Below are 72,089 nucleotides of genomic sequence, written 5' to 3'. Positions count from 1 at the left end.
CTGTAGCCATGAAGTGCTTTGAAAGGCTGGTCATGGCTCGAATCAACACCATTATCCCAGAAACCCTAGACCCACTCCAATCCCTCTGCAACTGGATCCTGGATTTCCAGACAGGCCGCCCCCAGGTTTTAAGGGTAGGTAACAACACATCCGCCACGCTGATCCTCAACACGAGGGACCCTCAGGGGTGCGTGCTCATTCCCCTCCTGTACTCCCTGTTCACTCATGACTGCATGGCCAGGTACGACTCTAACACCATCATTAAGTTTGCAGATGACACAACAGTGGTATCACCGACAATGACGAGACAGCCTATAGGGAGGAGGTCAGAGACCTGACCATGTGGTGCAAGAACAAATCAAATCAAATTTATTTATATAGCCCTTCGTACATCAGCTGATATCTCAAAGTGCTGTACAGAAACCCAGCCAAAACGCCCAAAAAGCAAGCAATGCAGGTGTAGAAGCACGGTGGTTAGGAAAAACTCCCTAGAAAGGCCAAAACCTAGGACGAAACCTAGAGAGGAACCAGGCTATGTGGGGTGGCCAGTCCTCTTCTGGCTGTGCCGGGTGGAGATTATAACAGAACATGGCCAAGATGTTCAAATGTTCATAAATGACCAGCATGGTCGAATAATAATAATGCAGAACAGTTGAAACTGGAGCAGCAGCACTGCCAGGTGGACTGGGGACAGCAAGGAGTCATCATGTCAGGTAGTCCTGGGGCATGGTCCTAGGGCTCAGGTCCTCCGAGAGAGAGAAAGAAAGAGAATTAGAGAGAGCATATGTGGGGTGGCCAGTCCTCTTCCGGCTGTGCCGGGTGGAGATTATAACAGAACATGGCCACGATGTTCAAATGTTCATAAATGACCAGCATGGTCCAATAATAATAAGGCAGAACAGTTGAAACTGGAGCAGCAGCACGGCCAGGTGGACTGGGGACAGCAAGGAGTCATCATGTCAGGTAGTCCTGGGGCATGGTCCTAGGGCTCAGGTCCTCCGAGAGAGAGAAAGAGAGAGAGAAGGAGAGAATTAGAGAAAGCACACTTAGATTCACACAGGACACCGAATTGGACAGGAGAAGTACTCCAGATATAACAAACTGACCCCAGCCCCCCGACACATAAACTACTGCAGCATAAATACTGGAGGCTGAGACAGGAGGGGTCAGGAGACACTGTGGCCCCATCCGAGGACACCCCCGGACAGGGCCAAACAGGAAGGATATAACCCCACCCACTTTGCCAAAGCACAGCCCCCACACCACTAGAGGGATATCTCCCTCAACAACCTCTCCCTCAACGTGATCAAGACAAAGGATATGATTGTGGACTACAGGAAAAGGAGGATCGAGCATGCCCCTATTCTCATCGACGGGGCTGTAGTGGATCAAGTTGAGAGCTTCAAGTTCCTTGGCATCCACATCACCAACAAACTAACATGGTCCACGCACACCAAGACAGTCATGGAGAGGGCACGACAAAACCTATTCCCCCCCCAGGAGACTGAAAAGATTTGGCATGGGTCGTCAGATCCTCAAAAGGTTCTACAACTGCACCATCAAGAGCATCCTGATGGGTTGCATCATTGCCTTGTATGACAACTGCTCGGCTTCCGACCGCAAGGCACTACAGAGTGTAGTGCGTACGACCCAGTACATCACCGAAGCTAAGCTTCCTGCCATCCAGGACCTCTATATCAGGCGGTGTCAGAGGAAAGCCCTAAAAATTGTCCAAGACTCCAGCCACCCGAGTCATAGACTGTTCTCTCTGCTACCACACGGCAAGCAGTACCGGAGCGCCAAGTCTAGGTCCAAGAGACTTCTAAACAGCTTCTACCCCCAATCCATAAGACTCCTGAACATCTCATCAAATGGCTACCTAGACTATTTGCATTGCCCCCCCCCCTCACCACGCTGCTGCTACTCTCTGTTATTATCTATGCGTAGTCACTTTAATAACCCTACCTGCATGAACATATTACCTCAATTACCTCGACTAACCGGTGCCCCCGCACATTGACTCTGCACCGGTACCCCCTGTATTTGGCCTTGCTATTGTTATTTTACTGCTGCTCTTGAATTATTTGTTCCTTTTATTTGTTACTTTTTTTTAGGTAATTTCTTAAAACTGCATTGTTGGTTAAGGGCTTGTAAGTAAGCATTTCACTGTAAGGTCTACACCTGTGTGTTCGGCGCATGTGACTAATAAGATTTGATTTGATTTTCAGAGTCCACAAGACACCATACTCTGTGGCCTTTTGCAAAACAGTAAATGCCTTTTAAAAATGTAGGTGCCTTCTCAAAACATTAATTAATAAAAACTATATTATACCGTCAAAATACAGTCATCTCTTGAGTCTAAGCAGACAACACTCCTTCCATGGCCTCCAACTGCTCTTAAATGCTAGTAAAACGAAATGCATGCTCTTCAACCGACCGCTGCCCACACCCACCCGCCCGACGAGCATCATTACTCTGGATGGTTCTGACTTAGAATATGTGGACAACTATAAATACCTAGGTTTCTGGCTAGACTGTAAACTCTCCTTCCAGACTCACATTACGGTAAGCATCTCCAACCCAAAGTTAAATCTAGAATCGGCTTCCTATTTCGCAACAAAGCCTCCTTCACTCATGCTGCCAAACATACCCTCGTAAAACTGACTATCCTACTGATCCTTGACTTCAGCGATGTCATTTACAAAATAGCCTCCAACACTCTACTCAGCAAATTGGATGCAGTCTATCACAGTGCCATCCGTTTTGTCACCAAAGCCCCATATACTACCCACCACTGCGACCTGTATGCTTTCGTTGGCTGGTCCTCGCTACATATTTGTCGCCAAAGTCACTGGCTCCAGGTCATCTATAAGTCTTTGCTAGGTAAAGCTCCGCCTTATCTCAGCTCACTGGTCACCATAGCAACGCCCACCTGTAGCACGCGCTCCAGCAGGTATATTTCACTGGTCATCCCCAAAGCCAACACTTAGGATAGGATAAAGTAATCCTTCTCACCCCCCCTCCTTAAATGATTTAGATGCACTATTGTAAAGTGGCTGTTCCACTGGATGTCATAAGGTGAATTCACCAATTTGTAAGTCGCTCTGGATAAGAACGTCTGCCAAATGACTTAAATGTAATGTAAATGTTATTTGGCCGCCTTTCCTTCCAGTTCTCTGCTGCCAATGAATGGAATGACTGCAAAAATCACTGAAGTTGGAGACATATCTCCCTCACTAACTTTAAGCGTCAGCTGTCAGAGCAGCTTACCGATGCTGCAGCTGTACACAGCCCATCTGTAAATAGCCCATCCAACCAACTACCTTCCTCATCCCCATATTTGTTTTTGTTCTTCTGCTCTTTTGCACACCAGTTTTTCTACTTGCACATTCATCTTCTGCAAATCTATCACTCCAGTGTAAATTGTTAAATTGTAATTACTTCGTCACTATTGGCCTATTTATTGCCTTACCTCCTTACCTCATTTACACACACTGTATACAGATCTTTTCTATTGTGTTATTGACTGTACGTTTGTTTATCCAATGTGTAACTCTGTGTTGTTGTTTTTGTCACACTGCTTTGCTTTATCTTGGCCAGGTCGCAGTTGTAAATGAGAACTTGTTCTCAACTCGCCTACCTGGTTAAATAAAGGTGAAATAAAAAAAATAAAAAACAGAAAGATAGTCCCAGTAGATCATGTTCTCTATAATGAAAGGTCACAATGTTTGAGATAATTTACTGTTTGGAGTAACCAAAAAGTTACTTAAAAGTAACCAAACATTATTCGCTGCATCTCTTTTTAGATTTAGTCTAGTGATTTTGACTAAAATATAATTAGGTCTTAATCACATTTTTGTCATTTGAATAATGATTTTTGAATAATGATTTTAGTAAAGTAAATGCCCTTTCATTTTAGTCCCATTTGAATCCCATCTGTCACGTCCTTACCATAGAGAGCCCTTATTTTCTATGGTAGAGTAGGTCATGGCATGACTGGGGGGTTTTCTAGTTATTATTTTCTATGCGGAGTTCTAGTTTAGTTTTTCTATGCTGGTGTTTTGTATGATTCCCAATTAGAGGCAGCTGGCTATCGTTGTCTCTAATTGGGGATCATATTTAAGTAGCATTTTTTTTCCACCTGTGTTTTGTGGGATATTGTTTTGAGTTAGTGTATGTATGTTACACCTCTTAGTTACGGTTCGTTGTTTGTTTCGTTCTTTCCTTGTTGTTTTGTGCGTTTCTAATAAATAATATGTGGAAACTATATCACGCTGCAGCTTGGTCCGATAATTATTCCAGAGAACGTGACATCACATTTGTATTGCCTCATTAACCTATAGTAAATATAAATCACTGACTTCCAAACATACATAGCTTTGTCCTACCAACACTTTTCTGCATAACACACTATTCTCTTCCCAACAGCAGAAATATGACAAACATATAGAATAATTATCTGACCATGGAAGTTCCTAAATCAGAATAAATAGATATTGGTAATTAAATACAAACAAGACACACACAAGCACAGAGAGAGAGAGAGAGAGAGAGAGAGCATAGCACAATCACCAGATGGTGCTACAAAGTGTTAGAAAAGTAGTAGAGGTTCCATTTCCGTCACTCGGTAGTGTCATTGCCATTGTTATCAAAGTTCCACAGATGCTGCAGAACAGGGGCTAATGACTTTGAATGGGAGCTAATGACTGTTTCGCCCAGTGATGTAGTCGTGTCACTAAACCTCCAGTCCGAATCGAGTCCCATGTCCCCTGGCTCAAGTCCGAGTCAAGTCACGAGTCCCCATGGCTGAAGTCCGAGTCCCAGTGCTCAAGTCCTGGTCCAAGTCTGAGTCAATGGGTCCACATTAACTCAAAATAAAGTTCTTCACTTAGTCAGATATAGTGTAGTTGCAAGAGGAATTTAATCAATAAATTGTTTGCTATCCCTTTTCCATTCTTTCTGTGCCACCAAATGTTTGCATATAGGCTACTGGTAATGTTACAAAGGCCACATTCAATTGCAAAACGTTCTCAAACGTTGCTGATAGAAATTCCAGTGAATAGATCCAACGTTATTCCTTATTCAACATGTCAGAGAGGCATGTTGGTTCTACCTTGCATATTTCTATCTGAACGTTCCAAAACGTTGCATCCTGCTGAATGCACCCCAGGTTGTTAGCCATAGAAAGAAAGAAATGTCACGCTGGTGTTGTGGGTCACATCATTTGAACTAAGGGTTAGAATCAAGCCATTTTTCTGACAAAAAAGGCAGGGAGACTTGACTACAACCTGGCTATGAAATGCATTGGGAAAAGTGGGAGGGAGACTACACATTCAAAGACAGCCTACCTTTTATACTCAAGGGAGAGAGAAACAGAGCTTGACTGTTGTTTTACTATTACACTCAATGCTGCTGTTGTTTTCATTTCGTCAAGCAGCTGTTGTTTCTTATCCAGGCAATGGGTAGTTCACTACTGTAGAAGGCTGGTGGTGACTGGTTAGCTACAGGTACTCAAGAGAGTTGCCTGCGAGAAGGCTAGCCAACTATATGGTCGGTGGTGACTGGTTAGCTACAGGGAAGAAAGAGAGTCCCCTGTGCAATGTGTATAATCAAGGCGGAGTTGGAGCGAAGCCTTCCACCCCGCAGCTCACCAGCTAATGCAGGCTGTATGTGGCGAGTCCTTCCCACTGCTGAATACAACTGCGCTGTGCATTTGTACTGCTCAGATGAATCGTGCTTGTCGCTGAAAAGCTCTCAATCTCTCCACTCTCCAAAAACTCTTGTCCAGTCCAGTTAGTAGTCAGATTTTAGTCACAAACTAGGTTTCCATCCAATTGGCAACAGAGTTCCATGTGAATATTCTACATTCCGAATATAGAAAATCTTCACATTTTCCCACCAGTGGTGTTTTTCCACCCAACAGACTTGTTGCTGATAAAAATACATGTGTGATAACATAGTACACACAACGTGTTTAAAAAAATGTAATGTACTGATCTTGGCACATGCGCACTGGCCAAGAGCCAACAGAACAAATTACAGCATCTGTCGGCATTTATACAATTGTACCGAAACTACCTGTTTCCATCACAGCTGTCATATATATATATATATATATATATATATATATATATATATAGGGTATGACTTTACTCATAAAACGTGTGGATGGAAACGTGGTTAGTGAGATAATTTTGTATCTTCGCGTTTTAGTCAACTATAACGTTGAGTTAGTTTTTTTCTGGGTCTATTATTTAGTCAGTTATAGTCTCCTCAATTGCCACTGAAAATAGGTGTTTGACGAATATTTGAGTGACTATTTTTGTTGGTGAAATGAACACTGCATCTCTGCATTTCTACAAAATTGTGAAAAAGCATAACAATTAGACAGTCCCTATTGCCTAGATCGTTCCATATATTGCACATAGTATGACACTAGTGGAGGCTGCTCAGAGGAGGACCATTCTAAATGTATTCACATCATCAAATAATTGATTAAAACACACAGTTTTGCAAAGGTCTACAGTAGCCTCAACAGCTCTCTGTAGGGTAGCACCATGGTATAGCCTGAGAACAGATACTTCCCATCCTCCTCTGGGTACATTGATTTCAATACAACACCTAGAAGGCTCATGGTTCTCTCCACCTTCCACAAACTTCCACAGTAATTATGATAACTTCCAGAGGACGTCCTCCAACCTATCAAAGCTCTTGCAGCATGAAGTGACATATTGTTCACCTAATCAAAGGATTAGAGAATTAATCTAGTACTGAAAGCATGAGCTACGGCTATCTAGCAGTGCATAACATGCAGTGAGTAGTTGACTCTAAGAGAAAAATATTTATTTAAAATATTTAAAAAGGAAGGTGAAGTGGGAAGGAAGGTGAAGTGGGAGAGAGAGAGAGAAAGAGAGAGATATATTTCATTGTATTTTTACTTCCACTTTCACTTTCACATACTTAGCTAGCGAATGCAGCTAGCTAGTTTAGCCTACTCAAACACCTGGGTAAAACAAAAAGGGATGCTATGTTATATAGCTGGTTATGGTTATCCAACACTTCAAAGTCAAGGTAAGCTTTTGGTTTTATTAATTTATTGCCACCGGGGCCCGCCAGTATAACTGCTAAACTGCCTATTGACTGTGGTACATGATTGGTTCTAGTAGCTATGTTGACTAAGACGTTAGCTAATATGGTGACAACGATGTAGGCTGTCTGTAGCGGTTAGCGGTTATGATATGAAGGTTTGGCATGGAATGTTTTTTTTTGCCTGGTCACAGAATGCTGATGCACTGTGCACTGAAGTCCAAAAGTGAATGGAAAAGGTGAGAGGAGGAGACCGCATAGATGCGAGAATGAATTATACAATGGCCAAAAGGATCATGCTGTTTGTATGTGGTTGCTATGAAAGGGAACTGTGTTTGCATGTGATCAGGGGTGTATTCCTTCCGCCGATACTGTTGAAAAATATTTCTTAAAATGGAAGAAAACGGAACGAAACGGGGATAAACATACAATACATGACCAAAAGTATGTGGACATCTGCTTGTCAAACATCTCATTCCAAAATTGTGGACATTAATATGGAGTCGGTCTCCCGTTTGCTGCTATAACAGCCTCCGCTCTTCGGGGAAAGCTTTTCACTATATGTTGGAACATTGCTGCGGGGACTTGCTTCCATTCAGCCACAAAAGCATTAGTGAGGTCAGCACTGTTGTTGGGCGATTAGGAGTTCGATGGGGTGGAAGTCAAGTTGGTGGTTGAAGATATCCCTCTAGTGGTGTGGGGGCTGTGCTTTGGCAAAGTGGGTGGAGTTATATCCTTCCTGTTTGGCCCTGTTCGGGGGTGTCCTCGGATGGGGCCACAGTGTCTCCTGACCCCTCCTGTCTCAGCCTCCAGTATTTATGCTGCAGTAGTTTATGTGTCGGGGGCTAGCATCAGTTTGTTATATCTGGAGTACTTCTCCTGTCCTATTCGGTGTCCTGTGTGAATTTAAGTGTGCTCTCTCTAATTATCTCTTTCTCTCTTTCTTTCTCTCTCTCGGAGGACCTGAGCCCTAGGACCATGCCTCAGGACTACCTGACATGATGACTCCTTGCTGTCCCCAGTCCACCTGGCCGTGCTGCTGCTCCAGTTTCAACTGTTCTGCCTTATTATTATTTGACCATGCTGGTAATTTATGAACATTTGAACATCTTGGCCATGTTCTGTTATAATCTCCACCCGGCACAGCCAGAAGAGGACTGGCCACCCCACATAGCCTGGTTCCTCTCTAGGTTTCGTCCTAGGTTTTGGCCTTTCTAGGGAGTTTTTCCTAGCCACCATGCTTCTACACCTGCATTGCTTGCTGTTTGTGGTTGTAGGCTGGGTTTCTGTACAGCACTTTGAGATATCAGCTGATGTACGAAGGGCTATATAAATAAATTTGATTTGATTTGTATGAACCTCGCTTTGTGCACAGGGGCATTGTCATCCTGAAACAGGAATGGGCCTTCCCCAAAATGTTGCAACAAAGTTGGAAGGACAGAATTGTCTAGAATGTCATTGCATAGAATTCTTTCCGGTTCCGGTTGGAGCGAGCGGCCGCATCTACACTTCGGTCCGCAGGTAGTATAACTTTTTATAACTTTTCATTACATTTCGTTATAGTACAACGGTTTGATTTGTCTAATCTTAGCAATTTCTTCTTAGCCAGCTACATAGCCGTCTTTGTATCAACGACAATTGCATAATTATCGTATTTCGTCGTCCTAACGTATCTGCCCAGCAGCTAGCTAAGCAGCTAGCTAAGCAGCTAAGCAGCTAGCTAACATCCACTGTCCACTAGCACTGTAGAAACTATTACACTCAACTGAACGACTCGATTAGCGTAGTGTCAGCTAGCTACATAGTTGTCTTCGTATCCAAGATAATTGTGCAGTTTAGAGTGTGTAGACTTAGAGTGATTATCTTAATTTACCGAGGTTAGCTAGCCAGCTATTTGTCGTCCTTAACGTAGGAAATGCTGCTAGCTAGCTAGCCAACAGCTAGCCAACCTCTACCGAATTGAACTCCAACTACCCGGTCAACATTCGCGTCGTTCCACAGGTAGTATCACATTTTCATTTCACTTCATTACAGTACAACGGTTTGATTTGTTTGATCGTAGCTAGCCAGCTACATAGCCGTCTTTGTTTCTAAGACAATTGTGTAGTCTAGAGCGATTTTCTAGGTTAGCTGGCCAGCTATTGTCGTTCTTCTAACGTAGCTAGCCAGCTAGCCCCGAATAGCAGCACTGTTGTAACTATTACAGTACAACGGTTTGTTTTGTTTGATCGTAGCTAGCTAGCTACATAGCCGTCTTTGTATCTAAGACAATTGTGTAGCCTAGAGCGATTTTCTAGGTTAGCCAGCCAGCTATTGTCGTTCTTTTAAGTAACGGAACGCAATCAACCTTGCTAGCTAGCCAGCTAGCCCCCGAATAGCAGCACTGTAGAAACTATTACACTCGACGGAACGACTTGATTAGTGTAGTGTCAACATCGCAGCCACTACCAGCTAGCCTACTCCAGCAGTACTGTTTCATTTCAATCATTTTAGTCAATAAGATCTTGCTACGTAAGCTTAACTTTCTGAACATTCGAGACGTGTAGTCCACTTGTCATTCCAATCTCCTTTGCATTAGCGTAGCCTCTTCTGTACCCTGTTAACTATGTGTCTATCTATCCCTGTTCTCTCCTCTCTGCACAGACCATACAAACGCTCCACACCGCGTGGCCGCGGCCACCCTAATCTGGTGGTCCCAGCGCGCACGACCCACGTGGAGTTCCTGGTCTCCGGTAGCCTCTGGAACTGCCGATCTGCGGCCAACAAGGCAGAGTTCATCTCAGCCTATGCCTCCCTCCAGTCCCTCGACTTCCTGGCACTGACGGAAACATGGATCACCACAGATAACACTGCTACTCCTACTGCTCTCTCTTCGTCCGCCCACGTGTTCTCGCACACCCCGAGAGCTTCTGGTCAGCGGGGTGGTGGCACCGGGATCCTCATCTCTCCCAAGTGGTCATTCTCTCTCTCTCCCCTTACCCATCTATCTATCGCCTCCTTTGAATTCCATGCTGTCACAGTTACCAGCCCTTTCAAGCTTAACATTCTTATCATTTATCGCCCTCCAGGTTCCCTCGGAGAGTTCATCAATGAGCTTGATGCCTTGATAAGCTCCTTTCCTGAGGACGGCTCACCTCTCACAGTCCTGGGCGACTTTAACCTCCCCACGTCTACCTTTGACTCATTCCTCTCTGCCTCCTTCTTTCCACTCCTCTCCTCTTTTGACCTCACCCTCTCACCTTCCCCCCTACTCACAAGGCAGGCAATACGCTCGACCTCATCTTTACTAGATGCTGTTCTTCCACTAACCTCACTGCAACTCCCCTCCAAGTCTCCGACCACTACCTTGTATCCTTTTCCCTCTCGCTCTCATCCAACACTTCCCACACTGCCCCTACTCGGATGGTATCGCGCCGTCCCAACCTTCGCTCTCTCTCCCCCGCTACTCTTTCCTCTTCCATCCTTTCATCTCTTCCCTCTGCTCATACCTTCTCCAACCTTTCTCCTGACTCTGCCTCCTCAACCCTCCTCTCTTCCCTTTCTGCATCCTTTGACTCTCTATGTCCCCTATCCTCCAGGCCGGCTCGGTCCTCCCCTCCCGCTCCGTGGCTCGATGACTCATTGCGAGCTCACAGAACAGAGCTCCGGGCAGCCGAGCGGAAATGGAGGAAAACTCGCCTCCCTGCGGACCTGGCATCCTTTCACTCCCTCCTCTCTACATTTTCCTCCTCTGTCTCTGCTGCTAAAGCCACTTTCTACCACTCTAAATTCCAAGCATCTGCCTCTAACCCTAGGAAGCTCTTTGCCACCTTCTCCTCCCTTCTGAATCCTCCTCCCCCTCCCCCCCCTCCCCTCTCTGCAGATGACTTCGTCAACCATTTTGAAAAGAAGGTCGACGACATCCGATCCTCGTTTGCTAAGTCAAACGACACCGCTGGTTCTGCTCACACTGCCCTACCCTGTGCTCTGACCTCTTTCTCCCCTCTCTCTCCAGATGAAATCTCGCTTCTTGTGACGGCCGGCCGCCCAACAACCTGCCCGCTCGACCCTATCCCCTCCTCTCTCCTCCAGACCATTTCCGGGGACCTTCTCCCTTACCTCACCTCGCTCATCAACTCATCCCTGACCGCTGGCTACGTCCCTTCCGTCTTCAAGAGAGCGAGAGTTGCACCCCTTCTGAAGAAACCTCCACTCGATCCCTCCGATGTCAACAACTACAGACCAGTATCCCTTCTTTCTTTTCTCTCCAAAACTCTTGAACGTGCCGTCCTTGGCCAGCTCTCCCTCTATCTCTCTCAGAATGACCTTCTTGATCCAAATCAGTCAGGTTTCAAGACTAGTCATTCAACTGAGACTGCTCTTCTCTGCATCACGGAGGCGCTCCGCACTGCTAAAGCTAACTCTCTCTCCTCTGCTCTCATCCTTCTAGACCTATCGGCTGCCTTCGATACTGTGAACCATCAGATCCTCCTCTCCACCCTCTCCGAGTTGGGCATCTCCGGCGCGGCCCACGCTTGGATTGCGTCCTACCTGACAGGTCGCTCCTACCAGGTGGCGTGGCGAGAATCTGTCTCCTCACCACGCGCTCTCACCACTGGTGTCCCCCAGGGCTCTGTTCTAGGCCCTCTCCTATTCTCGCTATACACCAAGTCACTTGGCTCTGTCATAACCTCACATGGTCTCTCCTATCATTGCTATGCAGACGACACACAATTAATCTTCTCCTTTCCCCCTTCTGATGACCAGGTGGCGAATCGCATCTCTGCATGTCTGGCAGACATATCAGTGTGGATGACGGATCACCACCTCAAGCTGAACCTCGGCAAGACGGAGCTGCTCTTCCTCCCGGGGAAGGACTGCCCGTTCCATGACCTCGCCATCACGGTTGACAACTCCATTGTGTCCTCCTCCCAGAGCGCTAAGAACCTTGGCGTGATCCTGGACAACACCCTGTCGTTCTCAACCAACATCATGGCGGTGGCCCGTTCCTGTAGGTTCATGCTCTACAACATCCGCAGAGTACGACCCTGCCTCACACAGGAAGCGGCGCAGGTCCTAATCCAGGCACTTGTCATCTCCCGTCTGGATTACTGCAACTCGCTGTTGGCTGGGCTCCCTGCCTGTGCCATTAAACCCCTACAACTCATCCAGAACGCCGCAGCCCGTCTGGTGTTCAACCTTCCCAAGTTCTCTCACGTCACCCCGCTCCTCCGCTCTCTCCACTGGCTTCCAGTTGAAGCTCGCATCCGCTACAAGACCATGGTGCTTGCCTACGGAGCTGTGAGGGGAACGGCACCGCAGTACCTCCAGGCTCTGATCAGGCCCTACACCCAAGCAAGGGCACTGCGTTCATCCACCTCTGGCCTGCTCGCCTCCCTACCATTGAGGAAGTACAGTTCCCGCTCAGCCCAGTCAAAACTGTTCGCTGCTCTGGCCCCCAATGGTGGAACAAACTCCCTCACGACGCCAGGACAGCGGAGTCAATCACCACCTTCCGGAGACACCTGAAACCCCACCTCTTCAAGGAATACCTAGGATAGGATAAGTAATCCTTCTCACCCCCCCTTAATGACTTAGATGCACTATTGTAAAGTGGCTGTTCCACTGGATGTCAGAAGGTGAATTCACCAATTTGTAAGTCGCTCTGGATAAGAGCGTCTGCTAAATGACTTAAATGTAAATGTAAATTGCATGCTGTAGTGTTAATATTTCCATTCACTGGAACTAAGGGGCCAAGGAAGAACCATGAAAAATAGCCCCAGACCATTATTCCTCCTCCACCAAACTTTACAGTAGGCACTATGCATTGGGGCAGGTACAACTCTCCTGGCATCCGCCAAACCCAAATTCGTCCGTCGGACTTCCAGATGGTGAAGCATGATTCATCACTCCAGAGAACGAGTTTCCACTACTCCAGAGTCCAATGGCAGCGAGCCTTACACAACTCCAGCCGACACTTGGCATTGCGCATGGTGACCTTAGGCTTGTGTACGGCTGCTCGGCCATGGAAACCCATTTCATTAAGCTCCCGACGAACAGTTCTTGTGCTGACGTTGCTTCCAGAGACAGTTTGGAACACAGTAGTGAGTGTTGCAACCGAGGACAGATGATTTTTACGTGCTACGCTCTTCACTATTCTGTTAGCTTGTGTGGCCTACCACTTCGCAGCTGAGCCATTGTTGCTCCTAGACGTTCTACTTCACAACAGCACTTACAGTTGGAAGAGTGGCATCCTATGACATTGCCATGTTGAAAGTCACTGATCTCTTCAGTAAGGCCATTCTATTGCCAATGTTTCTCTGTGGAGATTGCGTGGCCGTGTGCTCCATTTTAAACACCTGTCAGCAACGGGTGTGGCTGAAATAGCCGAATCCACAAATTTGAAGGCGTGTCCACATACATTTGTATATACAGTAGCAGTCAAAAGTTTGGACACAGCTACTCATTCCAGGGTTTTCCTTTATTTTTTAAACTATTTTCTACATTGTAGAATAATAGTGAAAACATCAAAACTGTGACATAACACATGGAATCATGTAGTAACCAAAAAAGTGTTTAAACAAATCAAAATATATTTTATATCTGAGATTCTTCAAAGTAGCCACCCTTTACACAGTGGTCTAAGGCACTGCATCGCAGTGCTAGCTGTGCCACTAGAGATTCTGGGTTCGAGTCCAGGCTCTGTCGCAGCCGGCCGTGACCGGGAGGCCCATGGGGCAGCGCACAATTGGACCAGCGTCGTCCGGGTTAGGGGAGGGTTTGGCCGGCAGGGATATCCTTGTCTCGTCGCGCGCTAGCAACTCCTGTGGCGGGCATGGGTGCGGTGCACACTGATACAGTCGCCAGATGTACAGTGATTCCTCCTACATATTGGTGCGGCTGGCTTCCGGTTTTGATGGGCATTGTGTCAAGAAGCAGTGCGGCTCGGTTGGGTTGTGTTTCGGAGGACGCATGGCTCTCGACCTTCGCCTCTCCCGAGTCCGTACGGGAGTTGCAGCGATGAGACAAGACTGTAACTACTACCAATTGGATACCACGAAATTGCTGAGAAAAAAAGGGGTGAAAATACACAACAACAACAAAAAAATCACCCTTTGCCTTGGTGACAATTTTGCACATTCTTGGCATTCTCTCAACTCGCTTCATGAGGTAGTCACCTGGAAATCATTTCAATTAACAGGTGTGCCATTTTAAAAGTGAATTTGTGTAATTTTATTCCTTCTTAATGCATTTGAGCCAATCAGTTTTGTTGTTACAAGGTAGGGGTGGTATACAGAAGATAGCCCTATTTGGTAAAAGACCAAGTCCATAATATGGTAAAAACAGCTAAAATAAGCAAAGAGAAACGACAGTCAATCATTACTTTAAGACATGAAGGTCAGTCAATTCGGAAAATTTCAAGAACTTTGAAAGTTTCTTCAAGTGCAGTCGCAAAAACCATCAAGCATGATGATGAAACTGGCTCTCATGAGGACCACCACAGAAAAGGAAGACCCAGCGTTACCTCTGCTGCAGAGGATAATAAATTCATCAGATTTACCAAAAATTACAGCCCAAATAAATGCTTCACAGAGTTCAAGTAACAGACACATCTCAACATCAAATGTTCAGAGGAGACAGCATGAATCAGTCCTTCATTGTCGAATTGCTGCAAAGAAACTACTACTAAAGGACACCAATAAGAAGAAGAGACTTGCTTGGGCCAAGATACACAAGCAATGGACATTAGACCAGTGGAAATCAGGCCTTTGGTCTGATGAGTCCAAATTTGTGATTTTTGGTTCCAAATGTAACTGCCCTGTCTTTGTGAGAATCAGAGTAGATGAATGGATGATCTCTGCATTTGTGGTTCCTACCATGAAGCATGGAGGAGGAGGTGTGATGGAGTGGGGTGCTTTGTTGGTGACACTGTGATTTATTTAGAATCCAAGGCACACTTAACCAGCATGGCTACCACAGCATTCTGCAGCGATATGCTATCCCACCTGGTTTGCGCTTAGTGGGACTATCATTTGTTTTTCAGCAGGACAATGAGCCAAAACACCTCCAACACCAACACACCTCCTGTGTAAAAGCTATTTGACCAAAAAGAAGAGTGATGGAATGCTGCATCAAATGACCTGGCCTCCACAACCACCCAACCTCAACCCAATTGAGATGGTTTGGGATGAGTTGGATCGCAGAGTGAAGGAAAAGCAAGGCGGTACTGAACACGTCAATGTCTGTCACCTTGACTACTCAAATTTCTCTCGACCTTTGCATCTACTTTGTAAACTTTCATTCATAGTCTAGGTTGTAGGAACCTCATGACGGGTACGGTGGAAATTTGAGTGTCATGTAGTAGCCTAAACCTATCGATGCTACATTGAACTGTGTGAATGGAATATGAAAGACAGTTGTCCAATATGCTGTACTAGGAATAAGGCCATGTTCATTCAAAAGAAATCCCCCTCCCTCATCTTAGTAAATGGTACCGACCACTGATGGGGCGATTTAGAATTTTGTGCAGTTAGTATTTACTGATTGCCAGAAAAAATTAACACAATTGCACCCATTTCTCTTCTGATGAAAACAATGTGTAAATATTTTGTGAAACAAACACGTGACAGTGAATATTGTATTCACTGATGACATTTGTATTTCGAGTGTTGCAAAAAGTGGTCTAAGGCCAGAAAATGATCAAATGTATTTGAGAATTTGATCATTTAGTGTTCTGCTATAGACACACTGTGCGTTTCAACATGGATCCAGAAATTGCTTGTAAGCCATTGAGAAGAAGACAACACAACAACTTCCCTTCTTAGGAGAAAGTAACCTGCAGTCGGGCAGTATGGAGAGATTTTAAAGGAGGGGAGGATGTTTCATAAAACCACATCCTTCATCCCCAAGATGGAGAAACATTTAATCTTCAGCATTTTCTCTGGGCATGTGATGGATGAAGGGGCTTGGCGATATACACCTGCAGTCCTCATCCAGACAGGCTAAGAGATCATAACTAAAGACGTGGCAGACAAAGATTATCTCCAACATCCGTTATAGCTGCATTTGTCAGCCACCATCATCCTGCAAAGACAACTTTGTCACATCTCCCTCCGACGCCAACATAACCTTGCTTTGATAAAAGGCCCCTGGCCGGCCATCTAAAACAACTGCACTATTTCTGACACTAATATGGCATTTTACAAGGGCGCCTCAGTGGCAACCTGCAGATATCAATTACATCCAGCTGAAGGAAGCAGTGTGACTGCAACATGACGGACTCCATTGAGTTACAACACCATGAAACTCCAGGGAGAGTGTTCAGGGTGAATCAATGATGCAGAAGACTGATCAGCAGCACAGAAAACATGGGCTTGACATGGAAACTTTAAGAGTGAAATTACAGAGTGAAATGTAATATCATAATCTTGAACAAACTATTCCTGTGGTGCGCTCTATTCAAATTGAAGCAGGTGAAGCAAATCAACATAAAATTTGACAGTGGAATGAGAAAAGGAAACCGCATTGTTTAGCCATCTTTCACATTACGCAAACACACGTGGAGAACTTCCAAATGCAGCGTTGACAATAGCTTCTCATATCAGGAGACAAACAGATTGTCCCGTGTTGCTTTCAGATGTGATACAAAGTTGCCTTTTGTCTGTGTTGGTTTTGTTGTGCTGATACTGTCAGGCATTGTTTTGCTGGATTTGTGGTATTTTGGGGAGGTATTAAAATGTATGTTGGAGACACAGAGTTCAAGGCTTTAATCAACCGGTGGAGAGATCCTCTGCTGCAGCGTGTCTTTGTTTAAGGGGGAGTAACTCTGATCTTTCTGCCTGCCGGTAACCGCAACATATTCACAGGTAAGACAGTCCATAGACACAAGGACGAAAAAGGCACTTGTTTTCTTATCCTACAACTCTAGGCATAGAGGTGTGTGTATGTGTGTGTGTGTGTGTGTGTGTGTGTGTGTGTGCAATGTGCAAAATACAAACCCAGAGGCAGAGCTTAGTTTAATAATACACCTTGAAGGGGATTTCATGCTCCTGTGAGGGATCAGATGCAAAGTCATACTGGATATGAAAACATGGCAACAACACACACTTCCTCAACCATTTGAACTATTGAGATCTGATAGAGCTTAGGAGTGACTAATGTTACATACACCTTCGCATTTAGGGAGCATTTCCCTATACTGTGGGCTATATTAGGTTATTGTGTGTAGCGATTGTTCTTCTTTCATATTTTGTTCCAGTAGGAGCGGCAGAGAAGTTGATATGCTCACCTCCACATACTGTCACAAGCCCAGGTAATACTTAAGTTATTCTGTCTGTGCCCCTCCTCGACACCCACCTCTGTCTGCTGCTCCTGCACATAATGGTCCGATCCCTGGGAGGAAGTCAGCATTTACTAATACAAAACCTAGAGGAAATCCCTACGAATCCTCAGGGCGCACGTTTCTGCGAGCCCAAAACACAAAAGCTATGCAAATCTGCCCAGACTGTGTTTATCTACCCTCGGTTTCCGTTTGCACCTCGGGAACCAGCATTGTGTCCTGAACTGCGATTATCGCATGTAATTTACATAGAATGCGTACAGGAAACAGTGTGCTGATCTCTAACAAAGCAGGGATAGAGCCTCTATCTGCTCAACAGACAGCGATCTGAAGGCAGAGCAGAATGACAGGTTTAGCTGTAGGGTATTAAACCGACAAACCTACAAGGTTCCCCCCTTTTTTATTTCTTGTGTGCATTGAACAGTATCTCCTCAAAGTGTTCCTTGTTTATCTGCTCTGTTTGTTTTATAACCCAACTCCCCAACACCCCTTCCAGAGAAACTGCATCCTCATTCCGGTTCATCTTCACTCTCTGTGTTTCCTTTGTCAACGAATCCATGTAGCACATACTAAGGTGCAGCTGGATAAAACATGTCTAATTTTCACAAAGACTACTTACTGATGTGTTTGTGTGTGTGTGTGTGTGTGTGTGTGTGTGTGTGTGTGTGTGTGTGTGTGTGTGTGTGTGTGTGTGTGTGTGTGTGTGTGTGTGTGTGTGTGTGTGTGTGTGTGTGTGTGTGTGTGTGTGTGTGTGTGTGTGACAGTGATAGGCACAGCACACTCTGCCAATACAACACGTTTTGAGAATGAGGACTGCAAGTCATTACACTGTTGTGCTCCTCTGCTGATTCAAAGTCTAGTTAGTACCCAGTCGGAAATCTGAGACCCGAGGGAGAGGATGAGAGATCAAATTGTTGATGGTGACATTTCTCTACAGCTGCTCGAGGAACGTATCCTTATGTGAGACTGTTAAACTACAGCAAAGGTCAAACAAAGGTCACCTCCCACTGGGCACGTTTCATTGAAATGACATGGAGACAACGTCGATTCAACCAGTGTGTGCCCAGTGGGTTAATACTATGATTCATCTTTCTGTCCCTGATCTATTGTGTTAACTCTTGTAAAAGTTGGCTGGGTGACATTATTATCATCAAGAGGAACTCATATAATAGTATCGTTTCAGTCCAAAATACTCATTGCGTGACATCTTAAATTGTGTTATTTATTGAGTTGCGCCGTGTCGACCGTCAGCAGTCTGGATCAAATGGAACAGACAACCATCGGACTCGTTTCCAGGAAGACCGGCACAAGCACATTCATTCCCATCATGAAGACAACACTGATTCTTTCAGTGCAGACACTCCAAAGGCCAGTCACAAGCCGAGCATGGGGCTCACAGCACAATAAACCCCCTTACAGCTTATCATCACCCTCATCATCATCATTATATGATGATTCGCAGTCATCAGTCCGTGGCATGACACTAGGTTTTCTTTATAGACTTTTATCTTTTTTTGCATCTTTATGTGTATCAATGAAGAAGGGAAAGCTAATGTTCTTTAGTGTGTACCCTACATGTAATATATAATTTTATGTCATATGTTATAATATAATGTTGCACCTTATATAACCTTGTAAAACACAGAAATGTTGTGCAAGGTGAGTATTTAGTTACAGTATTTGGTTAGTATTTCTTCACCAGAAAACAGTAACCACAGAGAATTATCGAACTGAGCCCCAGTCTTTTCACTGTGTCTATGTACTTCCATGCAAAACAAACACACAATCACAAATCCATGACTGTTAACAAGAACTGCGTTGAGATTTATTTTACAATTGAGGGAAAAAAAACTAAATGAAAACAAACTAATCGGTGCTAGAAATATTTTTTTTTTTTACAATATCATCGATAAAACATTGAAATGTATAGTCATTGTGCATCGCTTAATTCCTTTTCACACCATATCATGCATCAAATTGGATGCAAGTATAATTCAAATTATTTCTGTAAACCAAGCCAAAGAAGCTAAATTCTTATTTCTTAAAAAATGACATTTTTGTGAATCTACAGTATATATCTATATACACATTTTTTTAATTTTTTTTTTTTAATATAAAATGACGATATAAAAGTTAAAGAATGCACACACCTTTTAAGTACAAATAATGTTGAGCTATTGCAAATGGCCAGATATGTCTTATGGAGTATGACATTTCACTGTGAGTCATTTACATGTAAAGGACTGTTCTTTTAAATGGTTGAATTCAAAGCGGCAATTTTTTTTTAAAGGAGCTTGTAACAAACCATACAATTGGAAAATTATTATAAGTGATACTTCACATTAAAAAAAATGTTTTTTTGAGCAAACTTGCATACTGTACGGCCATTCATTTTCACTGACTGATATGTAACCAGAAGCAGCATTTCAATTACTCTGAATGTTTACATTATCTGTTTTGTTTTGTAATACACTGACAGATTTCTGAGCAGGCCATTCTTTAGCAAAGATGTTGCAGTGTGACAAGAACCGAGAGAAGAAAATAATTTATCTTTCAAATTAAAACAGATTTTGGACAAAATGCAGAATATCTTAAAACATGTTCTCTTTACAAATAAAATGTTAAACGTCTATAAGGTGCTACGTCAGTCTTTCAAGGGGTTCTTCCATTCTTTTGGTGTGAACAATGAATGTTCAACTTCTTCATATCAAGTATTGTACAGTTTTCTTTTCCCCCTAATTCATTTTCTGGTCGCCACTTTAGTCACCATTGAAACAGTAGTCGTTTTTTGTTGTCATGAAAAGATAAAAAAACAACTTGTATTTAACCTTGGTTCACTAAAATACATGCACAGATCAGACAAATAGCATATAAATACATTACAAAATAAGTGTTAAAAAAAGCTTGGCAAAAAAAAATCAAATAAGACATGGTCCAGTCAGGCAGTATCACAACCAAAAATAAGACTGATTCTGGCGGCTCAGTTCGGCCCAGTGCAGTAACTGTGAACAATGTTATCTTAGTGCAATGAAATTCTGGTCAGTTACACAGCCGTCTTTCTGTCTGTTTATCTGTCTCTTCCCTCAGCTCCAGACCTCTCTACTACTTCTCCAGTTTCTCAAGAGCAGTGACGAACACCAGGTGATCTTCTGGTGACTTGCCATGGGTCTTGCTGAGGTGCAGTTTGACTGCGTGCTTGCTGACGAATGTCCGATTGCAAAGCCTGCACTGGTAAACTGAGCCAGTGTCGTCGTCTGGTGAGGTCAGGGATGCCAGGGTGCTGCCAAAAGTCATTTTGTCTGTGATCACCTTGGAGGCAGCCTGCTGCTCCCGTAGGTGCTCATTGGACAGCTTGGACAGGTCCTTCAAGCTGAAGCCCAGGTGAGACTCCAGGTGGCCGATGTAGGCGGACGCAGTCCTGAACTGCGAGGCACAGTCACCGCAGAGGAACACAGGCTGGCAGGAGTCCATGTTCTTCAGGAACTTGGTCCCGCCAGTCCGCCGGAGTTGGTACTTGACGTTGGCCAGCCAGTGAGAGATGGTGGTCATGGAGAGGCCTGTGAACTTGCAGATGTGAACCCGCTCTTGGGGGCCGAGGTCCGTCATGGCGTAGCGGCCCTCCGGGGTCTCCCGCAGGCTAGAGCAGAACTGAGCCTGGAGGATGAGGAGGTGCTGGGGGTTCCAGTTGGACTGCCGCCCTTTCCTCTTCTGGACCGGGGAGAGGTCCTCCAGAGCATCCTCGAATGCACTGCCGTCTGCGTCCGACTTCTCTGAGATGGATGACGGGGCGGAGGACTTGGGTGTCAGCCTGCCTGTAAGGTTCTTCACCATGTCTGATATGTCCATCAAAGCATTCTCTCTCAGAGGAGAAGAAATGTCAGACAGAGACAGGCTTGACATTATGGGTTTGTTACCATTTATGCTGCTGTTACTGTTGATGACAGTGCTGCTGTTGCTGTTGCTGTTGTTGTTGTTGTTGCTGTTGCTGTTTTTGGACTTCCTCAGGTCCATAGGCTGGTCGTTGTTCTCGTACTGATAGTAGCGGTTGATGGGCTCGGCTTGCTTGGCTTGAGTCTGGTTGAAGGCCGGTTTCTCCATCACGCTGTTGCTGATCTTGTAGAGCATGGCCAGCGGGTCGCCCGCGGGGCTGACGGGCTTGGAGGCCTTGCCCAGGTGGTTGTTCATGATTGACTGAAGTGCGCTGAGGGGGTTGATGAAAGGCCTCTCTGGTGAGTGATCGGTGATGATGCCCAAGCTGTTGGTGCCGTTGGTGATGGGTGACTGGCGAGTCTCTGGGCCGTTCTTTGAATGGCTGTGGTGGTTGTCTACCAGGCTCTCTTTGGGCTCCTTTTTGCAGACCATCTCCGACTCTAAATTTCCAGGGCTGCTGTTCCTCACGAGGGGCTTCCCGACAGTGAGGTCATTGGGCCCTGATTGGTGGTCCCTCTGCTCTTTCAGTACAGGAGACGGCGACGTGATGGAGGATGAATGCCTGTGGCGGTCCAAGCTGACCATCTTCTCCTCTTTCTCTTTCTTCACAGCAGCAGCAACAGCTTTCCTTGTGACCTTCTCCACCAGCTCTTCCATGGCAGTAACATTGCTCCTGAGAGAGGGCGGAGATGCAGGGCTCCTGGGGGAGTGGCTCACTGAGCCTGAGTCCTGGTTCACCAGGCCGCGGAGCCCGCTGTTGAACACCGGCTGGATCTGCACACTCTGGACCGAGGAGTGCAGTGCTGCATGTTTCATATGGCCCTGGAGCTGGTAAGCAGCGTGGATGCTGGGGTAGCCACCACCCCACTGGGGCGTGCCCGTCTGGGCCTTGCTGATGGCACTGGACACAGTGTTCTCCAGGGACTTGAGGATGTCCAAACCTCCTTTAGGAGCCTCCTCCAGGTCCTCCTCTGTCAGATATTTATACGATCCAGCATTCACCTCAGTCTTCTCACCTGGCTCTTCCTTCTCCTCTTTGATCTTTTTCTCCCTGGGTTCACTTGCCTCCATCCTCTCGTCTTCCGGTTCTCTCTTTTCGTCAGAGCCGCAGGAGAGTGCAGGGGAGACAGGCTGAGATTTGACGCTGGGGACGGGAAGCCTTGTGGTGGTGGGTGGCAGAGGGATGGATTGGATCTTCTCCTCCACCACTGAGTCAAACACTAGCTGCTTGCCCTTTTTTGAGGCGGAGTTGGTGACCTTGAGGAAGTGGCCTGTGACCATCATGTGGGCAGTCAGCTGCTGCAGTGTATCGTGGGAGCTCCCGCACTCCATACACTTCAGGATCTGGGCCTTGCGAGCCTCAAACTGCCAAGTGTAGCTGGCACCGTTCTGATAGCCGTAGCGGTTGTTGGGTGTGACATAGGGGTTTGTCGTGGACTTGGGGTCTTTTCCAACGTCCCCTTGAGGCATGTGGCCACCGCTACCATGGACAGAGTCTGGGGAGCATGGGGATACCAGGGCGTCCTGGAGGGCTCTTTTTTTGGCAGAGGGCATCAGTTTAGTGGCCAGGGCTGGCACTGGTTCTTTGAGGGGCACTTTCTGGTAATGCTTGGTCTTGATCATGTGGACGCTCAGGTCCTGCAGAGACTCGAAGGAGTGGCCGCAGTACATGCACTTGAGCACCTTCTGAGCGTCCTCTTTGCCCTCCATCTCCATCAGGGAGCGCTTGCGGGGCTTGGACCAGCGCTTGCCCCGCTCTTCCTCCTTGTCCTTGTTGTCGTCACGGTAGTGGCCCGACTCGTTCATGTGGACCGTGAGCCCCACCAGCGTGTCGTAGGCGCCGCTGCAGTCTTTGCAGCGGAACTTGCTGGCGCCGGTGAAGACTGAGCCGTAGAGCTTGTTGTTCTGGCGGTAGAGCTGCACCGTGCTGAACAGGCTGGGCTCAGGCAGCAGTTGGTAAGGGGTATGCTGGAAGGTCTTAGCCAAGGCTGCCTGGTGCCAGTCATAGGCCACAGCCCCACCGTTACTAGCACCGCCACCGTTACTAGCGCCGCCACCGCCACTGCTGGTGCCACTGTTGCTACTGATGGAGGTAGCCACGGTGCCGTTAGAGCTGCCACTGCCACTGCTTGCTTGGTGGTTGGCGGTGGCAGTACTCCTTCTCCCATTGTGGGGGTGGCTGCTAGCATTGCTGTTCTCACTGTGGTTGTTGTTGTGTGTGGTGGTAGTGGTGGGGCTGGTGGCGGTGGGGATGGGGATGGCGCCAGCAGTAGCAGGCGTGGCTTTCATGATGTCCATGGCAATGCTGGACCAAGAGGCATCTGAGATCAGGTTTGCATAGACAGCTTTCATCTGAGCCAAGCTGTCCCTCAGTGAGAGGCCATTGTTCGGTCCAGAGGGGAGGGGGGCTTCCTCCCTCTCATGGCCATCCCTGGAGGAGGTGCTCTTGTAGTCTGTGAGCCGGTCACTGGCATCGCTGAGCGGGGAGCCGTAGCCAGCGTCTGGGTTGGTGCCGTTACTGAGTGGAGAGGCCCGGTAGCTGGGCGGCTGGCCTCCATCCTCTTCCTCGTTGCAAAGGTACGCAGTGTCCTCCCCGTTCAGTGACAGCCCGTCATCCTGCAGGTGTTCCTCGTCGACTGCTCCAGCCTTAAACTCGTCCTCTGGTGAGTAAGCTGGAAGAGAAAAGGGAAAAAGGAGGTCAGCAAAGTGAAATAAAAGACTTACAATTCACTAACAGGACCACTGACAAAACATAGTGATGAATAGTCTGTGGCAGGAAATATCGGCTTTTATCTGTCTCTCTGTGTGTGTGTGTGTGTGTGTGTGTGTGTGTGTGTGTGTGTGTGTGTGCTCACGTGTATGTCTTTGAGTGTCAGTGAGTCTTTCTTAACTCCCTATTTCATTGCCCATGACTGCTGTTCCCTAGGATATCGCTAACTGCTTGGCCTTGTTAGCCAGCTGCTTGACTCTCCTCCTTTCCTTTTCCCCCATGCCTTATCTCTAACCCCCCCCCCCCCACACACACACACACACACACACAGTGAACTTCACTTTCTTTAGTCATTCACGTGGTGAGCTTACGCAACCGATCAGGAGGGAGGGAAACAAAACAATCATTCTGGGATGTTGCATCTCCTTAACCCACACTCATGTGCCAAAGGCCACTCTCGTGGAGTTAATAAATAAAATGATATTAAATACCAGACAGTACTGTCAAGTCATTTCTACAATGTCAAATAGGGGAGTGACACTCCTTGACTGTCTCTGTTATGTTAGACAGCTTATTGAGAGGTGGAAGTGGATATGAGTCATACTATACATTGTGATCTATATTCTTTTCCTCTACACATACCGTGTGTAAACAACTTAGCATCAAAAACACGGGATGAAACTAAAGAACGTACAGGACAGCATAATGTAACAGGTACGAGAGAGAGAGAGAGAGAGAGAGCAAGGGAAAGAGAGAGATAGAGAGAGAGAGCAAGGGAGAGAGAAAGAGAGAGATAGAGAGAGAGAGCAAGGGAGAGAGAAAGAGAGAGACAGCAAGGGAAAGAGAGAGAGAGAGAGAGAGAGCAAGGGAAAGAGAGAGAGAGAGAGAGAGAGAGAGCAAGGGAGAGAGAACGAGAGAGATAGAGAGAGAGAGCAAGGGAGAGAGAAAGAGAGAGAGACAGCAAGGGAAAGAGAGAGAGAGAGAGCAAGGGAAAGAGAGAGAGAGACAGCAAGGGAAAGAGAGAGATAGAGAGAGAGCAAGGGAAAGAGAGAGAGAGAGAGAGAGAGAAAGGGAGAGAGAAAGAGAGAGAGAGAGCAAGGGAACGAGAGAGAGAGCAAGGGAAAAGAGAGAGAGAGAGAGAGAGCAAGGGAGAGAGAAAGAGAGAGCAAGGGAAAGAGAGAGAGAGCAAGGGAGAGAGAGAGAGAAAGGGAAAGAATATGGGAAATATTGTGAGTGAGTCTGCGAGAAAATAGAACGTAGGAGAGGCAGGAGAGAGCTGGTGAGCATTAAAGCCAGGGAGAGGTGGGGGGGGGGGGGGCAGAGTAAAGAAGAGGTGGAGAGAGGGAGAGACGGAGCAAGGGAGGGGAGACAGGAAAGTCGGCCCCCTCAGTTCTCCCTTTATCTCCTTCCTCCGTGGTGAGATGTGTGTCCCAGATGCCAGCATCAGTCTCTCCTGATGAAACAGATGTGCTGTCAGCTTCAAACAGCACGCTAACCTGTCATATCATAATCTAAGTGGACATAATACCTGATATATGTACACTGGCACCATTTACTGCTGCCTGAGAGGAGACGGGAGGGGAAAAAAGGCGAGCAGCTGCATATGGAAGTGTGTGCGTGCGTGTGTGTGCACGTGCGTGTTTGTGTGTGTGCCTGCATTGGTGTGTGCCATTCGCATGTTCTCATACATGTACGTTTTAACGCGGTAGCTTTCGAACATAAAGGACCTACCGTTGTCTATAGGTTGGTATTTTCTGTCTATGACTGATATGCCCTTCTCTCCAAAACGAGCCACATACTGTATCCTGCTCATTCTCTTGATTCCTGACAGGATTTGGAGGGAAGCGAGCGCAGCACAGGAGAGCCTGGCTGTGTTTCAATCCCACTGACAGACAGAAGCTGAGACAGTTCCTAAAACTCTGAAAATCCCTAACACAGCAGATTAGCATTAGCTATCTACTGTACAAACTCTAACTGTAAGACGTTTCCCCGGTATTATGGCAGCCTTCCCCTCACCAACGGCCAACCTGTGCTTGAAAAGAAAGAGGACGATGAAATCATACAGTAAAACAGGCGATTCAGTCGTCACTCGCCTCTGATCAGTTCCAGTGAACTCATGTGAATAACTATGTCCACAACATCGGTGCCAAAAACGGCATTTTGGCAGCCCCGCAAATCTACGGAATGAAAGGGGGAATGGAACGGAGGAACAATATCTGTGAGTGAATGGCGAAGTACAGGCCGAGGCAGGGAGGGGTTAGGGGCAGGGAATGGTGAACGACAGGACGTGAAGGAGACCCTTTGACGATAACTGTCAATCAATGCTTATCCCCTCGTGTTGTCATGGAAACAACAAAGAGAGGGAAATCAAAGCCTGCAGACAAAAGAACGGTTTAAAACATCTGTAAAATCACAGGTTGGAAAGTGGAAGGCTTCAGAAACCATAAATATGGGATCTTATGATGAAACCCATCTAAGAATTAGGCCTAGGTAGAGAATTGCGAAACATAAAATCTATATCTTTTGACTGATTAAATCGCAATCAGACGACAACTCCTCCCCCTCCGTAAAAAAAAAACTAAACGGAAATAGGACAGCCATATCCGTTCAGCAAATTCATGAAACCCGATCGAACACAACGACTCAAAGTGTCCTAGACCTAGACACACATATGAGGGGAGACGGGAGCGAGGGGAGGGGTTTGGCGTGCTGTCCCCGGTGGTTTAGCTTGCCGAGCGGGTGATGGCTGTGAGCGGGGCCATCTGCACGGCCGTAAAGGCGCCTGTCACTTCTGCTCCAGGACGCCTCGCCGTCAAAGGGACAGGTGGTGGTGCGGCCAGGATGTGTCCCGAGTCCTGTGCTGTCACAAACGTCCGGGATCAAGCCACGCCATGTCACCGCAACACACACACACACTAAACGCCACGCCATTTCTGGGCACCACACACGCACACATACTAAACGTTAGCAACACCACGGAAGATCTACATTGTTTTTGAAAAAAAGGTGTTAGTGGACAGTCCATCTATATTATGTGCAACAAACTACACTATCAGTAACTGATACCAAACAAAGTAATCCCTAGTTTCTGTTAAACCGTTACCAAACAAAGTAATCCCTAGTTTCTGTTCAACCGTTACCAAACAAAGTAAATTCTAGTTTCTGTTTAACCGTTACCAAACAAAGTAATCCCTAGTTTCTGTTTAACCGTTACCAAACAAAGTAATCCCTAGTTTCTGTTTAACCGTTACCAAACAAAGTAATCCCTAGTTTCTGTTTAACCGTTACCAAACAAAGTAATCCCTAGTTTGTTTAACTGTTACCAAACAAAGTAATCCCTAGTTTCTGTTTAACCGTTACCAAACAAAGTAATCCCTAGTTTCTGTTTAACCGTTACCAAACAAAGTAATCCTTATTTTCTGTTTAACCGCTACCAAACAAAGTAATCCCTATTTTCTGTTTAACCGTTACCAAACAAAGTAATCCCTAGTTTCTGTTTAACCGTTACCAAACAAAGTAATCCCTAGTTTCTGTTTAACTGTTACCAAACAAAGTAATCCCTATTTTCTGTTTAACCGTTACCAAACAAAGTAATCCCTAGTTTCGTCTCACGTTAGGGGGTTTCAGATGTGTGTAGTCTTGTTGGAGAGTAGACCGACAGAGAGACACGGGGGTCTAGATGGTGTTATGATTAATGGGTCTGGGATGACTGTGTTCCTTTTCACTCTGTACTGTCTCAACATAATTTTAGGGCTGGAGGTGTAACACACACACACACACACACACACACACACACACACACACACACACACACACACACACACACACAGCTGTTTCATTTGATTTGGGGAATGATAACAACTGAAATGGAATCACATGTGTATCAGCGCTTTAGCAGAGAGTAGGCTCAGCGTCATATCATTTCTTCTCAAACTTTGGCATCTTGGTCTGGCCCTTCCATTTTGTGTTTTTGTTGTCTTTCCGAAATCTGCTAGTTGTTAAATGAATTCATCTCTGTGTCAGGCTGGCGATGCCTCACCATTTGGCCGTAGTCAAACCCAAACAAAACGGATAAGAAAAACAGAAAGGCGATGAAACGAGAGGGAGAGAGAGAGGGAGAGAACCAGTCGGGTACTCCGGTTCTCTGACCCCCATTTCCCAACACCCCTCCTATTTCCTTACACACATTTCTCTATTTATCTGATGTGATTTTGGGAAGAGGGGTGCAATCACCACAGTCATTTGCACCACTAATGTCCAATCCTGGCCCCCTTCACTCATGTGATTTAGGCTGGAGTTGGAGTGGGCGAGTGGGGGTATGGGGAGCTGGGAGGGAGGTGGGGGCCAGGGGCCATTTAGCCCACGCTCTAATGGGAAACTGGCAGTCTTATTCCTTCCCCTACATTCTGTTTGTCACCCCGCTCCTCCATTACGGTCCTCTCAGCCCTGATGGCTTTGGACAGAAGCTGATCAAAAAGCCATCGCTTGACCTACGCGCCGTGGCGGCCCGACGAGACGACTCGCGCCAGCCAGAGAGAGAGAGAGAGGGATGAGTGTGTGTGAAGGGGATGAGGGGCGGGGGCGATAGCTCCTCGGACCGGGACAAGAGGGGATGCGGTTGTAAATAAAATGACATTATTATTTATTCTGTCCCGTCATGTAGAAAACCCAATTATGGTAATGTCTGCTGCCGGCCCGCCGTGTCAGAGAGATGGAGAGCAGACAGAGAGCATGCTGGGTTGTGGATTCCTCTGGAGCGGCTAACGTGAGAGAGCAGTGGCCTGCCTGCGTGTCGGTCTGCCCACCGAGGCCCTCCACTCATCTACGCCACCGGACGGTACACTCTTTAGAATAAAGGGTTCCAAAATGGGTCCTTCGGCTGTCCCCATAGGATAACTCTTTTTGGTTCCAGGTGGAACTATTCTGGGTGACATGTAGAATCCGCTGGGGAAAAGGTTCCATGTGAAACCCAATAGGGTTCTACATGGACTCAAAAGGGTTCTTCCTGAAACCAAAAAAAGGTTCTTCAAAGTGTTCTCCTTTGGGGACAGCCGAATAACTTTTTTTAGGTTCTAGATCGCACCTTTTTGTAGGCACAGGGGTACACAACAGCAGACCGGAATCTGGGCCTGCCACCCTCCACTTCCCACTTCACACTCTCCATGATACAGTTGATTGTTTACAGGACCGTATAGAGTAGGCTACATGCACTATAGATGTGTAAGAAGAAAACGGATACCTACTGTAAGTGTCTGGGGTTTAGCGCCACCAGACGGACCATCTTACCTAAATTAAGAGGTAAAAAGTATTTGTAAAATATAGAGAAATCAAAATATATAGGATAATTATCCATTTCTGTAATACATGATTTGTTTCCCTTGCATCGTTTTCCTAAATCCTAATATCTAGTCTGGAGATGTGAGTGATATAGGTCCTCAAATAATTCCCCTCACTGCCACCCCCACCACTTTCCACCTCCTTTCCTTTCCCTACCCTATCCTCCCTCCCCTGCTCTCCCTCCCCACACTGGTCCAACCACTGACGTTAGCCCCTCCCTCCCTCCCCTGCTCTCCCTCCCCACACTGGTCCAACCACCGACGTCAGCCCCTCCCTCCCCACACTGGTCCAACCACCGACGTCAGGCCCTCCCTCCCTCCCCACACTGGTCCAACCACCGACGTCAGCCCCTCCCTCCCTCCCTCTCCCCTCCCTCCCCACACTGGTCCAACCACTGACGTCAGCCCCTCCCTCCATCCCTCTCCCCCTCCCTCCCTCCCTCCCCACACTGGTCCAACCACCGACGTCAGCCCCTCCCTCCCTCCATCCCTCTCCCCCTCCCTCCCTCCCCACACTGGTCCAACCACCGACGTCAGCCCCTCCCTCCCTCTCCCCCTCCCTCCCCACACTGGTCCAACCACCGACGTCAGCCCCACCCGAGGGGAAAAATACAGCATATGGTCAAGCACCTACAGAGCCTTAAATAACTGCTGCGCCACATTCCAGCTCACCGTACCGATTCATCTTCACTCATTTGAGAAAACCTCCGACCGGAGCAGAGTGTAGCGGTGGCCACACACACACACACTATTCCTGTAGACAGAGCCGGAGCGCGTGTGTGTGTGTGTGGACATGTTTAACAATACTTGTGGGGACCGGAAGTCCCCACAATGACAGTAAACAAACCAACATTTTACATTTTGCCAGTCCCCACAAGGAAAAAAGCCATTTGTCAGGGATTTAGGGTTGGGTTAGAATTAGTGTTAGGGTTAGGGTTAGGTAAAGGGAATACCTAGTCAGTTGCACAACTGAATGCGTTCAACTGAAACGTGTCTTCTGCATTTAAATCAAACCCCTCTGAATCAGAGAGGTGCGGGGAGCTGTTGTTAGAATTAGGGTTAGGGGTTAAAGGGCTAAGGTTCGGGGTTAATGAAAATAGGATTTTGAATGGGTATCGATTGTGTGTGTCCACAAAGTTGGTGGTGGGTGGGGGGGGTTGACAGCTGATCTACACACAACTCGCAAGGCATAGTTACAGTTACTGTAATGTGGTCTCTAACCTTTAATATTTTTGTTAGCTTAAGTGTTAGCCAAGGGTGACAAGTGGGGCGATGAAGTCATGTCAGCGGAGTGTCTTCCGGATTCTTTTCCTATTCCCTGACTTCACTACGGCACAAAATACAGCACGAATTACAATTATTATTCTTGAGATTCGAATGTGAGATTACGATGGGAAACAGTGTTGGGCAGTAACAGCTCTTACATGACAAATCTAGAGGGACATCGAGAAGAAAACTACTGCCTGGCAGACAGGTAGCACCGTTCTGTGTGAAGGTTTAGACATATTGAATGAGAGGAAGGGGAGGTGTGCATGTACTGTATGTGTGTGTAGATACAAGAGGTAGGGTGTGTGTGTGTGTGTGTGTGTGTGTGTATTCTTGGCTTGTTTCTCTGAAATTATCTTTGAGTCGGATATTAATAGACCTGGCTCTATAAATAAAACGGAAGCACCACACACAGACACACAGACACACACACACAGACACACAGACACACACACACAGACACACAGACACACACACACCTTTTTTCTGCACCATGCATTCTTGTACACTAACCCACACACCCAGACATTTATTTAGCAACATGTTTGTTGGTTCTTCTGTCTGATTGTAAAGAGGGGGGGGGGGGGGGTGTAAAAACGAGTGGATGTTTTGAGCGGCTGAGTTGAGTGAATGCACTTGGTGTAGCACAGCTGGGCTGAACGCGCCGTGGGATCAATAGAGTGAACCAGCAGGGATCGATCGCAATTCATCTCGCTTTTAAAAAAATAACATTTTCATTCTCACCCACACACACACTGAGCATGTTACTAGCTAGTTAGGAGAGGGGGCAAAACATGTGGGTTCATCCACATATAGGCGTGCATGCAAACACACACACACACACATACACTGAGCATGTTACTAGTTTGTTAGGAGATGGGGCAAAACATGTGGGTTCATGCACGTATAGGCGTGCATGCAAACACACACACACACACACACACACACACACACACACACACACACACACACACACACACACACACACACACACACACACACACACACACACACACAGTCCAACCTGAGTAGCTGAACTAAAGCGATGCACGCACACAGAGGTTCAATAAAACAATATGGAATGTATTTATTTTGATTGGGCATATCAGCTCATCCCCGTCGTCTCCTTTGCATAACAAGCCCTGTATAATTAAACCATAAATTTCAACGCGTCCGTTTAATTACCAGAGACAATGTCAGGAGGCAGGAGAGTAAACAAGTGCCTTTGAAGTGAGTTAAAAAACCGCTCCAACACAGATGCTGTTCATTTTAGGTGGGATGCTGTTTTATATGAAAATGTAATGTTCAAAAGAATGTGTGTGTGTGTGTGTGTGTGTGTGTGTGTGTGTGTGTGTGTGTGTGTGTGTGTGTGGGTATGTGTGTTTTGTATTTTTTTTTGGTACTTCTCCAGGAATGCTTGGAAAGTAGTAGGCTGGTGAGGTAGTGGGTACAGGTACCAGGGGTATGGCGTGTTAGTGTCTGTGCGTGTGTGTGTGCCCGGACATGGCTGATGTGTGTGTGTATGTGTGTGTGTATTACCCGGCAGTGTGTGCATTATGTGTGTGTGTGTTCCCTGACCAAACACAATGGGCTGAGGGTATAATAATTGATTGGGGCCCCCGCCTCCTTGTCCAGGGTGACCATGACAACGGACGACAGGGGGACAGACATGACAGTGGCTGGGACGGTCGAGTGGACGCTTCAGGTCAATGTCAACACACACTCGCCGCTTCCAGCAGCTTAGCTAATTACACAGCGGCCCTTAAGGCCACTTACAACAGGTTAGCTAATTAACAAACAACTGATTACAAATGAACAGAGAGGTGTTCTTCATCTCCCACCCCACAACGCGATGACGAACACTAACCGCTTGTAATTAGTTTTGGGTAAAGGGAGGGGTGGAGAGGGCAGGATTGTGTGTGTATGTTGGTGCTGTTTCGGTAAAGGGACCGCATCTATGTGTCAAACTAACAACAACACTGTCATGATGTAGTTGCCACTTTGTGAAAAGTTCAACGGTCCAGCCACAGTTAACCCAGTCTGCGTACCTTCCTATTAGCATAGTGAGTGCCATCGAAATAACATTGGGGTTGAGGGGTAACACAACTCACAGGCCCGAACGGCCATAAGGCTCCGAGTCGCACCTGTCGACAGTTATAAAATCCTTTCTCTCTCCCTCCGCCCTAATTTTCACGGCCCCTAAAACATCCGCTCACTCGCAAGGCCCCAAACGTCCATCTGCCCAAATAAATCCCTTTTTAAAACGTACCCTCCCCACCACCACCACACACTGGCACACACGTCACCTGTGCCTTTTAAGCTGCCCCAGTCCCCCCCACCTCCTCCCCTTGAACTCTTCCCTCAAATTCCACCTGCCCCCTTTCAACATCAATACCCCTTCCTCTCTCTCGCCACAAAGGAACCTGTGACTTTAAATCTCCGTGTCAGGCCCAGCCCGACAATCCAGCAAGCCCAACTTCACCTGAGCACCCCCCCCCCCTCCCCTCGACAAGACAACAGAGCGGCCCAGAAAACAGCCCAGCCAGCCGCAGCTGTCTCCATCGCCTAGCAACGGCGAGCCTGATAGATGACCCCAACGATGGATAATTACCGTAAATCACAAGAGCTCAGACACTAAAGGGGAGAGCAGGGGGAGAGAGAGAGAGAGAGAGAGAGAGAGAGAGAGAGAGAGAGAGAGAGAGAGAGAGAGAGAGAGAGAGAGAGCAAAAAGGATAATAAAGGAGGGGTGGAACTGGTCATGCACTAATGCACCTTGATGAGCTCAGACCCCCCCCTCCTCCACCCAAACACACACACCAAAACACAGGAACACAGAGGCAGTAGCCTTGTCGCTGTAATCCGACACCCCATTCCCCGCCTCCCTGCAGAGGCGCTTGTCTGTCAGAGATTCACATCAATACACAGAGGCGCCAATCAAAGGCCAGACAGAGCAGCCCAGAACATTGAGAAAAAACAAAAAGACAACTGGATTGAGGAGAAATATGACCAAAAGTCCAAAACATAAAAGTTTCACAGAGAACTGCCCAAAGCACAGTTTACTACCTAAAATGGTTCAGCCTTTTTTACTAGTCGTACAAACTGTCCCTTCTCTCTCCCTCCTACTTCACTCATCCCTCCCTCTCTCCCACTGCATCCCCTCCCCCCATTCCAGATATTTGATCTGGCTCTGCGTGTGATAGATTGACAGGTAATGGGGAAGTTGAAGGGGCGAAGGAGACATGAACAGGTGTTCAGCACAGTCTTTTTGGCCGGCGTTAAAGCTGCCATGTCCTTCACTACCTCTCTCTCTCTCTCTCTCTCTCTCTCTCTCTCTCTCTCTCTCTCTCTCTCTCTCTCTCTCTCTCTCTCTCTCTCTCTCTCTCTCTCTCTCTCTCTCTCTCTCTCTCTCTCTCTCTCTCTCTCTCTCTCTCTCTCTCTCTCTCTCTCTCTCTCTCTCTCTCTCTCTCTCTCTCTCTCTCTCTCTCTCTCTCTCTCTCTCTCTCTCTCTCTCTCTCTCTCTCTCTCTCTCTCTCTCTCTCTCTCTGAGATGTAATCCATCAACATACTGACAGGGTTGGACATGTAGGCCTACGGTCGTTCATGGGGAAACATATGTGCAGTGGGGGGGGATAACACAAGAGAGCCCGCAGTCCCAGCCATAAAACTACTGTGTGACTGTGTCACACTGAGCACTACTGAGCAAAAGAGGTTGTTACTGAGTAACTCACTCTCACCTCCACTCCACCGCTGCGGGTTGGACTGAACCAAACATGTCATGTCATGAAATTATTACAGGATGGGAGGAGGAGAGGAGAGGGTGAAGACAGAAGGGAAAGAAAAACGAAGAGGAGTGTGAGGAGTAGGAGAGAGAGAGAGAGAGAGAGAGAGAGAGGGAGAGAAGTAGGAGGGGGGATGCAGGCCATAAATCAAAAGTGTGTTGACGGTAAATAACTGCGGTGAGGCTGTAACTACCTGCCACCATGTGACCCCAGGAGAGCGTTCAGCGCGAGGGAAACAGGGGTCTCGCTGATAAATCCCCTCCAACTTTTACTGCATAACATTAAAGGACATGTCACCATCGCAAATCACTCCGGCTCGGCGTTGGAGATGGAAGTAGGGATTTCAAAACAGGCTCCATTTGCATGTTGTAGCTCCAACATTCCAGAGGAGTGGATATTGGATAAGAAAACCCCTCTCTGACTTGGGTGTATTGACTTGAAAGTACAAACACTTAAAGACATGCTCCAGAAGTAAATATTTTTTTTAAACCTCTTGCTTTGGGCTGGATTTCTCAACGCGTAGTTCATACTAGAGGTTGACCGATCGGCATGGCCGATTAAAGTAGGGGCGATTTCAAGTTTTCATAACCATCGGTAATTGCCATTTTTGGACGCCGATTATGGCCGATTACATTGCACTGCACATGGTTGATGATATTACTAGTGTAACTAGCTTGTCCTGCGTTGCATATAATCAATGCGGTGAATCACAGTCTACTTTGCCAAACGGGTGAGGATTTAACAAAAGCGCATTCGGAGTCAGGGTATATGCAGCAGTTTGGGCCGCCTGGCTCGTTGCGAACTGTGTGAAGTCCATTTCTTCCTAACAAAGAGATTAATTTGACAGAATTTGACATAACATTGAAGGTTGCGCAATGTAACAGCAATATTTAGACTTACGGAACGGTTCTGTATTTCACTGAAAGAATAAACGTTTTGTTTTCGAAATTATATTTTCCGGATTTGACCATATTAATGACCTAAGGCTCATATTTCTGTGTGTTTATTAGGTTAAAATGATGTCAACGATTTGATATTTGATAGAGCAGTCTGACTGAGTGGTGGTAGGCAACAGCAGGCTCGTAAGCATTCATTCAAACAGCACTTTCCTGTGTTTGCTAGCGGCTCTTCCCAATGCTTGAAGCACAGCCCTGTTTATGACTTCAAGCCTATCAACTCCTAAGATTAGGCTGGCAATACTACAGTGCCTATAAGTAGATCCAATACTCAAACGTCCTATAATAACTACAACCTAAAACTTCTTAACTGGGAATATTGAAGAGTCATGTTAAAAGGAACCACCAGCTTTCATATGTTCTCATGTTCAGAGCAAGGAACTTAAACGTTAGCTTTTTTACGTGGCACATATTGCACCTTTACTTTCTTCTCCAACACTGTTTTTGCATCATATAAACCAAATTGAACAAGTTTCATTATTTATTTGAGACTAAATAGATGTTATTTATGTACTAAATAGATGTTATTTATGTACAGAACTACTGGCCAAAAAGCAGACAAAAGTACCTGAGAATCTCTTTAAAGCAGAGATTATAATCATTTGGAAAATATACTGGACCTCAATTGAAAATGGCTTAACTTGGTGGTGTTGTTCGTTTTTTAAAGAAAGGGGAGGATACGGGCAATAGAGAAATCCTAGCGTTTGAATTCCCACTGTAACTGCATTGTAATATTAAACTTCAGCACCTGGGTCTTGTTCATAAAGGCATCAACTGGAAGCAAACGGACTGAAACAGGGAGGGACCACCTTTCATTTCCTGTTGCAAAACAATGTCTGCCGAGTGCCCTAATGAACAGGACCCTGCTCATGCAAATGCAGCACCTGCTCCATCTCTTCCAGTCCTGCCTCATCCCAAATGGCACTATATTCCCTACATAGTGCACTACTTCATAGGGAATGGGGTGCCATTTCAGACACAGGCCATGGCTAACTGACTTCACCAGAACTGACTCACAGGAGAACTTGATAACAACCGTCTGTATTTATTTCCTTGTTGCCAGTCATAAGATTTACACAAGTTAACAATATGACCAGCAGAAAGATACAGAGGTTCAAATGGGTCACTCCTTGGCAGTTATCTAGAAACAAACAGTCAATCACACACAATCACTTTGAAACACACATGCTTTCTGTCATTTAATAAATCTCTTTCACTCACACACACACACACACACACACACACACACACACACACACACACACACACACACATTTTTCAAGCAGTGTGCCAGGCATCTGCTGTCACACGACCTGTCTCAGTGAACTAAGCAGAGACAGACACTGTCAACTTAAGAGTGCCTCAAATGCCCACCAACAGGCGAGGCAGGAACCACGGCTGCCTCTCCCTCCCGGTAGAATTTGAGCTAATCCGCAATAGGAGATAGTCAAGTTTATGGCATATCTGGCTAACAGCGTCAGTCACCGGCAGCTTTTAATCTCGTATTTGGACCCGTTTCCATCACGCCACGGCCACAAAAGCAGCCGCACAAAGTGTGATTACCTCGCCTCTTTTTACATGCCGGCATGACTTGACTTCTGATAATTGCGCGGATTTCCAAACAGGAGAAAGAATACACTTAGATTCCCTTCTTCGTGAAGGAAAGCAGGTGAGTTATGACAGGCGACTGGCTATAGGAGAGGAGTGAAAAGGGAATGTTTCAAATGGCAGCTGTACACTGAGTGGACAAAACATTAGGAACACCTTCCTAATATTGAGTTGCACCCCCTTTTTTGCCCTCAGAACAGCCTCAATTCGTCGGGGCACGGACTCTACAAGGTGCCCGGAAGCGTTCCACAGGGATGCCGGCCCATGTTGACTCCAATGCTTCCCACAGTTGTGTCAAGTTGGCTGGATGTCCTTTGTGTGGTGGACCATTTTAATACACACCGGAAACTGTTGAGCGTGAAAAACCCAGCAGCGTTGCAGTTCTTGATACACTCAAACCGGTGCGCCTGGCACCTACTACCATACCCTGTTCAAAGGCACTTAAATCTGTTATCTTGCCCATTCACCCTCCGAATGTCACACGTACACAATCCATGTCTTAAAAATCCTTCTTTGACTGGTTCCTCACCTTCCCAGGGCCGGCAGGGTAGCCTAGTGGTTAGAGCGTTGGACTAGTAACCGGAAGGTTGCAAGTTCAAAACCCCGAGCTGAAGAGGTACAAATCTGTCGTTCTGCCCCTGAACAGGTAGTTAACCCACTTTTCCTAGGCCGTCATTGAAAATAAGAATTTGTTCTTAACTGAATTTGCCTAGTTAAACAAAGGTAAAATAAATCGACACTTTCACTTGGGTTCACTATTTCATGGAAACAGCAGGTGTTTCCAATGTTCTGTACACAAAAAGTGGAGGTTAACACACACACATGCACAAGAGCAAACAAACACGCACACTTCCTTTTCAGTGCCAAGGTTCATACCCTGTGGCGTTTGTCCTGCACTGTTGGCCACATGACCGCATGCATTTGAATGTCGGGTGGAGAGCATCCCTCCTCTTTTTCCAGAGAGAAGACAAGAACCATAAAAGACGACACACACACAATGAAGGCTTTTACCCGAGAGGGACTTAGAGGGGGTATACCGGGGTGCAACTCTGGCGGGGGGGGGGTAGGTACTTTCAGGGCACAAGGCAAAAAAGCATGAGAAAACCAGCCTAAGTATAACAAGAAAATACCTCCCAAAAACATTTGGGTGTGGGGTAAAGTTAATGCCGTAAACAAAAAGAAAGAGTTGAGGTGCTTGATTTAGTTGACGAGTCTCTTTCTCTCAGTCTCCCCCACAGAGAGTGGTTTTGGTTTGGCTCTTCCATAGAGGAGTGACCTGGGAGAGAGGAAACAGACAAAGGGAAAAGGGGGAGACAGCACACGGATCCTAATGAAGCCATAAATCAAACGTCCGATGAGAAAAGACTCCCAAGGAGGATCACATCGCCGGGGATCAATGGAGACACATCTAAAAGAGGAGGCAACAACAGCCCGGAAAGACACACACACACACACACACACACACACACACACACACAGCTAGATGGACACAAACGAGCACATTGCAAGTACACACAGGCTGAAATACAGCCTCATAAACACACACACATAAACACACTTGAACATACACACACATACTCGCTCACCAAGGCGCAGAGCAACTGAGACACGTGCTTGTCGCTAATCTATTCAACTTCCTCGCACATTGCCCCCCCCCTCTTACTACCCAGGAGGGCTCCGAGTTACACCTCCACGCTCAATCCCTCTCGTCTAAATAATATTGGCCGTGATAAATGGCGCCATAACTCTGATATCCACAATCAATCTCTGCTTTAAAGACACATCCATCTTCTGTAATGCTGATGGGGGGGGGGGATCCAGGGGAGTGCGAGGGGTGTGGAGGGGAGGGGGGAGCCGAGGGAAGACGTGACTGTTTTCCTGACCTCCTGGCGGGGACTAAGGCGGGGGGGGCCCGGTGGAGGCGGGCCACTGAGTGATGTCTGTCAGCTCACATCTGGCTGGGAAAATAAATTAGGCTTATGAAGACAAATGAAAAGGGCTGCCGAGACAAGGGGGCGAGAGAGAGAGAGAGAGAGAGGGAGAGCAGGAGAGAGAGAGAGAGAGAGAGAGAGAGAGAGAGAGAGAGAGGGAGAGACAAAGGTGCAGCGAGAGAGACAGAGAGAGACTAAATAAAAAAAGAGAGCGAGGGGGAGAGAAGCAAAGCAGCCATTAACGTAGTCACGCTGCAAAGACACAGAGCTCACTTAGTCAAAACCTTGTCCTTCTCTCTTCTCTCTCGCTCTTATTTTTTTCCTCTCTGGTTCTCAGTCTTTGAGTTGCAAGCCAGGAACATTCTAGATGGCAACATGGCTGCAGTATGAGGAAGACCAAAGACAAGACACTGACTCCTTCCTTTCTACCTCAGTGGTTGTGAAGTGTACACACAGGGTGGGGTGGGGGGGTCTGAAGATGCATTGGGGCGGTGAACTAGGGCCGGGAATTGCCGGGGACCTCACGATGCAATATTATCACGACACTTAGGTGCCAATATGATATGTATTGCGATTCTCACAATTCAAAACGTATTGCGATTTGATAATTAGATTGTATTGCAATTGGATGTTCCAAACATATTGCTCACAAATGTCTGCTGCCATGAGAACGTTTTGAACAGTCATGGAAATAAAAGATGGAGAACAAGCTATGAAGGAAAAAGATAATGGTGTTTTGGTGCAGGTACTGTACAGCCAACTAGTGCAAAAATAATATTGTGATGTTGTCAAAACGATACGATATATTGTCAAAAATAATATCCCGATAAATAAATGTATCGATTTTTATCTCCCCCATCACAAGAGTGTACTATCTCTGACCTGTTGGAGGGGTCGTCACAGCCACACCACAGTGAATACCCCCCCCCGATGATGTAGCACATCTTTTAACAGACGGACAAAAGCAAAGAATCTCTCACTTTTCTTCTCTCCCCTCCTTCTTCCTTGTTCTAACTATCTAGCTGCCTGCCCCCCCTCCCCCTCCCCCCCTCTCTCTGTCTGTCTGTTAGCCACCTAATGCTGCTCTGGGTCTGAACTTAATTATTAAACGGAGATGTCCACACAGCCTTTTTAGTTGTTCTCCTCTCCTCCTTCCAGAACCATGGAATATGATGCACCTATCACCCAGTCGCTGCTTCTACTGCTGCACCAGTCAAAATCTCTTTCCCTTTCCTACCCAAAAATGAAAAAGGTACACAAGTTACATTTATGCAAAGTCATAAGGTGCGCGACTGAGGTTGTTATCAAGCGTTGCCACGGTGTGAGAGCAAACACTTCAATGAATCAGAAACTAGGCTTTCAGGGTTTTTTTTTCAGAGGGTTTTACAGATTAGAAAATGCCACTATCAAAGCCCTGAAAATGACACCAAACGACTGTGAGAACTTGGAAGATGTGGAACAGTCGCCGGTTTAAAGGCATGTGCGCCCGTTTGCGCGAAGGGTTTGTCACATAACTGGCCTAGCATATGCTTCCTGTCGCCATACACTTCCATAGCATCACTCACAAGAGAGGGTTGCGACTCAACAAGGCCAGATGTAGTACTAGCCCTACTGTAAACACTATCTGCTATAGCTTAAGTTGCACTAACAAAGCATCAGAGAGAACCAAAGTAGCGCTGTGATATAGTGCAGCATTTTGACAGAGGCCCTCCCACACACCCCAATCTGTCTGTACAATAGAGGAAATGAGAAAGAAAGAGAGAGAGAGAGATAGAGAGATACAAATGCAAAGAGAGAGAGAGAGAGAGAGATAGAGAGAGAGAAGGAGAGAGATACAAATAACAGAGAGAGATGAGAGAGAGATACATAAATAACAGAAAGATAGGAGAGAAAGATACATAAATAACAGAAAGATAGGAGAGAGAGAGAGAGGGAGAGAGAGAGAGAGAGAGAGAGAGAGGAGAGAGATACAAATAACAGAGAGAGAGGAGAGAGAGATACATAAATAACAGAAAGATAGGAGAGAAAGATACATAAATAACAGAAAGATTGGAGAGAGAGAGAGAGAGAGAGAGAGAAGGAGAGAGATACAAATAACAGAGAGAGAGGAGAGAGAGATACATAAATAACAGAAAGATAGGAGAGAGAGAGAGAGAGAGAGAAGGAGAGAGATACAAATAACAGAGAGAGGAGAGAGAGACACATAAATAACAGAAAGATAGGAGAGAGAGAGAGAGAGAAGGAGAGAGATACAAATAACAGAGAGAGAGGAGAGAGATACATAAAAAACAGAAAGATAGGAGAGAGAGAAAGAGAGAGAGTGAGAAGGAGAGAGATACAAATAACAGAGAGAGGAGAGAGAGAGAGAAAGAGAGAGAGTGAGAGAGAGAGAGAAGGAGAGAGACAGAGAAGGAGAGAGATACAAATAACAGAGAGAGAGAGGAGAGAGAGATACATAAATAACAGAAAGATAGGAGAGAGAGAGAGAGAGAGATAGTGAGAGAGGGACGGAGAGAGATACAAATAACAGAGAGAGAGGAGAGAGAGATACATAAATAACAGAAAGATAGGAGAGAGAGATATATAAATAACAGAAAGATATGAGAGAGAGAGAGAAAGAGAGAGATACAAATAACAGAGAGAGAGGGGAGAGATACATAAAAAACAGAAAGATAGGAGAGAGAGAAAGAGAGAGAGTGAGAAGGAGAGAGATACAAATAACAGAGAGAGGAGAGAGAGAGAGAAAGAGAGAGAGTGAGAGAGAGAGAGAAGGAGAGAGAGAGACAGAGAAGGAGAGAGATACAAATAACAGAGAGAGAGGAGAGAGAGATACATAAATAACAGAAAGATAGGAGAGAGAGAGAGAGAGATAGTGAGAGAGGGACGGAGAGAGATACAAATAACAGAGAGAGAGGAGAGAGAGATACATAAATAACAGAAAGATAGGAGAGAGAGATACATAAATAACAGAAAGATAGGAGAGAGAGAGAGAAAGAGAGAGAGTGAGAGAGAGAAGGAGAGAGATACAAATAACAGAGAGAGAGGGGAGAGAGAGATACATAAATAACAGAAAGATAGGAGAGAGAGATACATAAATAACAGAAAGATAGGAGAGAGAGAGAAGGAGAGAGATACAAATAACAGAGAGAGGAGAGAGAGAGAGAAAGAGAGAGAGTGAGAGAGAGAGAGAAGGAGAGAGATACAAATAACAGAGAGAGAGAGGAGAGAGAGATACATAAATAACAGAAAGATAGGAGAGAGAGAGAGAGAGATAGTGAGAGAGGGACGGAGAGAGATACAAATAACAGAGAGAGAGGAGAGAGAGATACATAAATAACAGAAAGATAGGAGAGAGAGATACATAAATAACAGAAAGATTGGAGAGAGAGAGAGAGAGAGAGAGAGAAGGAGAGAGATACAAATAACAGAGAGAGAGGAGAGAGAGATACATAAATAACAGAAAGATAGGAGAGAGAGAGAGAGAGAGAGAAGGAGAGAGATACAAATAACAGAGAGAGAGGAGAGAGAGACACATAAATAACAGAAAGATAGGAGAGAGAGAGAGAGAGAAGGAGAGAGATACAAATAACAGAGAGAGAGGAGAGAGATACATAAATAACAGAAAGATAGGAGAGAGAGAGAGAGAGAAAGAGAGAGATACAAATAACAGAGAGAGAGGGGAGAGATACATAAAAAACAGAAAGATAGGAGAGAGAGAAAGAGAGAGAGTGAGAAGGAGAGAGATACAAATAACAGAGAGAGGAGAGAGAGAGAGAAAGAGAGAGAGTGAGAGAGAGAGAGAAGGAGAGAGAGAGACAGAGAAGGAGAGAGATACAAATAACAGAGAGAGAGAGGAGAGAGAGATACATAAATAACAGAAAGATAGGAGAGAGAGAGAGAGAGAGATAGTGAGAGAGAGAAGGAGAGAGATACAAATAACAGAGAGAGAGGGGAGAGAGAGATACATAAATAACAGAAAGATAGGAGAGAGAGATACATAAATAACAGAAAGATAGGAGAGAGAGAGAAGGAGAGAGATACAAATAACACAGAGAGAGAGAGAGATACATAAATAACAGAGAGAGAGAGAGAAAGAGAGAGTGAGAAGGAGAGAGATACAAATAACAGAGAGAGAGAGAGGAGAGAGAGATACATAAATAACAGAAAGATAGGAGAGAGAGAGAGAGAGAGAGAGAGAGAGAGAGAGGGACGGAGAGAGATACAAATAACAGAGAGAGAGGAGAGAGAGATACATAAATAACAGAAAGATAGGAGAGAGATACATAAATAACAGAAAGATAGGAGAGAGAGAGAGAGAAAGAGAGAGAGTGAGAGAAAGAAGGAGAGAGATACAAATAACAGAGAGAGAGAGGAGAGAGAGATACATAAATAACAGAAGGATAGGAGAGAGAGAGAAGGAGAGAGATACAAATAACAGAGAGAGAGAGAGATACATAAATAACAGAGAGAGAGAGAGAAAGAGAGAGAGTGAGAGGGAGAAGGAGAGAGATACAAATAACAGAGAGAGAGAGGAGAGAGAGATACATAAATAACAGAAAGATAGGAGAGAGAGAGAGATAGAGAGAGAGTGAGAGAGAGAAGGAGAGAGATACAAATAACAGAGAGAGAGAGATACATAAATAACAGAGAGAGAGAGAGAGAGAGAGAGGGACGGAGAGAGATACAAATAACAGAGAGAGAGGAGAGAGATACATAAATAACAGAAAGATAGGAGAGAGAGAGAGAAAGAGAGAGAGTGAGAGAGAGAGAGATACAAATAACACAGAGAGAGAGATACATAAATAACAGAGAAAGAGAGAGTGAGAGAGAGGAGAGAGATACAAATAACAGAGAGAGAGGAGAGGGGGAGATACATAAATAACAGAAAGATAGGAGAGAGAGAGAGAGAGAGAGAGAGAGAGAGAGAGAGAGAGATACAAATAACACAGAGAGAGAGAGATACATAAATAACAGAGAGAGAGAGAAAGAGAGAGTGAGAGAGAGGAGAGAGATACAAATAACAGAGAGAGAGGAGAGAGAGATACATAAATAACAGAAAGATAGGAGAGAGAGAGAGAGATAGAGAGAGAGAGGGATGGAGAGAGATACAAATAACAGAGAGAGAGGAGAGAGGAGAGAGATACAAATAACAGAGAGAGAGAGAGAGAGATACATCAATAACAGAGGGAGAGAGAGAGAGAGAAAGAGAGAGAGAAGGAGAGATACAAATAACAGAGAGAGAGAGGAGAAAGAGATACATAAATAACAGAAAGATAGGAGGGAGAGAGAGAGAGACGGAGAGAGATACAAATAACAGAGAGAGAGGAGAGAGAGAGGAGAGAGATACAAATAACAGAGAGAGAGAGAGATACATAAATAACAGAAAGATAGAGAGAGAGAGAGAGAGAGAGAGAGAGAGAGAGAGACGGAGAGAGATACAAATAACAGAGAGAGGAGAGAGTAAGAAGGAGAGAGATACAAATAACAGAGAGAGAGGAGAGAGAGATACATAAATAACAGAAAGATAGGAGAGAGAGAGAGAGAAAGAGAGAGAGAGAGAGAGAGAGTGAGAGAGAGAAGGAGAGAGATACAAATAACAGAGAGAGAGAGGAGAGAGATACATAAATAACAGAAAGATAGGAGAGAGAGAGAGAGAGAGAGAGGAGAGAGATACAAATAACAGAGAGAGAAGGAGAGAGATACAAATAACAGAGAGAGAGAGGAGAGAGATACATAAATAACAGAAAGATAGGAGAGAGAGAGAGAGAGAGAGAGAGGAGAGAGAGAGAAAGAAAGAAAGAAAGAAAGAGAGAAAGAGAGAAAGAAAGAGAGAGCAGACACCTAAGCCCTGTCTGGTGCTCCATGTCCCTGCCACACCAGGGTGAGTGTGTTTATTGATTCAGGAGGCGCCTGGTGATGGTGTTCTAACCCTGTTGGGGAGGCCGGTGGGGGTAGAAGGGGGTAGGGGTGAGGCGTTTGGTAGTGCTGCTAACCCCAAGGACCTCACTGGGGGATGACAGCCTGGGTAGGAGATAATCACTCTGTCAAACAACTCCGGCAACAGCAGGTAACGAGTGACACACAACAAACACACACACAGACGTAAACACACGGACGCACAGAAACACACACACATGGACCTAAACAAACACATACCAAAACGAGATACTGGGAGAATATGTTGTAGACCAGAACAAGAGACAAAAAAAAACAAAAGTAACATAAGTAGTTACTAGTATGTTAGTGACTACAGCGAAGAATGATGTGGGAGGAAGGGGGGCAGGCAGGGCCAAACCATGCTTAGCACTAGTAACAGTGCTCTAAGCCTTGAACAACAACAGCAACAGCCCCCTGAGGAGTTACAGTGAGACACACACACTCCACAGCTGAGTACAGGCAGGACCCCTGTGTGTGTGTGTGTGTGTGTGTGTGTGTGTGTGTGTGTGTGTGTGTGTGTGTGTGTGTGTGTGTGTGTGTGTGTGTGTGTGTGTGTGTGTGTGTGTGTGTGTGTGTGTGTGTGTAGTGTTGGTGTTGGGAAGACAGAAAACATTACAGGGCCTTTTTTTGGCACCAGGCGAAGCGAGGAGAGCGAAGGGGTGAGGAAAGAGAGAGAATGGCGGGGGCGGAGTGGAGACGTGGGGGGGGGGGGCGTTGGAATGAACTCTCTCAGGCTTTGTGGTGCACGTTTCCCAAGGCCCCGGCCTGGCCCCTTTGATAAATGACACATGTCATTCTGTCAGCCCGTGACACTGCAGCTGGGAGGCCCTGTGATGTATGGCTCTGCTGAAAAAGGAAATCAACTTCTTTCCCTCCTCTCTCACTCTCTACCTCTCTCTTGTCCTGGGCCGAGTGCATGTTCTTTTTTTTATGAGGATTTAGGTTCTTTAGCCCAGTAAGCCGCCTCCTTTTCTCCCCCTCCTCCCCCCCCCCCCCCACCCCCACCCCCTTGCTCTTCTCCCTTCTCCCTTTCCCTGACACAGGCATGCTCAGAGACAGCTAACTTGGGGCCTGGTTTGGTTCTCACTCACACAATGACACAGCTTATAATGATGTACTAATCTAGTAACTCGAGGAAGGGCACTGCAACGTCTTAGGTGAATCGAAGATTTATGACAGTGAGGAAGTAAACAAGGTATGAACATAGCGGGGCCTTAGCACATTCCGGTTATTCAGGACAACTGTCTCCCTACTGGGTCATCTGTCATGCATCTGTCTATGAAAAGGACAATGCTGTAATGAACATGATCCCACAGAATGAATATACACCGCATGCAATAACTAATAGCTCTGTATATCTGTTTGACGATCACACTCCAAAATAGTTTGGGGGGGGGGAGGGGGGGGGGTGATGAGATGACATTTCGTAGAGAAATCGAGCACAGCCAATTAAGAGCTCTGTGAGACATGGCCGACCCTCCCTTCCTGTTAGATTAGCCTATCACAGCACCCCACTGACCCTTCGACTGCGTACGCCGCCCACACAGCAGCATGTGAGGCAACTCTCTCTCCCTCCCTCCCTCCTTCCCTACCTACCTCCCTCTCTATCTCTCTCTCTCTAACGGCTGACCTGTTATCAGTTCTCAGGAGATTTGACAGCCAACAAACCCCATAGTTTGAATCAGCTGTGACAGAGGAAATGTTTGAGTGTCACCTCTCAATCGTCATGTGACCAAAAGCCAGTACAGAAAAACAAAGCGGGTGGGAATAAACTTACAATATTGACTGATTCAGGACCAGTAGTCCAGGACATACCATCCAACCATGTGACATGTTGACTGAAAAAAAAAGACAGCCAGATAATGCAGAGGGATCCTTTGACATCCTTCCTGAATGATGAGGTAGAGTGAGAAGAGACTGATAAGAGATCAGTTAGTGTCTTGTCAGAAATGTCAGGAATGAGGAATAGGAGAGGACCAGATTACAGGCACCAACACAGGGTATTCATCAACACGGATTCCACACATTATTGGTCCACTGAACCACTACAACATTAAAAGAGTTCACAATGTGTTGCTATGGGGACCAGCTACTTTGACTGAGGGGGGAGGGAGAGAGAGAGAATAGATAGTCTAAAGCACACACAGAGAGAGAGAGAGAGAGAGAGAGAGAGAGAATAGATAGTCTAAAGCACACACAGAGAGAGAGAGAGAGAGAGAGAGAGAGAATAGATAGTCTAAAGCACACACAGAGAGAGAGAGAGAGAGAGAGAGAGAATAGATAGTCTAAAGCACACACAGAGAGAGAGAGAGAGAGAGAGAGAATAGATAGTCTAAAGCACACACAGAGAGAGAGAGAGAGAGAGAGAGAGAGAGAGAGAGAGAGAGAGAGAGAGAGAGAGGGCAAACAAAAACAAGAGTCGTCTAGTGAGAGGGCCCGGGCGGCCACCTTGGGGGTCGTGACCCACGGATGACCCCGTCAGATGTGCACTCTGGCTGGGTGCTAGCAGGGAGAGGGGCGGGAAAACAAGGCATCATTAGGGCTGAGTGATGAGCCCCTTGCCATGTTTGACCTCCTCCTTCAGTGACTACGGGGCTGCAACGCTCCACCACAGGACCGACACTGCATTTATAAATACCCGAGGGCCTTCACACACACACACACACACACAGGCGCGCGCACACACACAGAGAGCGAGAGACACACACACACACACACAGAGGGAGAGAATCAAACAATGCCTAAGCACACAAACACAATTCCTGAGCAACACTACTGAGACTGACCCCACACACCCATAGCAGCACTGCTAACAGCATAGCATGCCTGTGTGACCCGTCGTATATTGGCTGTTTTACCATGAGGCACCAACACTGACCGACCCTACAAACACTGTTGCCTTTAGCTAGCATAACGTCATTCATACGTCCACTGTGTTGCGGTTACAAACACACTGAGGCCATTGTTAACATTTTGTTTTTGTTTAGTTTTTTTTTTGGGGGGGGGGGGTTCACTTTTAATTACAGAAGAGGAAGTGGTGGGGAAAGGAAATAGAGAGAAAAATGAAACAAAAAGGCCAGTGTATGCTAGTTGCACAGTTCAGAGTGCGTATATAAGCGACTGTACAGGGACAGGTCGCAAAACGACACAGTCCACAGTGTTGGACTCCTCGGTTGATCATGGGAGGCTAAGCAGAACCCTAAATACACATACAGTGGGGCAAAAAAGTATTTAGTCAGCCACCAATTGTGCAAGTTCTCCCACTTAAAAAGATGAGAGAGGCCTGTAATTTTCATCATAGGTACACTTCAACTATGACAGACAAAATGAGAAGAAAAAAAAATCCAGAAAAATCACATTGTAGGATGTTTTATGAATTTATTTGCAAATTATGGTGGAAAATAAGTATTTGGTCAATAACAAAAGTTTATCTCAATACTTTGTTATATACTCTTTGTTGGCAATGACAGAGGTCAAACGTTTTCTGTAAGTCTTCACAAGGTTTTCACACACTGTTGCTGGTATTTTGGCCCATTCCTCCATGCAGATCTCCTCTAGAGCAGTGATGTTTGGGGGCTGTTGCTGGGCAACACGGACTTTCAACTCCCTCCAAAGATTTTCTATGGGGTTGAGATCTGGAGACTGGCTAGGCCACTCCAGGACCTTGAAATGCTTCTTATGAAGCCACTCCTTCGTTGCCCAGGCGGTGTGTTTGGGATCATTGTCATGCTGAAAGACCCAGCCACATTTCATCTTCAATGCCCTTGCTGATGGAAGGAGTTTTTCACTCAAAATCTCACGATACATGGCCCCATTCATCCTTTCTTTTACACTGATCAGTTGTCCTGGTCCCTTTGCAGAAAAACAGCCCCAAAGCATGATGTTTCCACCCCCATCCTTCACAGTAGGTATGGTGTTCTTTGGATGCAACTCAGCATTCTTTGTCCTCCAAACACGACAAGTTGAGTTTTTACCAAAAAGTTCTATTTTGGTTTTATCTGACCATATGACATTCTCCCAATCTTCTTCTGGATCAAATGCTCTCTAGCAACCTTCAGACGGGCCTGGACATGTACTGACTTAAGCAGGGGGACACGTCTGGCACTGCAGGATTTGAGTCCCTGGCGGCGTAGTGTGTTACTGATGGTAGGCTTTGTTACTTTGGTCCCAGCTCTCTGCAGGACATTCACTAGGTCCCCCCGTGTGGTTCTGGGATTTTTGCTCACCGTTCTTGTGATCGTTTTGACCCCACGAGGTGAGATCTTGCGTGGAGCCCCAGATCGAGGGAGATTATCAGTGGTCTTCTATGTCTTCCATGTCTTCCATTTCCTAATGCTCCCACAGTTGATTTCTTCAAACCAAGCTGCTTACCTATTGCAGGTTCAGTCTTCCCAGCCTGGTGCAGGTCTACAATTTTGTTTCTGGTGTCCTTTGACAGCTCTTTGGTCTTGGCCATAGTGGAGTTTGGATTGTGACTGTTTGAGGTTGTGGACAGGTGTCTTTTATACTGGTAACAAGTTCAAACAGGTGCCATTAATACAGGTAACGAGTGGAGGACAGAGGAGCCTCTTAAAGAAGAAGTTACAGGTCTGTGAGAGCCAGAAATCTTGCTTGTTTGTAGATGACCAAATACTTATTTTCCACCATAATTTGCAAATAAATTCATAAAAATCCTACAATGTGATTTTCCTGATTTTTTCCCCTCATTTTGTCTGTCATAGTTGAAGTGTACCTATGATGACAATTACCGGCCTCTCTCATCTTTTTAAGTGGGAGAACTTGCACAATTGGTGGCTGACTAAATACTTTTTTGCCCCACTGTAATTGGCCCAGCGTTGCTGAAAGTCCTAGCAATAGAAATAGACTGATTTGAGTCAAAGTGCCTTAGTTTGAGGGGCTTCATCCCGTCTAGTAATTCTATTTCTGTGGTTCCCGGTACCTCTGCTCGCTGAGCCTCCGTACGCTGTGTGTTTGCCTCAATGAATCATCCCAGTGGTTATACTGTGGTAATAATAAAACAATCTCCATGATCACACACACAAACAACATTTCAAATTGCTATCATCCATCTCACCTACCCCTTTAAGAACAGGGGGGGGGGGGGGGGTTGTACCTCACACCCTCCCCTGCCTAGGCTGGCCGCTGGAAAAGATGATGGTAAAAAAAAATTGTGACTCTGCTGCCACACGGGTAACGGCGCCGGGCAAGGGGATCAATGCATGGCAGACCGCCGCGACGTGAGCTGCTATGTAAAACACTGCCTTAAGTCAGCCGCATCCGGTTAATATTTAATCCTCCCATCCATCTCGGCGCGAAGCGCTGCTTCCCTGTAGCTCTGCCGCTTACTTTGATTACACACAACCGTTTGGGGGGGGGGGGGGTGATAAGAGAGAGCACATCCGATTTGCATGGGGATGGAATATGGAATAAAACGCAAGTTTGATAATAGCTTGGAGCAGTCTGGGGCCAGTGTGAGAAATGGGAGGGGGGGGGGAGAGAGAGAGAGAGAGAAGGGGAAGGCCTGAGTAGGAAAAGGTGAAGCACAGGGGCTATAAAAAGCTAGCATTTCACTTGGAGGGAAGCCTTATTTAAAACAACGAGATATGCAAATACAACAGTATGGAAAAATAACACTGATAGTATCGTCTCTTTCCCAGTTATTTTTTTTTATGGCAAATGATTTCTAGGGAGGAATTTCCTAAGAAACAACTCCCACGTGAGCATGTAAATCTCCATAACTGAGTTCTCAGCTCTCTTCTAATACTTCTCTTCTGTCACTGATTGTCTATTCCATGAAGGCTGTTTATAAATGGTTTTAGCATATTAATATTCTATATCCCATACTAGGTGTTTAACTGGTTTGATAATACTATGTAATATGTATGTGATACATACTCACTCTCTCAACGAAAGTGTATGAGACTGTGTTGTGATCAAATGTATTTCCGTTGGAAAAACAATCATTCAGAGTGTAGTAGATGTGGTACAATACAAAATGACATTCACACACCTACAGTCATACTGTTCAGCTCCCACTTTTATCTATGTTCTCCTCTCACGCACGCAGGCAAACACACACACACACACACACACACACACACACACACACACACACACACACACACACACACACACACACACACACCTCCAGCTAAACTATCCCAATGACAAACGAAACACTTCTCTGCAACCCCTACTGCAAGAGCTGAGCATAGTCAGTGATTTTACCAGTCATGCCGATGACATCATTTCCTACAACTCCCAGCAACGCCCTCAGTAATGATGTGGTGGAAGCAGTATGGGTCTCAGAATGACTTCCTCCCTACCTGTCTTTCAAACGTCCAACTACTGTACACTCACACTCAACTCCTGCCAAAATCTGTTTATTTTACTTTCTTTTTTCACACACACACACACACACACACACACACACACACACACACACACACACACACACACACACACACACACACACAAACCAACCATAGTGAAATGGATTGGGACGAGCAGTGGGGTGTGTGTTAGATGTGAGTTAAAGCATCATTTAGGGAGGAAGTAAGCCTCCACGACTGCCAATGACAAGTGTTCATTTTCTCACTCATTGAACAGAGCTAGCCACTTTACAATGTGTGCGACTGTGAGATTAGCCTGTCCTGAAATAGAGAGGGGGGGTGGAGTGGGAGAGGGGAGGGGGGTCAATGAAATAGATGGCGAGGAGGTTTGGTCACTCTGTCAGAGGGAAGGTTTGCCAGTCTGACTTTGGTCTCACAGGTACTCCACACAGGATAGAGGCCACCCGGCCCGACACATATTCCTCAACACACCCCTCTCCCAACTACCTTGGTGAGGTCTGGTGAAGAGGAGGATCATGGGAAGTCCTTATCTCTGGCTAACATCACCCATTGGGCGCCACAGCCCTCTACGGACCGAAGGGCGCAATAATTACAAATACAGCACTTTATCGATTGGCGCGCTCGACGCCGCCCCTTGTTTTCGGGGGTCTACTGCTAGGGGGGCTAACCAACGTGACACGGGTAAAGTGTTATTTCTTTCACAAGCCGACAGCTGGGCGAGGGAGGAGGGGGTCGCCCTGGCCCACTCCACCCGGCAGTAATTCTTAATTGACACCTGTCAGGATAATGGCGGCAGTCACAGCTGCTGCAGGAGAATTTGTCCATCGTCCCGTTCATCTGTCAGCTTTAATACCCGTCCTGTGGAACTGCCCCCCTCCAGCCATGTTGCTGCCTGCCTCGCTAGTAGCTGCCCCCTCTTCTTCTTTCCTCTCCTCTTCACCACCTTTTCTTTCGTTCTTTCGCTCCCCTGCGTTTTGCCGCCGATCTACATACTGCTTTGTTTTAAAAAGTGTTTTTTTTAAGGGGGTCTGAGTACTGCCCTCTCACATACTCTAAACGCAGGGCCCAACAGAAGGGAGACACCAGAGTGCTACAACGACTACCTTTGGTATCAGCATGTATTCCATCAAAACACACACACAACAGCACAGGCATGTTCCTATTCAGAGGTTTCGGAGAGCTTTGATGTTGGGAAAAGAGTAGAAGACACAATGAGAGAGAGGTATTTGAGCTAGTAAGATGGGGGGAGGGGGTGTGAGGGATACATGTTAGGAAGAGGGAGGGGGCAAGAAAGACAGGGGAGAGAGATGAGATGGACGTGAGAGAAAGAGAAAGAGGGAGGAGGATGAGCGCGAGGGTGTCCCTGGGTAGGGATCGGCTCCTCTGTAGTAGGCCCGTCTCGTTTGTCTGTTTGTTTGTTGGCATCAAAGCACGTGCCTCTCGTTCTCCATGCTCGTCCCCTGCTAACTGATGTAATGAGTGGGTAAGCTACATGTTTTTCTGCGCCGAGAAATTCAAATACTTATTAGACAAAATATTCTGTAATTGCTCATCTTTTATTGATGGCAGAAACATGTTCAATTTGGCTGGTACAGACATCCCATAGCACTGCCAAGCCTCTCGAGGAGGAACACTACCACTGATCAAGAGAACAAATGTACTCACTGGAAATAGAATACTTTACTTAACTACATTTTGGATATCAAAAAAATATTTTCATGTTATTGACTTCTCTCAAATTATAAATCGAATAAAGCGGCAACAATTGTACAATAATTTGCTGTTAAAAACCACCTAGACCCGCTGTGACTACTATACGGAATACAATCAGCCTACTCAGCATTAAACACTATCTACGGAATAACGTATGTAACAAAAAGTGACTTTAACATCAAAAGAAAACACAAATTCACTTTAATATTTATTAGTACAGTTACTGTGCTGCATTTATTCTCGTTCTCAATCCAATTAAAAGTCCATACAAATAACATGACTACAATACTTTCATGTAAAATAAAATAAAAAGAAGTTAAAACTATAATGACGGTGACAAAGCAAACCGAGAGGACTGGACTAGTGAATCCAATCCCAGAGGGTTGCCTTCTTCTCCATGTTTGACGTTGTTTTCTTTTCTTTTCTGTCCCACAACCCCACTCCGAGAGACATTTTGCTCCCGAGCCACAAAGCACATCTGGCTGCTTTAATGATACGATTTCCCATCATACTAAGCCACCCCCATTATGACCTCCCACCGTGCCACAGTGTGTGTGTGTGTGTCTACAGTGCAGAGAGGGCGACACTCTTCTGATGGTAGCTTCGTGCCCCGAGGACAGCTTAGTGAAAGAATGAGAAAGAAAGAGAAAGATAAGACGAGCTTAAACATTATATGAAATGTATCCTTAGCTTCACACATACAGTACTGGATGCGTACAAAAAAAATATATGTATGGTTGTATGGCTTAAACACTTACAAAAAATATTCCCAAAGTCACCTACTCTCATATGCCTTATATCTGAAATATAGTTGTGACTACTAAACACACACACACACACACAACTCCAGCTATGGCTATAGAGGTTGGGCGACTGAAGGCATTAAAAAAAAAAGAGCTGAGCATGTTTGACCTTTGACTGGCTCAATTCCCAGATGCAAATTTAACTATTAGTCTCAGAGGGTGGCAGAAGAGCAAAACTGGCTATCGACGAAAGAAATCGATGCCACCTGCTAACGACACAGGCTCTCCAATTAAAGTAACCTCTGGTGAAGCAGAGAGAAGAGAGCCTGACCGCCAAACACACACTCGGGGAACCGTTACACACACACAGAGCACAGAAAACCCCCCTACTGTATATCACTGTACATTAGTGATAAGTATGTGATGTTTTGTGTGTCCTAGTTAGCTTGGAGTCCTTGTGTTACTCATATGGTAAACAGAGTGTCGATGTACTGCCCTCTCACATACTCGAAACGCAAGGCCCAACACGAAGGGAGACACTAGAGTGCTACAACGACTACTCTTGTAGCACTCTAGCATCAGCATTTATTCCACCAAAAACACACACAACAGCACACACATGTTCCTATTAAGAGGCATTTAGATATATCTTTGCACTCACAAATGTCCTATTCCCATTTCCTTAGAAACGTTAGATGTGGGCGAAAACACACAATTCTAACAACGACAAACGTTGTGAAACATTGAATCGCTTAACATTTCCTTGACCTTGACTAAATTGTCTACTACATTTGCACGCACCTCCAAAAACAAATCTTTATGTTCTCCGGGCTTCCAGATTAATATCGTTTTCAGATTACTCCCAAAATATATTTTTGCCAGACAACTACAGGGAAATAAAATGGAAAAATACACCTTGTGTAAGACGGTCCTCCTCAGGCCGTTGATTTAAGAGTGGGCCACATAAATCTCGGCATGCTGATTATTTCGAGGGCAGAATATCACGTAACAGCATCGTCAAGTTAGAGCACAAAGGTCGTTGTGTAATCTTAGCGACCCCGGGGCATGTGAAACCATTTATCCCAGGGCACTGGGCTTCTTAACCCACTCCAAATATACTGGGAGATTTTTTTTTACCAGGTTTCTAGAATGGCCCCTAAACACAAGAGCGGGAGAGATACATTTTCCACACATTAAGACTAGGGCTGTACGTGGTTTAGACATGAAGACGTGAAAAGGTGTTGTGTGTGTGTGTGTGTCTCTCCCTCCCTGTGCTGCTTCAAAACGTTTACACAATGTACCATCAAATGTACCATCAAATAAAAGCTATACTTTGCATACTAGAATTATGCTGCATAAACATATTAACGTACTATTATCATTTCATTTTAAACTGACCAAATTTTGTACAAAAAAAATAAAAATAGGCCCCACCCAAAAAATGTTCTGGAAGACTTAGCTACATTTCCCGCATTATAAACCTTCACAAACCCTCAAAACGACCATTTTTCTTCTTACGCACAGTAACAATCATATGGGATATTAAGAAAGACAATTGCAGGAGTATGACGGTTATTAGACTATATAAAAAGGGAAACATAAACATTGCCCCGCCATTTGATACAAGAGTGTAGCCTCCATGTGACGACGCAGCTGATTTTGGTTCGGTGCGTCTGGCCTTTATTGCGTCGTTAAAGGCGGAGGATTAGGGAGGTCATTAAGAGGCATTGTCTCCTCCGACATGATTAGTCAGGTAGCAAAGTCCATTTGTCACCTGCACGAGCAAATTGAGTTGATACTGCACTAGGGGCTATGGGGACTGTATAATATCAACTTGATTACATCAAGGCAGCTGCGGACTTGATACCTTACTGAATTTGTCAGCATTAATCGTTAGGGCCTGTCACAAATCCATCAGGTTTACAGATAATTAGGGGCCTTCTCTAATGAAGCCCAGAGAAGCAACCTTACCTTTTCTCTCGGATAATGAAGAAGCCTCTATCCCTGGGAAAGAGATGTTTTTCTCTCCAGACTACTAGCTCTGACTGGCTGAGACACTCAACCTTCCAATTTAATGAAAGACAACGTCACTCTTCTCTCTTTCTTTTTTACATCGCTCCTGTCCTCATCACCATCAACTGATACTGATATTCAAGGACAAAATGAGACCTCAAATAAAGTAACACATATACACACTCTTACCAACTGCCTTAAATACTCTGCAGGACACAAACCGTAGCTCATCGTAACCTTAAATGACAGGATATCTGAAATAAGAGGAGTGGATGTTATGGTTTTCCCGTGACACTACGTATACTGTATATCAGGGAAAGGTCTTTTGTACGGCTATGGCCCCATTTACAACCGTTAAAAGTTCTCTCACACACACACACACACAAACCCACACAGGACGTAAAAGGCCCTATATTAAATGTTGCTCTATTCTAACCCCTGACACTAGTGAAAAATAAATACAAATAAAATTTGTCCAGACATGTCTCCTCGTGGTGCTCCGTTCAGCCATCCTCTATAAGGTCCAGTCCTGTACCCCTGGGGTTCCACATTTGTTTTGGTTGAACCTGGCGTCAACCCTCTCAGTGAAAATATAACTCACAACAACATCTTTTCCCCGATGATCGCTCGAGTGCTCATTCTCTAAACCTCTATTACCATGGTACTACCATGGCGATACTACCTCGACTCTCCCTCTCTATTTCCTTATAGGCTACAGAGTACCAGGCATGGTTCAGTAGCTACTAGCTAGCATTGAAACACTGGACCATCATGCTTTAGCTGAGTGTGTGTCTGTATTTGTGTTAAAGGGGAGGGTTGGAGGGTGCCGTTGTTTCCAACAAATGGTCATGATCATGACAGAATGGTAACACCCCCGTCTGCCAAGTTGTGATTGACCATTAAAGGCCATAATGTATAAGCCGGTCAATGACAGGCAAGCAGATCAATAGGACCATGTTGAGGGGTCAAGGTGATGGCATGTTTTCATGTAAGATCTGATCTGTTGGGAACAGCCGACATGCGATCCTATAGCCTGCTACCCAGCTTTTTTTTATGTGATACAAGACAAGAGACGAATCAGATGCTACTCAACAGTGAGTATAAAGCATAAGATGGCTAGTCAACACTGTGTGTCAGAAGCGTATGAACTGTAGAGAGAAGTACTAGTTGAATACTCTTCCCAGTCAATCCAGACTGACTCCCCGTCATTTGGCGCCTATTTAAAATGATAAACCTGCCGAGTTCAAAGTCTCCGCTGCCTGGGCCCTCCTGTTCGGTCTGCTTTACACCTCATATTTCAGAACCTCTTTCAAATTCTACAACTGTCTTTTGTTCACTCCACTTGTTAGTGCCCAACTTCAAAGGCTGCACCTCATTAGCACAGAGGTGAAAATCCCTGTCACTCATTTACATTTGTTTAAAGCGGCTTGAAAAAGAGATGAGAGTCGAAATCCAAATCACTAGACCTCAACCTTGTGTTTCGACATCTGGTTTATCCGTGGTTGTTAGATAGTAAATACTACAGTCCTGTGGATGTAGACATGAACTGCATTGGTAAAGTGTTCTGTAGGATGAGAGGAGGGTGTGCATTTGGATAAGAAGTGCAAACCTCCGTGTCTTTAATCCAGACCAGGGGGGCTACTGTTGGTAGGCTAATTCAGGTACCCTAATTAATTAGGATTTAGTCATTTCTGTGATCCTCAAAACACTTCCACCCCCCCCTCCCTTTTCTATTTCCTTTCTTTCTCTTTCTTCCCTCTAGTATTTTCTCTGGAAAACAATAAAGAGATAAGGATTTCCCTCCTTTAAAAACTTTTTTCTTCCCCTTTTTTTAAGACAACCGGGGGTTGTCCTTTGAGTGGCTAGATTCGTAAGGAGCATGCGTGTCTCCATGGAGAGATGTATTGATGTTTATCAGGGATGAATAGATCAAAGGCTGCCACATGACAGGCGATCAATCACGCATCAAATCAATGATGGCAATCCTCTAATAAAACCGAAAAGAAAGAAAACCGGCTCTGGCCAGTTTTCTCTCCCCCTCTTTCGGAGTCAATTATTCATTATTACTCGCTCTTTAACACTGCAATGGACCCCAATAGAAACTCTATCTCTAACGTTTCGTTTATCTAGCTACCTAAGTAGTCGACTTTTCTGGCAAGTTAACACATTAGGCCTATCGTGTCACTACAAAACGTACCGTGGTCTACTGAAATCATATGGCAAAATAGAAAATAACTATGGTCAACTAATGAAGATGTGTTGAAGGTAAAACTTATTTTTAGGCTATTACATATGCATAACAGGAGAAATGGAAAATGGAAAAATAAAACATTTAGTGAATTAAAAATAAAAAGTCCAACATTTGATCTCCATTTAGTAAGCGATGGTGAAAATGAATGTGTGTGTGCGCGCCGGTGCTTACCTGCTGATCGCCTGGGCTCTTGCTGCTTTCTCCTCGGCATAGTGACCGTCACGTTCCACGGTACTTTTCATGCAGGAATCAAAACAATTAGTCTGTCAGTGAAGAAAAACCATCCCGAACCTTTTTTTTCGGGAAATAACTGTCAACAGTTTTTTTCTATTAGAATGGTTTGTTTCTTTTGTAATTGTGGGCTTATGCCAGACAACCTGAAACGGCCACAATGTAACTAAATGTGTCCTTTAGGCCTACGAATAGAAACAAATGACTTTAGATAAAGGACAAACGAAAAAAAAAGGGTTTCTGTGATATCAAAACGATGCACGAATTTCTCCAGCTGAGAACATGTCTATCAAATAACATCTTTCCTCATCTCTGTGTCAGAAAAAGAGGCAGACATCGAAGCCAAGTTTCAGTCACTCCCCTGCTGCCATAGGGGGCTATATGGCGGTGCTGGGGCTACTTTGTACCGCCTTCACTCCAAAATAAATAAACTCTGATGGTAAACAAATAAGTCCAGTGTGAGCGAACACCTTTGAAATGTATTTCCGTGGAAGGCTGCGCTTCAAGCTCAGATCTGAAACAAAGCAGAATTGAGAGAAAATAGACAGGCATTAGATGGTTAATGTCAGTCCGTCACCACGCCACCTAGTCGGATCAAGCCTCGCCGTCAGCGGATACTTTTCTCCCCTCTCTAGTTTGAGCCGGGGTGGTAGGTTAGGGATTCTACTTACATTTCTAGTCGTGAAAGTAATTATTATCAGCCGCCGATCAAGGAATGTGCAGGTGGTTGACGTGGTGAGGAGCCTGCGACTAAAGAGAAACAAACAAGGTGCAGGGATCCACCCTCGCGGAGAGAATTTTTCTTCTGTAAACTCCAGGGAGTGAACCGAGGTCTCGTCTGCTCCTCCGAGAAAAAAATGAAAACGCAGGGAATCGAGAAGCGTTTCAGACAGTCTCAACTGATAGACAGACGCATCGAGTGGCTTTTCCTGCTTCATTTTTACTCCTCCCCTCGCGCTACAAGCGTCACCCTGACAGTAGAACCCACCTGTCAATCTTCTTAATTGTCTTGTTTTTCCTCTGATTAAAATTGAAATGACTTGACAAAGAAATGCTTGCATCAGTAGGCTAATATCAAAATGTTGCTTTGAAATATTGATCCATAAACTTCATGCGGAATGTTATTATGGCAATTAGTCAATTATTACAACACTGTTACTAGGTTAGGCTATATTACTACAATTAGCTCATCATCATATGAAATAAACTCACACCAACTTTATTTTGCCTGACATATGCTATCCTATGTCAAACCCAACATGGCAATGCTTTGGACTTGCATATTTTTGGAACATTCGGACTGAAGTTTCCTAATGTGAGAGCACCATAATTTACGCATGCTTGAGGAGAAAATATATCCTGCAGATAATAGCCTTTTAACGGTGCTTGTTAGTACCTTGAAGGGTTGTGGTTGGCACTGGCTGTATTGGCAATTCTTTGGGATTTTTGTGTACAATCGTCGAGGATATGTTTGAGACTACGATTGATTTGTTTCACCTTTACTAGGAAGTGTGTCATGTCCAGGAAGGGGAGGGACTCCAAAGAATACCAGCCGCTACAGTGACAGCTGCTACAAGGTTGCGCCGTGCTATAGCCTAGTTATCATCAAGGTAAACATTCCAAAAGCACGCTATTGCGTGTCGATCTTATGCGACAAAACTGCGCTGGTAATATTGTTTTAATTGCAATGCATCATTGCATTGGCGTGGCCTACCCTGCTACGTGAAGAAAGCCTAGCATAGGCTAACGATAAGCATATTGATATCAATGCACAGCCAGTGCCCGTGAACTTTGTCACATAATCCCTCCCTGGTGCAATGTCCACCTCTTTCTTGTTGAGAAACGGTAAGAGGGTGTTTTCGGTAATCGGCGGGGGGTGCAGAGGAACCGATGCACTTTCTAGAGTTAATTTCGTATCGCGCCGCTTCATTATAGATTTGTCATACTCCACGCACTTCATGGATTTTAAAGGTTCCTCGATACCGAGCTCCATGAAAAAGCTGGTCGTAACGAAGCTTAGCCAGAATTTCAGAGACGCCGTTGCCTTACAAACTGTTCCAGTCCCGACACCTGGCGACGGGGACTTGCTTGTCAGAAATCGGTAAGTTTTGGTTAGAAATTGGATACAGAAGGTTCACATTTTCCGCGGGTGCGTAGCCTGTACACTATGGATAGACTATTCCAATATTTGTCACATTTTGGAGCCAATATCTTTGATACAATATTTGGTATTGTTTTCAAGTTATGAAAGGGTCTCTTACCTCGGTTAGAATAGCCGTATCCATCCCCATCGATATTAGTAGCTTACTTGCGACCATTTCAGGAGCGAGCAAAATACGTGAGAAATATATCCAAGTTCCGCCCCTACATTTGTCTATCAATCCATCTCGCTCTGTCCTGTCTCCTTACGTCACGAACCTGCAAACAGAAAGTCATTGGGGGGGATAGACTCGCACGAATAGATGAGGAGATGGAGAAACAGCTTTGCATGGCATTTGGGGCTGCGGCAGGATCATCATTTTCCGCTGCATAAAACCAATGCGTAAGACTCAATATATGTCTGTCTGATTCAAAGCAAGCTATTTACAAATGTTGATTACATTAACAGGTTACTGTAACAGAGGAATGTAGGCTACTTAATCTAACCGGTTATTTACTACAATTTAAGTCAAAGATATATTAAAATGCTGGTGTAACCTATTAGAGCGTAGTTGATCAGTGGAATAAAGGCAGTGTCTTGCATTATGGTTGAGACCAAGGACATACTATAATAATCTAAAGATCAAATAGCTTTTAACATTTGCAGAAATTGTCATATGTAGCCTAAAAGTTTTTCACAGGTTTGTTTTGTGTGCGTAATTTCGTATGCGAAACCTAGAGAATAAATAAAAGTGTATTGTCTTGTATGTCATTTATCGTTTGAAAATGTGGAACATTGAATTATAAATACAATTTTCCATGGAGAAATAATATCTCTCTCATCTTGGGAAAATGAAAGAACTGTTGATGCAGTGGTAGTTTGTGCTTTGCCCTCTCCGCCTCCTGAAACTGTATGGCATCACAAATTGTTCTATATTTTAATGTAGGCCTATGCCCTTATACTTCAAAAAAAAAAATCTTTGTTTGTTGTCTGTAATGAATCTCCATCATATGAGTTGGCCTGGAAAATTACAACATTTAGCTATTCATCAGCTGTGGTCCTGCTGCAAACAACTAGGCCTCAAGCACCTTCAACTGAAAAAATAAGTTAAGTTAAAGGGCTGAGTTATTCAGGCACCTTTCTTGATGTGGCTTATTGTTTATTTGTTAATAACTACATCAGAAAGGCCAATTCTATGGTCTCAATGGAGAGCTTGGGAATTAGCAGAAATATCTGATGCCGCATTTAGGCCTATGTTGGCCTTGTATTGTATAAGGCCTGCTTGGTTAAATTCTCTGAGGTGGGAAGACAGTTGCACAACAGCCTATTGTAGTCAAAGGTCATTTAATTGCACATATAGCCTTCTTTTATGCATTATTAACCTGAATTTGCTTGACTAATTTTGAGCTTAAATTGAGATATGCATTAATATCATGTTTCAGTGACCGAGATTATTGTGCATTCAAAGTTGCACATTTTTAAATCAAGCATCTTAAAGACTATCAGCCCAGTTCATTTGAGTTTTGACCTGTGAACTTGCTCTTCTTTAATGCAGGGTGTTTCAGTACTGTCGGTCCATTATGAGAGATTCAGGTTCAAATATTTACTGGTACGGAATGATCCAGGAGGGCTGCAAAAGCAATTTGAAAAGTATAGTCAAACCTAAATGTTTTCCTATATTTAATTGGAGCCATTTATTTGTAACTAAACCGGGCTGTTACGTTTAAGTGCTAAAAATGCAAATGTGACATGCACAATGATGAGTCGCAACAAGGGTTCTTCTGGAGGATAGAAAATTATTTATTTATACATTTCTTTCACGCAATGATTTTTTTTTCTCTCTCCATGTCATCAACTGAGATGAAAACAGTTGTATTTATTTTTTCATGTCGCGGCAACTAAATATACCAGATTTAAATGTGCAGTTTGTTCTTGTGTGTCTCTCAAGACAATGACTCGTGACATCATGCAATGTGTTCTGTGATACCAACCTCGTCCTGTCAGTGTAAGGTGGGTGTTTATTCCCAAGACAAATGGAATCATTGCCAAAACAAACCAATGTTTCCTTCCCGAACGATGTCGCAGATATTTCCTCGAGAATGGAAGTGAAATTGGAAGTGTAATCCTGACCTTTGCAGACATGACTGTAGGCATTCTGAAGTGCTCCTCTTATGTTATTATAACATGAGCTACTATCATATTATTATCAAAATCCCGACTATATTATCATGTTATTATCAGAATTCCGACGGAAGAACATCACTAAAGTATCCTATATCCCGATGTTAATTGATTTTAATTCTAATTCTATTGTTACTCATTCGGAACTGTCATTCACGTATATTTATCCTTCTCTGTTCCATTCTATGCAGATTTGTTGGAATCAATGCCTCGGACATCAACTACTCAGCAGGCCGCTACGACCCTTCGGTGAAGCCACCGTTTGACGCCGGGTTCGAGGGCATTGGCGAGGTGGTCGGACTCGGCCTGAGTGCCAGCGCCCGCTACACCATTGGCGACACCGTGGCCTACTTTGCCGATGGGGCCTTTGCGGAGTACACGGTCATACCCATGATCAAGACCGTACCCGTACCCGCGGTGAAGCCAGAGTTCCTCACCCTGCTGTTAAGTGGTGCCACGGCCTATATCGCCATGAAGCGGCTTGGCGACCTGGTGAAGGGGCGAGACGGTGCTGGTGACGGCCGCTGCCGGTGGCACAGGACAGTTTGCTGTGCAGTTCGCCAAACAGGCCGGCTGCCACGTTGTGGGCACCTGCTCCTCCAATGAGAAGGCTGGCTTCTTAAAGACCATTGGCTGCGACAGGCCCATCAACTACACGTCCGAGGACCTGAGCACCACGCTGCGCAAAGAGTACCCACAAGGCCTGGACGTAGTCTACGAGTCCATAGGTGGCAGAATGTTTGACATGGCGGTCAACAATCTGGCCAATAAGGGTAGGCTGATCGTGATTGGGTTCATCTCAGCGTACCAAACGGCATCAGGGGTCCCAACTGTTAAAGGAGGAACTCTGCCCATGAAGCTGCTCCAGAAGTCAGCTAGCGTGAGGGGGTTCTTCCTACCTCACTTCCTGTCTGACTACAAGGAGGCGATGGGAAGCATGATGCAGATGTTTGCTAAAGGGAAGCTGCTGTGTGAAGTGGACTGTGGCGACATGGCCCCCGAGGGCCGTTTCATGGGACTGGAGTCTGTCTTTAGGGCTGTGGACTACATGTATGCTGGGAAAAACGTGGGAAAGGTGGTGGTTGAGGTGACTCCACCCTCGCTGGACAGCAAACTGTGATTTGCCTTAATGCGAATGCACTGGAATTCTCAAACAAATCAAATGTATGTATGTACAATGAAAGGAACAATGAAAATACAGAATCTAATGTATGTACATTGAAATGAACAATGTAAGTATATATGTTGAAGGCAAATTACCCGAACTGTGACAATCTACAGTACTCTGAATTTAATATATTTTTGAACAGTTTATTTCACCTGAATATATTTAGATATTACTAAAATGTTGTTCTGTGAGAGAACAGTTCCTTGTTCATACATACAGCATGCATAAACAGATTACTCATTTATATAATTAATAAATGATCTTAAATCAACAGAAAATATTGCACATTTCTCTATGTATTGTAGGTGTACAGTAAGTTTTAAAATGGCTAATTTTGAGGAGTAATAACACGTGTAATTAACACTATCTAGATTACATTATTTATCTTACATTCTTGATTTTAGAATCACATTTTTTTGTGTTTGGTTTTAGTGAGATCTGTTAATACTTGAATGCAGCATCAGGTGTGCTTGGTGTTTTATAGCATGTTTGTGGCTGATCGAAACAGCGGTCATATAATCCATCTTTCCATTCACATGCCCCAAGCTGACCATAATAAAACAAATAGTCCAGCTAACCAGAACTTGGGGTTGAAAATACCATTTGTTTTTCCCACAAGAAGCAGAAACCCACTTATATTGAATGTATTGTGGAATACCCTCTGAGGTAGGCCTACGTTTTTCTTTCTTTTTTGATTGTTACCGTGAGGATAAGGTTCCACTTGATGTTTTGGATTCTCTTTAAGCCAATTCACTAAATTCATTTTTTTTTGGTCATTTAAATATTGAACCCTTTTAAGCTAAATATCATGTTGTCGCCTATATTAGAGGTGAGGGTAGATGGGAGACTAGGTGGGATACAATCGTCATGGAGAAATGCCTTATCTTACATTTTCCATATTAATTCTAAAACTATTTACAAGTTAATGTGGGGGTGTTATTCTGTGGCCTTTTTTTTTAAGAAGTGAGAAAAGGTAATTAAAACATCTCTAAGACAATACGTTATGTATCAAGCCTAGGAACACAAAAACAAACACCTGTTTCCACCTGGGAGGGACGTCTGTGTGTTCATGCACTGTGAACATGCAATATCCTCCTCCAGGTGGCCACTCAAAAAATATCTCGGTGTGAAATGCGTTACAGGTGTGACCCCAGCATGCAAAGCCTCTACCTTCGCCAGGCAGGCAGCTCAGGAAATCAGAAACATACCCACCAGCCTGAAGCCATTTGGACCTGCACCAGTGTGTGTCTCACACACACACATATGTGTTCCAAGAAAGAAGTGGTCTGTGTAATGCATACAGTGTATTTTTGTAGATTGGTTCTTACCATCTTTAGTAAAAAAAAAAAAAAATAAGGTCCTCTTTGATTTCTACCCCTGTGTTAAATATATAAATGAAATGATCCATCTCTGAACCCATCATTGTAAGTGTTTGATAACAGTGCCACTGTACAAGCATAAATGACTATGAGCAACCTGAAAGCTATTGTTAAGGCAGATGCTCTTACCGCTCGTAAAATGTATGGTTCACGCCGTCATTGTAATGCAAGAGCATGCTCTCACACGCTAGTCACACAAAGGTGAGAGGTGATACAAATGTTCACTTGAATTTACCGTGCTTGGGTACTATTGCGTGCATACTCTGGATAGAGGTACAGACTGTCAATGTGTATCTGTCTTCAATTACCAACCGAGGCCTCACTCTGGTCCTCCGGGGCCCACCTGTAGCAGCCATGATTAGTGCGCATTCACAGTCCAATTAAAAGCACAGGACAACCTGAAGAAAACAACACACTCTCTTTAATTGGCTTGTAGCTGTTAGCAGGCTCTTAACAAACATATAGACACATACCTGTTGTAGTCACCTTCTGAGGTACATGACAAATGTTGGTGGGGTGACAAACATGTTTTGGAAAAGTGTCGCGTTTCTCAACGTAGTTTGAGAATATTAGTTATTGTTTTTTTTATTGCTTAGACTATAGTTATATTTTTTGAGATACAGTATATTACATCCACCTTTAACCTGAGTATCGCCCTTAATTAAACCCTAAAAGTAAGATAGAAAATATTATATGGTAAACGTGAAACAACCACAACAATTATGAGAGAAAAGTTCAAATCTAAAATAAATGTCCAAAAGAATAGTTGTGATACTGTGCTGTGCTTTGTGCATTTCGGATACACGCCCAAAATGGGATCTGTGACCTTTTTACAGCTTCGCTTTCAATTCAATTGAACCATATAATTGTTGATTAAATAAATAAATTGAAAATACTGTCAACAGTTTAGTGAAATGCCAGTGTTGTAATACATCAAATCAATTTGATCAGCTGGGTACTCTATATATTTAATCAACCTCAGTGTTACTTTAGGCTCTGCCATCCATGTTCCTATACTGGCACACCTAACATAGACATCATTTGGATGGTGTGATCTGGTATAACCTGGTGCCTTAGTGACTGACTCTGTCATGGCTCAGGTCCACTGTCAGTTACTAAGAGTCACTCAGACCCCTCAACCACCATCACTCCTCCTCCCCCTGTTACAAAACCTCACTGAACTAATTAGTCGATTCACACCCAAACACTGTAAGTTAAGGTTAAAACAGGTGACTTTCCGATATGTAATAAAAAATATATAATAATGTTACTTTTACTCATGTATTGCATAAAAAAGAAAAAAAAAGAAACGTCCCTTCTTCAGGAACCTGTCTTTCAAAGATAATTCGTAAAAATCCAAATAACTTTACAGATCTTCATTGTAAAGGGTTTAAACACGGTTTCCCATGCTTGTTCAGTGAACCATTAACAATTAATGAACATGCACCTGTGGAACGGTCGTTAAGACACTAACAGCTTACAGACGGTAGACAATTAAGGTCACAGTTATGAAAACGTAGGACACAAAAGAGGCCTTTCTACCGACTCTGAAAAACACCAAAAGAAAGATGTCCAGTGTCCCTGCTCATTTGCGTGAACGTGCCTTAGGCGTGCTGCAAGGAGGCATGAGGACTGCAGATATGGCCAGGGCGATACATTGCCATGTCCGTACAGTGAGACGCATAAGACAGCGCTACAGGGAGACAGGACAGACAGCTGACCGTCCTCGCAGTGGCAGACCACGTGTAACAACACCTGCACAGCATCGGTACATCCGAATGTTACACCTGCGGGACAGGTACAGGATGGCAACAATAACTGCCCAAGTTACACCAGGAATGCACAATCCCTCTATCAGTGTTCAGACTGTCTGTAATAAGCTGAGAGAGGCTGGACTGAGGGCTTGTAGGCCTGTTGTAAGGCAGATCCTCACCAGACATCACGTCGCCTATGGGCACAAACACACCGTCGCTGGACCAGACAGGACTGGCAAAAGGTGCTCTTCACCTGACAAGTCGAGGTTGTCTCACCGGGGGTGATGGTCGGATTCGCGTTTATCGTCGAAGGAATGAGCATTACACTGAGGCCTGTACTCTGGAGCAGGATCGATTTGGAGGTGGAGGGCCCGTCGTGGCCTGGGGCAGTGTGTCACAGCATCATCGGACTGAGCTTGTTGTGATTGCAGGCAATCTCAACACTGTGCGTTACAGGGAAGACATCCTCCTCCCTCTTGTGGTACCCTTCCTGTAGGCTCATCCTGACATGTCCCTCCAGCATGACAATGCCACCAGCGATACTGCTCGTTCTGTGCGCGATTTCCTGCAAGACAGGATTGTCAGTGTTCTGCCATGGCCAACGAAAACACCGGATCTCCATCCCATTGAGCACATCTGGGACCTGTTAGATTGGAGAGTGAGGGCTAGGGCCATTCCCCCCAGAAATGTCCAGGAACTTGCGGGTGCCTTGGTGGAAGATTGGGATAACATCTCACAGCAATAACTGGCAACTCTGGTGCAGTCCATGAGGAAGAGATGTACATTAAGTACTGCAGTACTTAATGCAGCTGGTGGCCACGCCAGATACTGACTGCTACTTTTGATTTTGTTCAGGGACACATTATTACATTTCTCAAGGTTTCTCTTGCGAACATTTTCCATACTACTGTCATTATTTTGCCCTTATCACATTTTCTATGGTTCACTTTTACCTAAAAAAAGGGTTTCCCCATAGGAGAACCATTTTTGGTTCCAGGTAGAACTCTTTTGGGTTCCATGAAGAGCCCTCTAGGAAAGGGTTTTACATGGAACCCAATACGGTTCTTCAAAGGGTTCTTCTATTGGGACTGCCAAAGAATCCTTTTAGGTTCTAGATAGCACCTTGTTTCCGGAGAGTGTAGGCTAGCAGTGTGTGTGTGTGTGTGCATGCGTCAGTACTGCTGTCTGTCTGTCTGTCTGTCTGTCTGTCTGTCTGTCTGTCTGTCTGTCTGTCAGGGTCACAATGACTCAGTGGGACATAAATTAGAATATGCGGCCGCGCCACTCAAGTCTCACTAAGGAGGAGGAATAACTTTCTTAATCAGGTTCCCCTGATTAATTGTAATAAAGGTGTCATCAATAAATGTGTCCTCCTGATTGAGTAATTTGAGGCTGAAGACAGTAAGCACATCCCTGGTGATTGGGGTTTTACAGTGGGGGGGATGTAACTGGGAGACACTGCGACGACACAAATAGCTCCTCAGTGCGCTGGCAGCCACCCTCCCTCCAGGACAGCCTTCGCACAGCTGACGGTCATGAAATACAATTATCAGTCTGATCTGCTTAAGAATTCATCAGCGGCTCCACTGCCCAGTGAAGACATCCACAGAGTTGGAGAGAAAACGAGAGCGCGAGAGAGAGAGAGGAGGGGAGGTTGCCAAAAGGAAAGGGAGGCCTGACTGATTAAATGAGGTTTCATTTTGTCCAGGCCGAATGTTCCTGTGATGGTATACTATAAATGAATGTATTGATTCCTCCCGCATGTTATTTCACGTTCCTGTGATGGTATACTATAAATGAATTTATTGATTCCTCCCGCATGTTATTTCACGTTCCTGTGATGGTATACTATAAATGAATGTATTGATTCCTCCCGCATGTTATTTCACGTTCCTGTGATGGTATACTATAAATGAATGTATTGATTCCTCCCGCATGTTATTTCACGTTCCTGTGATGGTATACTATAAATGAATGTATTGATTCCTCCCGCATGTTATTTCACATTCCAAATCAATGTCTTTATTCCTCCCATTTTATTTCAAATGTGAATGAAAAACACCCAGGTGCCTTTAAACATACTATATATGTATTAAACACTGTTCAGATTGCATTTCAATACCACACACCAGTCAAATGCATATTGGTCATACCATACGAGAAGTAGAGAAAACAAACGTATCCAAATGTATCTGATGTTGGTGGCAATATACAAAGTAGCAAACCTGAGCCAGGTAACAACACAGTGCAACCTGTACCGTCCGGAAAGGCAAGCCTACGATCACTGTGTCGGATGTCAAGGGCAGTAAGTATTCATACAGTGGATGGGTGTTATTATCAGCACACCGAGCCGGGCGACAGCGTCACAGTTTCATCGGTCGGTGTCTCTCCACTGCAGACGTAGAAATCGAAACACCCAGTCCATCCCGCCCCCTGTGATTGACGGACAGGTCTTCAGTTAGCTCAAACACCAGGCCCCCCTGTTCCCCCTTCTGTCCCCGCCAAACGCCATTGCAGCCAAGGACACCGGGGTGTCAGCAGCGAGGCATCTGGGCGACATCGTTCATCAGGGCGCATCGGTAATGGGAACCTCCTGGTGACAGTGGTCATCAGGACACAAAAGCAAAAGGGACCATAAACATGGTATGACAGATGGCCAGGGGTACAAGCTCCGACAGGGAGGGAGGGAGGGATGGAGAAAGAGAGAGCGAGAGATGAAGCGGGACAGTGAGAAGGACAGAGAGGAAGAGAGGTTTTATGCTAAAGTGTTGGACGTTATGAAAAACAACTATTCAATCCCCACATGACAACTATATGGTCAATGTCAATGGTGAAGAGGTGGACTGCGTTGCCTGTATCATATATGCAATGGAACCCCTTCTCTCGGTTCCATCTGGTTCCATCAACGATGAGGTCATAAGTAGTTATGTCTCTCCCTACTCAATGAATCAGGTAGGCAAGCTACATTTAGAAAAGCAGAACGTTCAAAGCAGAAAATTGTATTTTTTCTTAACATTCTTCTTCTTCTTTGTTTTTCTCTCTCTCCTCTCATCAGTTTAACGAGCTTGCGTTTGTTTCTGTTTGCTTACCATCATGTCAGCGTTGACATCAGCCAATTAGTACAGTGAAACCGTTTAACATGAGCTACAGTATTTCGGGGAATGAAGGCACTGTGAACGGACAGAGAGAGATGTTGATTTAAGAACGCACAGACAACCACCAGGTTTTTATTTTTTTTTTGAACTGGGACATACAGGCATGATGGCTACTGCAGGAGCTAAAGCTGCTAGCATCATACGCTAGCTCAGAAGTTCTTCAGATATTGCCTCCCTGTTCCTTTTAAAACTATTGAGGAACCAATGGGGGGGGGGGGGGGGTCACATGGTCATTATGATCTGGATGTTTTAAATGTTTTTTGTTTAATCAAGCTCCAGGAAACTGGGCCCTAAAATGTTGCCTGAAGTGTACAGTGTTTTGTGGTAAATCGTGGTGAAAGAAGTTTGAAGTGAAGTAAAAACAAAGGGATAATTATGGAGGTGATAGCAACGACAGAATGGGAGAAACAAACAGGTTGTGTGAAAATGAGGTGAGGCTGGGATGCTGAGGGTTGTCAAGAAATGACAACTTGTTGTAGGTCCCAGAAGAGAGAAGACGTCGTTGTGTTAAGATCTACATCGCCTCAGGACTCACATATTGTCTCAACTTTCTTATATGAGTTATTGAAGAAGGTAGCGCACAGCACGGCGACATCCAATGAAAAGTGCTCTATAGGCTACCAGCTGTCTACTTCTTGTTACTGTTCTTGTTCTTCTTTCTTGTTTGTTCTTCTTCGCCTTCTTCGCCATACCCGGAGCCAAGTTGTGGACAAAGATGTGAGCTTACTGCTCGGCGGAAACAGTCTCGCCCGTTAATCGCCATCCATCCAGCGGCCCTGCTCCTGTATATAACGCGGAAATGACAATATCCATCACTCCACCATGCCGTCACTTTGATTGATGGATCACTCACAGAATCCCTCTGTTTTCACAGAAGTGTTTGGTTCTGGAGTGAGAAGTGAACAACATCTCCGCCTATGATCAGATTGAGAGTACATATTCCATCCAAGAATCTATTTGGTCCAGTGATGCACAATCACCTACGGGGCAGCCAAGCAACATGCTGATGGAGATCTAATTCCATTAGGCGTTATGGTTTGTCATGTCTGTTATTCGTGTGGTAGGCCATTGACGTACTCGGGCAATAGTGTAACACAATGGAACGCGACAGAATCTCATTCTGTGGGAGTCCTTCAAGTCTGTCAAGGAGCGGCGTCACTGTCAAGGAAGTTGAGCAATATCAGAACAAACACTTGGTAGTACGAGAGGTACCAGACAATCTCCCTCAGAACGGAATCCTTCAGTAAATACTATAAGAGCATAATCATCTCTCCTAGACTGAGGTTTTGAGTAACAGATTTGAGCGAGCGTGGTGAGCCAGCCTTGCCTCTAGAGAGATTCACACAGAGCGTGAGACAAAAGAGACACAAATATGGACTCTATTACAGCAAACAATTGAACTAGCACTGCAGTGAAGGCCCGCCTTTCCTCCCTTTCCTCAGGACTTCCTCGTCATTGTAACCCAAGGCAAATGAATTTGCCATTATTGTTTTTCCGTCCCATCCCTAATTTGTGTAGCTCTAAGTGTCTGCAGCACCTGAGCAGGGACGTGTGTGTATGTGTGTGTGTGTGTGTGTGTGTGTGTGTGTGTGTGTGTGTGTGCGCGCGCGAGTGCTGGGAGAGGCTTTGACGCGGCGACGACAGGAGACCTAACGCTGCAGGATGGAGAAAGGTGAGCAGGAAACAGAAGGCGCCCATGGAGGAGGTATATGACATCTGTCAGAATCCAGGGTGGTTGGGGGGACAAAGCCCCCCCCTCTCCGGCCAGGGGTCACATCTCACACTGCAGTCGCTGAAGTTGTCAAGACACCGCTGACACTTCTTTGGCAATGGTGGCCGAGGACCTGGACAGGCACGGGCGTTCAAGGCACACTTATTTCTGAGTAAATGTATCTGAGGGCGTTTGTTCTGCTTTTTTTTTCTCAAGGACCAACAGAAATGTCAGGGTTTTCTTTTTTGTCGGTTGTGGATGCAGGAAGGTCACCTGACATGGCAAGGTCGACAAACAAACAAACAAATAAAAGGAATTAAAATGGAGAAAAACATAACAGGTGAAACAAGGGGGAAAAGGATGAAATGTTTATTTTGAACCTGATGGCATGTAACAGGCATTACTCTCTGTGCTGTCCTCTGCCCCCCATTGGCTACGAC

At 45.2% G+C, this 72,089-nt stretch overlaps 2 protein-coding genes across 3 annotated transcripts; one reads left to right on the top strand and one right to left on the bottom strand.

The window, feature by feature from the left end:
• Positions 1–19,201: 19,201 nt before the first annotated feature.
• LOC135522453 (teashirt homolog 1-like) lies at positions 19,202–60,517 on the bottom strand. 2 transcript variants are annotated; one of them, XM_064948724.1, is made up of 3 exons: positions 60,423–60,517; positions 58,102–58,675; positions 19,202–24,006 (listed from the first exon to the last, which is right to left on the bottom strand). In XM_064948724.1, exons 2-3 carry the CDS (start codon positions 58,139–58,141, stop codon positions 20,507–20,509), a joined length of 3,540 nt encoding a protein of 1,179 aa, XP_064804796.1. In that variant the 5' UTR covers positions 58,142–58,675; positions 60,423–60,517; the 3' UTR covers positions 19,202–20,506. The 2 variants fall into 2 exon arrangements, with proteins under 2 accessions (XP_064804796.1, XP_064804795.1); XM_064948723.1 differs by lacking the exon at positions 60,423–60,517 and adding an exon at positions 58,833–59,096.
• LOC135522454 (prostaglandin reductase 3-like) lies at positions 59,700–64,233 on the top strand. The gene is given in 3 exon segments (XM_064948725.1): positions 59,700–60,262; positions 62,674–62,986; positions 62,988–64,233. Coding segments are annotated over 3 exon segments (1,212 nt in total). The 5' UTR covers positions 59,700–59,978; the 3' UTR covers positions 63,603–64,233.
• Positions 64,234–72,089: the final 7,856 nt, after the last annotated feature.

This window comes from Oncorhynchus masou, chromosome 30 (genome assembly GCF_036934945.1).
Source record: "Oncorhynchus masou masou isolate Uvic2021 chromosome 30, UVic_Omas_1.1, whole genome shotgun sequence".
Classification (NCBI taxonomy): domain Eukaryota; kingdom Metazoa; phylum Chordata; class Actinopteri; order Salmoniformes; family Salmonidae; genus Oncorhynchus; species Oncorhynchus masou.
Note: the sequence above shows the minus strand (reverse complement) of the source record. Positions and strands in the feature narration are given on the sequence as shown.

Excerpts from the sequence above, each read along its gene's own strand:
- LOC135522453 (XM_064948724.1), bottom strand. The coding sequence starts at position 58,141 with ATGCCGAGGAGAAAGCAGCAAGAGCCCAGGCGATCAGCAG. Across the intron at positions 24,007-58,101 it reads AGAGCCCAGGCGATCAGCAG|CTTACTCACCAGAGGACGAG; the intron begins GTAAGCACCGGC and ends TTTCTCTTCCAG.